General features: G+C 35.3%; 1 protein-coding gene across 1 annotated transcript; it reads left to right on the top strand.

Moving 5' to 3' along the window:
• The first annotated feature begins 28,800 nt into the window (after positions 1-28,800).
• Positions 28,801-29,385, top strand: LOC131640732 (uncharacterized). Its single transcript, XM_058911121.1, has one exon. The coding sequence runs from the start codon at positions 28,801-28,803 to the stop codon at positions 29,383-29,385; it is 585 nt and encodes a 194-aa protein (XP_058767104.1).
• Positions 29,386-72,089: the final 42,704 nt, after the last annotated feature.

Here is a 72,089-nt window from a genome sequence, read left to right as displayed (position 1 = left end):
TCTCTATCCCATTGGAATCCGTTTGGGTGCAAAGTAAGATAATACAATGCATTCTTATTTGGGGTGTACATCTCTTCTGCAGTATGACAAGGTCCTATATTTGCCAGATTCCTATCGAAGTTGGATTTATTTACCTGGTTAACTTCAGCCATATAGTAACTCTGATCACCTTCGATGTTTTCTACTATGCCATCTTCTCTCCAGATTGTCACCCTTTGATGCATTGTTGAGGGTACAGCTGCTACCCCATGAATCCATTCCCTTCCGAGCAACAGGTTATAGTTTGCTTTTGCTGGTATAACCATGAACATAGTGGGTCTGGTAACTGAGCCTACTGTCAAATTGACTTGAACAACTCCCAGTGTTTGTCCTATCTTACCCTCATAGTTAGACAAGACCATGTTATGTGGTCTTATGTCCGTATCGAACATGCCAATTCTCTTTATCATATACTGGGGCATCAAATTTACTGCTGCTCCCCCATCAACTAGGACTTTATTGATGCCAACATTCTCAATCTTAGCCCTAATATAGAGTGGTTTCAAATGATTTCTCATACCCTCATCAGGCCTCTCGAAGAAAGCATTCTGCTCTTCGACTGCACCATTATTTAGCACATAGTAACACACAGGTCTGTGTTTTGCCATTTCTTCGATATCAGCCTCCTCACAGTCTTCTACCTCAGTTTCCTGGTTAAACTCGTGAGGGAGTACGGACACAACATTGCAATTTAAATTTATAGACGAGACTCCATCAGAATCAAAATCATTTGTCATTCTGTCCTCTTCGTTCCAGGAATTTGACCGCATCTTATCTTCTTCATCCAAGAGCTTTTCAGCTTCGAACAATGCACGTTCCACCGGAGGTTTGTTTGACTTTGCTCCCTGGTATGGGACTTGGTTGCTGCTAGTTTCTCCAGTTTCTCTTGGTCTATATTCCTTCTGGGCCTTTTTCATCCTCTGGTGCCTCCTCCATTGGGACCGAGACATAGGGTTTTTTCCCTTATAGTTCTCCAATCGATATGTCTCTCGATTTGGCCTTTGAAATTGTCTCCTATATGCCATTGCGGTTCTTCCTCCTTGGTCCCAACTACGTCGTTTGTTGGTTCTTGCATCGGCTTGTACCCATCTATCCCTAGGTGGATCTGCAGGGACTTTGAACGTTACCCTTCGAACTCTAGGGTGTGGACTATCTGGTCTCTTCGTTGGGGTCCATACATCGAAACCATACAGGTCAGGACGTAGCCCCTGAGTTTCTTGATTCATGGAGCAGTGCACACGTTCAAATGATCGTGCTAGCATCTCATCATAGGCTGCCCCACATCTGGGGCAGAGTGCAACTTCAGAGTTCCCTTTGTGGCATCTGATCAAAAATCCTAATAAGCTTTCATCCATCCTTGGGTACACTTGTAGTAAAGGATTTGGTTCTCTCCCTGGGTGTTCCCATCTTTCTCGTCGAGCCCTTTCGAAATTGGCTTCGATTCTTCGATTCAGCATGATCGAACACCTTGGGCACATCCATTGTTTTCCGCCATTTCTCTCATGGCAATTCCATAGGTAGTCTTTGAGGCTTTCAGCTCTTAGAGGAACTTTAATACCCCCATTCTGCCTTGTCAGCCGTGTCTCTAGTTCGCCAAACTCAGATGTTGGGTGTCTGGCGCTAACCATGTTAACCACCGCTGGAGCAACTTCAGAGATTTGGATTTTCTGGAGTTTTATCCTGAGGTCTTCAGTGGCCTCATTGCTCTCTTCTTTTGGTGCTTCAGTCATCTCTGTTTGGGAAGCTTCTTCAATCTCAGTATTGAAGATTATTTCATCATTTAGGCTTTCAGTAGCCTGCTTTCCGTTGAGCATTGCCTTAGTTTCCGCCACTTCGATCTCCGATACTTCCACCATGTTGATATCTTCTACCTCACAGAGGCTAGCATCAGCAATGTTTAGGGGATTGGTATCGACCCTCATGTGACTCTTGGTCTTGTCAGCAAATTTCAACCTTCCATCATTGATAGCATTTTGAATTAGATCCCTGAAAAGAAAACATTGTGAAGTTTTATGGCCTAAAAACCCATGATATTTACAGAAACCTCTTTTCTTCCGTTGTTCCAACGGAGGAATTTTGGAATTAGGAGGTAGTATCATTTGGCCATCTTTTACTAATAGATCAAATATTTCATCACACTTAGTAATATCAAATGTATAAGTTTTCTTAGGAAACCTATCATTCTTATCATTTTCTACAGGGTTCTTTCCATTTGCAGGATTTAATAGTTTGCAAGCATAAGGTGGTGCCTCTTTTAATTCTGCTAAGTCTATTTCGACTTCCTCCAGGCCATATGAGTCATTGCAAGACTCATCATCGGCGTCTTCGGCTTCGACGTATGCTATCCTTTCCTTCTTATGACTTTTATTAGCCCTAGCCTTTTCTGCTTTCAAGCGTTCGACCTGTCGAACTCTATCTGCCAACTGGGCCATGTCCCTAAGGTATTGGGTATCTAATTTCTTTCTTATTGAGTAATCTAGACCACCTGCAGCCATTTCGACAAGTTCGTGCTCAGGAACTGTCGTAAAGCACCTAGATTTCAACAGACGGAACCTATTCAAATAATCATCAATAGTCTCCGTGAATTTCCTCTTAACACTGGCCAATTCCTTCAAACTTATCTTAGTTTGACCCATGTAAAATTGCTCATGGAACAATCTTTCTAGGTATGCCCACGCATCTATCGAATTGGGTGGCAAAGTAGTAAACCAAATAAAGGCATTCTTTGTCAGCGAACTAGGGAAATACTTGATCCTCAAGTCCTCGTTTCCTGCCAAGTCCCCTGCTTCTGTTAGATACCTAGCAATGTGTTCCACTGTCGATTCGTTAGTTTCGCCTGAAAATTTTGTAAATTTGGGTACCTTAGTGCCCCTAGGTAATTCTGTCTGCATAATATAGTCTGATATAGGGGATGTATAATTTGGACGTCTGAGTCCAGTACTTAGGCCATTATTGGCCATCACCCTTTCTATCATAGCAGTCAAGTTATTCTCCGTGGCCAGATTTTCCCTTCTGACTCTTTGAACAACCCCATCTGGATGTTCATTTCTACCTACAACTCTTACTCTGGGTTGTTCTTCCTCCGTTTCTTGTCGAACGGGGACGGTTCTTTGACTTGAAGTTTCTAAATTAATTACTGGAATTTCTTCTGTCCAATTCGTCCTCCGCAAGGAGTTTATGTCTCGGATGGTTGGTCTCGATGATGGGCCCTCATCTTGTATGCGTTCTAAAACGGGCATTCCCTTTTGGTACGCGGGCTGTTTATCTTTCCTTTTTGGTTGTGTTACACCCATGAACTCCGCCATCCGATTCATTTGAGATGACATCTTTTGGAAAGTTTCTACATTTTCCCTATTTGTGCAAGAAATGTTTGTCAACAATGGGGAAAAGATTGAAGTCAATTCTTTGGCTAAAGCCCCTAGCATATCATGGTTGCTTGCATCCATTTCTTGTCGAAATGCTGCTTGGCTGTTTGTGGTATAATGAGGCACCTGGGTAAAAAAACCAACGTTGTGTGTACTTCGACTTGCAGATCCCACATTTGGTGAAAATGTCGCATTATTAGTTGGGACATAAGTAGGTCCGGCCCCTCGTACGCCTGATCCAAAAGGAAATGGCATCCCGTATGGAGGATTTGGCCTCCATTCGAAAGTTGAATTCGTGCCTTGACTAGACAAGTTATTTGCAGCATTTGTTGAGGGAAACGGTAATACTTCCTCTGCACTCGTGGTCGAAGGTGCAGTTGTTGACACTGAAACTGGCAAAGTCCCTGAAAGTCCTGTATTATTCTCAGGCACCGACTGGGAATTATCTGCAGGTCTCGATCCATTTGGACCCGTTGTATCCCTTGTTCCTTGAGTGGAATTCGAATTTGCCGCTCCTGATCCTGTGCTTTGTGAGGGATCTTGATCACCCCCTGCACTGGCTGTAACAGCCATTTTCTTGTTGTACCTTCGTTTGGGAACCGGTTGTGCACTGTTTGTTAATTTACCGTTCCTAAGGTTCATACAAGGTCTTGATATTGTCTAGACAAAACAAAGCAATTGATTAAAACAATCCGTTCGACACTGTCCCACTGGGCGTGCCAATTTGTTTACGGTGATTTCCAGTAAACAACCGCTAGTCCTCCAAACTATAATAAATATGATTTGGTTACTCGCAGGATCGACTAGATTGATCCTAGGACACATAGTCAATTAGATTGTTATCAATATTCTTTAGAACCATGTTCATGATTCGTTGTCTTCGACAAATGTTATTCGATTGAAAACATACACTTTTAGTGATGACTTGATTATATGTGATTATGACTTTAAAATATAAACAACGCAGATAACGTAACATGCAATTCTGTTAAAAAGAATCTTAAAACATAAAACTGTTAAAGATCTTGAAAGTAAATAACATGAAAGTAAATAACATGAAAGTAAATAACATGAAAGTAAAGATACAGTAATGTAAATGACAAGAAGTAAGTAGAATGCAAGAATTTAAAGATATTCGAAAACGAAAAGCAATAAAAGATAATACTCATGTATTAAGATGGTGGTGTCATACGTACATTTTCTCAGCGAACTCGTTCTCGTTAACGCTTGATACTTGAGTAAATATGTGAGTGATTTGTACAAAATGAACACACGGAATTCTATCATAAAAACTCCTATTTATACTAGTTTCGACCATAACGGCCCTATGCTAATCCGCTGCCACGTTTCTCATAAGAACTTCCAGCGATGACATCTGTGAATAAGCAGTTACGCAACTATCTTCGAATTTCAAATCTTCCCGCCTGAGTCCATCTTCGACGCGTGGCAGTATGTTAATAACACTTACTAACAAACACGCTAAATAATAATACTTAAGCAAATTCATAAATTTTGTCTAAGTCTTCGAGGATATGTCCTTCCAATAGCTTTCAGTAGCCATCATCTTCATAAAAAACTTAGACATTTTTTACTATCGAAACATGGCCATCAGTAGCCATTTTATATTTCTCAGAGATGGTCATCAGTAACCACCTTGCCTTCGATCATACACTCCTTCGAAGCACATATATTTGTTCAACGAAATCTTCAGCTAACACAGCGTTCACATGATTATTGTCTCTAGGATTTGTAACCGTGGCACTTGGTAAAGCACCCTGTGGTTGAATGTTGGTCATTTGTTGTGTAATCTGACTCATTTGAATCTCCAGATTTTTTATTGAAGCTCCTGTGTTCCTAAGAGTGCTCCTTGTTTCCTCTTGGAATTGAGAATTGTGAGCGACCATCTTTTCAAAAGCAATTTCCCAATCTGCTTTCTTTGGTACCTGTTGTTGACCTTGAGTTTGGAACTGTTGCGGATGGTGCAGGAACTGTTGTTGATATGGAGGTTGTTGTTGTGGAGGTTTGTACTCTTGTGTCTGAGCTGGAACTTGGAATTGGGTTGATCCTTGCTTCTGAAAGTTTCCTTGTTGATCCTTCCATGCAAAGTTAGGATGATTTTTTCATCCTGGATTATATGTATTGGCATATGGATTGTTTTGCCTTAACATATGAATCTGTTCCACCTGTTCTTGTGTTGCCACACAATGCATGGCAAAATGTGGCCCATTACATATTTCACAAACAACGGAGGTAGTTGGCTCAACTTGAGCTACTTTCTGTTCACCAATGTTCATCTTCTTCAATCTTCTCTCGACCTCAGCAGCAATTTGTTCTTCCATTTTAACTACCTGGTCAACAAGCTTCAAATCAATTTTTCCTTCTGGTTGGCTCATAGCGCGGTCATATAACTCAATGTGCTCATTGGCGGCAATCGCTTCTATGATTCTCTTGATACCAGTGGCTGTTGAAAAGTTAGTTGAGCCACCGGCGGCAGTGTCGATAAGCTGTTTTGTCTTAAGTCGGAGACCATTTACAAAAGTCTGCATTTGCTCGGTTGGGTCCATGTTATGAGTAGGACAAGCAACCAAACACCTCTTGAACCTTTTGTATGCATCTCCCAGCGATTCCCCTTCTTTCTGCTTGAAATTCACAATATCATATCTTTTTCGAATAAAGACTGATGCAGGGAAATATTCATTAAGGAAAGCCGTTTCCATTTGTTGCCATGTTGTGATGCTTCCAACTGGAAGTGAGTAAAACCACTCTTCCGCGTCTTCGGATAAAGTGAATGGGAACATCACGAGTCTCTTGGCTTCTTCAGAATGGCCTTCAATCTTCAATGATGTTGTTATGGTGAGGAATCTTTGTAGATGCTTATTTGCATCTTCATTGATTCTTCCCGCAAACGGCTTGCTCTCCAACTGTCGGATAGTTGAAGGATGGAGTTGGAAGTGTGCCACATTGACCGGTTGGTTTACGATGGTCATTCTTCCAAGCGGGGCATTAGCCCTTCCATAGTCTCCTAAAAGCCTCTCTGGAGGAGGTGGATCAGCTGCCATAGTTTCAGGCTCAGATTCTGACTGTTCGGATGAAATAGATATTCTTTCTTCGTCTTCTGATTCTGAAACTATAGGGGATTCTCCTTTTGAAGCCAGTCTTTTCCGTTTAACTTCTCGAAATCGTGCTCGCAATAGCCTTTCTGGTTCTGTGTCAAAAAGAAGTTCAGCTGAGGCCTTACCTCGCATACAAGATTAGAAGTCGATTAGTTTGAAGTGAACAAAAATAAAACTAAACAAATATAAATTCAGCAAAAATAAAATTTTAATTGCAGAGCAATAAAATTTTAACTGACTAATTACACTTATATTTTGGCAATCCCCGGCAACGGCGCCAAAAACTTGATCGGAAAAATAGCAAGTGTACTATTTTTACCGATGTAGTAATAATGGGTTTTACCCCAAGTATTGATCACGAGGATTGCGTAGGAAATACAAGTGATTTGACTCGGTCAGTTAAACAAAAGTTCATATGGTGTGTTGTTTCAAATAAGTGACAAAAGAGATTAAACTACTAAGAAATAACGGAAGTTAAAACTGAACTTTTAAATATGAGAAAATAATGATAAGGTAGGGTGTGTGATTCTCTCTCTAATTCCTCTGGATGAAGATCTCGTTAACCCGTTTATATGGTTCAATTATTCATTCTCAATAATGATTATCCTAAGTCCTTAGTGACAATCTTATTTTATTTAAACTCTAATTACTTAAGTCCTTAGAGAAATCAGACAAAACCAAATCATTAATTTATCAAGAATTTCCGAATAACCAGATTATATCCCTAGTCCTAGGTGATGATCATAAGGTTCAATTGTACACAAACCCTAACAATTGTAGTCCTACGAATTGTTAACCACAGAACAATCCTTATTGGTCCGATAAAGAAAGCATTATAAACATTATACAATTGACTTGCACAATACAAACTTTAAATTAACGAAATACCAAATCCAGAGTTATTACAGATCGAATCAGGGACACCCCCCTAGCATTGGGGGGTTTAGCCTATCATAATATTCAAAAAGCACAAATGAAAAAGTTTAGACATTACAATCAATTGGGAGAACTAGGATCTTCAATGGTGTCCACCGTTGAATCTCTTCGCCTTCCAAAATCTTGCTTCGTCTCTTTTCTCTCTGCAATTCTCTATTACGATCTGTCAAAAGTGTCTCCTCCTTTTGCCCTAGGTTGTTCTTATTACTCACTCCCATTCAGGTTGCACTGAAGTACCAAAAATACCCTTACTGGTCCCCTTCAAGTGAGGAAAGACAAGAAACTAAACTCAACACGCCTCAACAACACGGGCCGTGTTGCTGCACACGGGCGCCCGTGTTGTTCCTCTGCTCCTTTGCCCAAAAATTCCCTTTCTACGCATGTTTCCACACGGACCGTGTGCAGGGACACGGGTGCCCGTGTGAAACCTTTGCCTTGCCTTCAAGAAATGCTTTTCCAGCCACTTTTTGGCACGGACCGTGTGCATGCACACGGGTGCCCGTGTTGACCTCAGCCTTGGCTCTTTCGGCTTCTTTTTCCGCTCGTGCGCGCCATATGTTTCTATCTCTCCCGTGCATCAACCTGGCCAACAAAAAACTAACAACCAGCGCATAAAATGACACTTTATAATACTCAAAACACATTAAAATGCAACAAAACCATACAACCGAAAAACAAGAAACTTACTTTAAAAACATATGTCAATGCCACTTAGTCTTACCAATATTACGAATTTCGGTCGGAAAAAGGTGCGGAAACTTACTAGAAATGGTGACCGATCAATGCTTCTAGTTCAAAGTGTCGAGGAATCAGCATGACGATAGACAAACAACTCTGAAGATGGAGACAGACAAGGATAAGTTTTCTGGATAACCTGGATGTATGTATGCAAATGATGCAATTGTTGTTTTTGTTTTTTTAGTTATTTGATTTTCAAGAAATTCAAGTTATTAATTTGTAAACATCAAAACATGAAGGAGGTAAATCCTAAATTGGATCAAAGCATTGATCAAGTTATCATCAAGATCAATCATCCATTTTGGTGGATTAGGGTTTTCACCCCATCAACACCCAAGATCCATTGAGTTTGATGAAACTTATGATGTTTACAAAGAAAGACCTATGAGTTCCTTGGAGATCAAATGAATGCATGGATGCATGGTTTATGCATCAATCACAATCAAGATCACACATGGTCGCACAAATAGGGTTCAAAGGTTCGACGTTGCGAGCATGGAGTCAAGGTTAAGAACCACCCACAAAGGTATGCACTAGGGAATTTTGTACCTTCCGAACGGGTTTTAAAAAGGTTCCTAGAGTTTTCAATCTTCTATCGGATACTACTGGCTCGCACAATTGCTCATGGGCACCAATAATATTCCTAAAAAGACCTCGTCTGAGTGTAGCATCGCATGACAACAAGCTCAAATTGGTACTCAAATTTGTTTTTGCGCTACATCCTAAAAAGGCTTAGATGGGTTAAAAAGGTTCTAGGCCATTCAGCTTCTACAGACACTCACTATTGAAAGTAATACTGTTCTTACGATGATTCGTAACAACAAATACTACCTTCCATGAGGCCTCCACTAATTGGGGTTCTACCATATGACGCTCATGTAAAGGATTGCTCCTGACGTGCGACTATTGGTCTTACCACCTCCTATCTCAAGTTACTCACCAAAATCCGGGTTAGAACTTTATCTCATCACAGAGGAACCATCAGTACCAAAAAAAAAACAAATAAAGCACTTAATAATATATACAAATAAAACACACAGATAAACAAAAATAGGCTTAACACACTTAAAACTGGATCCCCAGTGAAGTCGCCATTTTTTTCTGTAGCAGGGAAAATCTGAGATCAAAGCCATAGGGTTGACTCGACTCAATATTTCAATGAAAGTCGCCACCGCGCTTTATTATTTCCAAAGGAAAAGGGAAAAGAACGAAAAAAACCCAAACTTTGATTTTAAAATAAAAAAAGAAGAGATCTTAGGTACGGGTGTTGATTATACAAGGGGAAGGTTTTAAGCACCCCTCATATCTGTGGTATTCCACAGGAACCTTTTTGAAAAGTTGTGTTGTGTGTGTGCTAAAAAACGGTTTTGTTTTAAAACGAAAGCTCGCCAAGACATTAAGCCTTGTGCCTACATACCTCCTCGGTGCAATGGAGAAGTCAGAGCTAATGTAGTTCCGCAAAAAGGGAAAATAGTTAAAAACGAATAAACACTTTATCGTCATTGGAGATAAATACTCAGTCATTGATCTTGAGTATGAGAACAAACGAGTTCTTTGCATCACAAATGAAAGAAGAGCTCCAACTCGGATGGAAATCAACGAGTATTCCACTAGCTCTCTCATGCGGAAAAGATCTCATTATATCAATCAATTTCAAAATCGTGGTAGGTGCCAAGTGAGTTGGACTTTGATCTCAAGGTAAGATGTTGATAACAACAAGACCTCGGAAGAATGTAAATGAGTATGAATTTGTTTCTATGCATGATGTTAAATTTTTTATGCATGACGAATGCTTAATGCAATGCGATAATTTGTGACGATTGAGGTAGACTCTTTTGTGAGACACGATAGGAACTCTGATTCCTCAACCCGGGATCTTGAAGTAACGTGCCCCTGATAGGATCACTGATCAAGTTTCTCGACTGTTTGAACTTCCTTAAAGATGAGTGCTTACTTGCAAATAAAATGTTCATTCAAGAATGGTAATTTTAATGCAATGCTCAGAACATATTTTTGAAATCAAAATCATTATTGGAATGATGTTATTGATGTAAAGGAAATGGAATCACAGGTCAAAACACAAAGGTTAAGACATTCAAAGTGAAAGATAAAGCAAAGGCATGATATCAAAACAAATGATTGGCAAATCTCATGGGAGTCAGCTTACGTAACCTTGTTGTAGTATGCTTTCAAACAAACCTTGCTTCAATTAGGTCTTTTAAAGGTTGTAACGTAGCCTGGTTCACGGTTTTAGAAACAAAGGATATAAGGCTCAAAATTTGATTGTACCCACCCCATCTTCGTGATGATCTCCAGTCCTAAAACTCAGTTAATTCAACTTATGCATTCAGGTTCCAAGAGACTTATGGAATTGCACCTTTGATAAAGATGATAGCTCACAAGCCAAGAGAATATTTACGATGGCAGTCACTTCTTTCTTTTGGTAGTCACAACATTGTGTTGTTCAGGAATTTATTGACTTCTCATTTTTCATCTTTTTCTTTTTATATCCCTAACTTTTGCTTGAACTGTTTATTTGAACTTACAGTCAGCGGGATGCCCCAATTTTTGCCTAAGTCACTTTTTTGGATTTTTGACTTAGCAGGCTTTTCTTTGTATATATATTTTTTTCTTATACATTTTTTTTGAAAGATAGTGACTGCCTTGCTTAATGATTGGTGAACTATCATTGGCTTTTGATTGACATCTCCAACACTTCTTTGATGTGTGCGGAGGAACGCTTGTGATTGAAACCATTGTTGAAAGGTGTACTGAATGTTTCTCTTAAAATAGAATGAACAGCCAAACTATCTGAGAACTACCCTGCCCCAGGTTTAAAATGCGGGTTTTTTCAGACAGAAAGAAACTCCTACTTCGAAGGCTCGGAGGGGTTCACAAGGGATTAACTTCCTTATTTCTCCAGTGTTTGGGAATTGAAACAATGCATGTAAATCATCAGCAAAGTTTTATTTGAAAGCATATAGTTCAACAACTTTTGTATTTCGTTGTCATCATCCTCCCTCCAATATTTGCATAAAACACAAGTTTGATATAGAAAGAAAATGGAAGAAAAAGTTTTGTAAAAGAAGGTATAAGCATAAACACAGTGGATGTGAATGAATTCAAAATAGGCAATGCTCATTTCATTAAAATTAACATTTAGGAATAAACAAGTTTGAAAGCAAACAATACAATAAAGGAAATGCAAACAGTAAAGAAACAAGGCCTAGTGACTAATTAGCATCGAGGATGAGCTGTCCTGTCTGATATACTGGCTTTAGGGAGATGACTGCCTTTGACTTGTCTTCAGCCACTTTGATCTGGCAAAGGATTAGTGACAATATTAGGACCCACATCCCTAGAATAAAGCATATTTCATCTAACCAACTCTTGGACTTTTGCCTTCAGAGGGAAACATCTTTCTAAATCATGGCCTGCAGCACCTTGATGGAAAGGACAATGAAGATCAGATCTGAAACTGTCTGGGAGAGGATTTCGAGGAGGAGGCATAACTCTTGTTGTAATCAACCCTTTCTGGACCAAAGTAGGATACAGTTCAGTATAAGTCATGGGGATAGGATTAAAGTCGACCCTATTACGAATCTGATTTTGTTTCTGCTTCTTGCTACCTTTAGAAGGAACAAACAATGGACGTTGATGCAGGGTCCTATGAAGCACTGATTGAGGAAAGCAAACTGGTGTTTCCTTCTCTACTTCAAAATATGAATTACATGATATAACAGATGGTTGTCCCTGATTTGGAGAAGCAACGGAAAAGGCTAAAGGAGTATCCACTTGGTTTGTAATAATCGGAGGAAGGTTGCATTCTCTCTTCAACAAGACTTGCAGGATTTCCATAATCTGATTCATCTGGCTTTTCAAATGGATAACCTCTGCTCTTAGCAACTCTTGGTCTTGTTGAAGTTCTTCCATACTCTTCAGATACATGCTTCTAGTTCAAAGTGTCGAGGAATCAGCATGACGATAGACAAACAACTCTGAAGATGGAGATAGACAAGAATAAGTTTTCTGGACAACCTGGATGTATGTATGCAAATGATGCAATTGTTGTTTTTGTTTTTTTAGTTATTTGATTTTCAAGGAATTCAAGTTATTAATTTGTAAACATCAAAACATGAAGGAGTTAAATCCTAAATTGGATCAAAGCATTGATCAAGTTATCATCAAGATTAATCATCCATTTTGGTGGATTAGGGTTTTCACCCCATCAACACCCAAGATCCATTGAGTTTGATGAAACTTATGATGTTTACAAAGAAAGACTTATGAGTTCCTTGGAGATCAAATGAATGCATGGATGCATGGTTTATGCATCAATCACAATCAAGATCACACAGGGTCGCACAAACAGGGTTCAAAGGTTCGACGTTGCGAGCATGGAGTCAAGGTTAAGAACCACCCACAAAGGTATGCACTAGGGAATTTTGTACCTTCCGAACGGGTTTTACAAAGGTTCCTAGAGTTTTCAATCTTCTATCGGATACTACTGGCTCGCACAATTGCTCATGGGCACCAATAGTATTCCTAAAAAGACCTCGTCTGAGTGTAGCATCGCATGACAACAAGCTCAAATTGGTACTCAAATTTGTTTTTGCGCTACATCCAAAAAAGGCTTAGATGGGTTAAAAAGGTTCTAGGCCATTCAGCTTCTACAGACACTCACTATTGAAAGTAATACTGTTCTTACGATGATTCGTAACAACAAATACTACCTTCCATGAGGCCTCCACTAATTGGGGTTCCACCATATGACGCTCATGTAAAGGATTGCTCCTGACGTGCAACTATTGGTCTTACCACCTCCTATCTCAAGTTACTCACCAAAGTCCGGGTTAGAACTTTATCTCATCACAGAGGAACCATCAGTACCAAAAAAAAAGAAAATAAACAAACAAAGCACTTAATAATATATACAAATAAAACACACAGATAAACAAAAATAGGCTTAACACACTTAAAACTGGATCCCTAGTGAAGTCGCCATTTTTTTCTGTAGCGGGGAAAATCTGAGATCAAAGCCATAGGGTTGACTCGACTCAATATTCAATGAAAGTCGCCACCGCGCTTTATTATTTCCAAAGGAAAAGGGAAAAGAACGAAAAAACCCAAACTTTGATTTTAAAATAAAAAAAGAAGAGATCTTAGGTACGGGTGTTGATTATACAAGGGGAAGGTTTTAAGCACCCCTCTTATCTGTGGTATTCCACAGGAACCTTTTTGAAAAGCTGTGTTGTGTGTGTGCTAAAAAACGGTTTTGTTTTAAAACGAATGCTCGCCAAGACATTAAGCCTTGTGCCTACATACCTCCTCGGTGCAATGGAGAAGTCATAGCTAATATAGTTCCGCAAAAAGGGAAAATAGTTAAAAACGAATAAACACTTTATCATCATTGGAGATAAATACTCAGTCATTGATCTTGAGTATGAGAACAAACGAGTTCTTTGCATCACAAATGAAAGAAGAGCTCCAACTCAGATGGAAATCAACGAGTATTCCACTAGCTCTCTCATGCGGAAAAGATCTCATTATATCAATCAATTTCAAAATCGTGGTAGGTGCCAAGTGAGTTGGACTTTGATCTCAAGGTAAGATGTTGATAACAACAAGACCTCGGAAGAATGTAAATGAGTATGAATTTGTTTCTATGCATGATGTTAAATTTTTTATGCATGATGAATGCTTAATGCAATGCGATAATTTGTGACGATTGAGGTAGACTCTTTTGTGAGACACAATAGGAACTCTGATTCCTCAACCCGGGATCTTGAAGTAACATGCCCCTGATAGGATCACTGATCAAGTTTCTCGACTGTTTGAACTTCCTTAAAGATGAGTGCTTACTTGCAAATAAAATGTTCATTCAAGAATGGTAATTTTAATGCAATGTTCAGAACATATTTTTGAAATCAAAATCATTAATGGAATGATGTTATTGATGTAAAGGAAATGGAATCACAGGTCAAAACACAAAGGTTAAGACATTCAAAGTGAAAGATAAAGCAAAGGCATGATATCAAAACAAATGATTGGCAAATCTCATGGGAGTCAGCTTACGTAACCTTGTTGTAGTATGCTTTCAAACAAACCTTGCTTCAATTAGGTCTTTTAAAGGTTGTAACATAGCCTGGTTCACGGTTTTAGAAACAAAGGATATAAGGCTCAAAATTTGATTGTACCCACCCCATCTTCGTGATGATCTCCAGTCCTAAAACTCAGTTAATTCAACTTATGCATTCAGGTTCCAAGAGACTTATGGAATTGCACCTTTGATAAAGATGATAGCTCACAAGCCAAGAGAATATTTGCGATGGCAGTCACTTCTTTCTTTTGGTAGTCACAACATTGTGTTGTTCAGGAATTTATTGACTTCTCTTTTTTCATCTTTTTCTTTTTATATTCTTAACTTTTGCCTGAACTGTTTATTTGAACTTATAGTCAGCGGGATGCCCCAAATTTTGCCTAAGTCACTTTTTTGGATTTTTGACTTAGCAGGCTTTTCTTTGTATATATATTTTTTTTCTTGTACATTTTTTTTGAAAGATAGTGACTGCCTTGCTTAATGATTGGTGAACTATCATTGGCTTTTGATTGACATCTCCAACACTTCTTTGATGTGTGCGGAGGAACGCTTGTGATTGAAACCATTGTTGAAAGGTGTACTGAATGATTCTCTTAAAATAGAATGAACAGCCAAACTATCTGAGAACTACCTTGCCCCAGGTTTAAAATGCGGGTTTTTTCAGACAGAAAGAAACTCCTACTTCGAAGGCTCAAAGGGGTTCACAAGGGATTAACTTCCTTATTTCTCCAGTGTTTGGGAATTGAAACAATGCATGTAAATCATCAGCAAAGTTTTATTTGAAAGCATATAGTTCAACAACTTGGGTATTTCGTTGTCATCATCCTCCCTCCAATATTTGCATAAAACACAAGTTTGATATAGAAAGAAAATGGAAGAAAAAGTTTTGTAAAAGAAGGTTAAGCATAAACACAGTGGATGTGAATGAATTCAAAATAGGAAATGCTCATTTCATTAAAATTAAAATTTAGGAATAAACAAGTTTGAAAGCAAACAATACAATAAAGGAAATGCAAACAGTAAAGAAACAAGGCCTAGTGACTAATCAGCATCGAGGATGAGCTGTCCGGTCTGATATACTGGCTTTAGGGAGATGACTGCCTTTGACTTGTCTACAGCCACTTTGATCTGGCAAAGGATTAGTGACAATATTAGGACCCACATCCCTAGAATAAAGCATATTTCATCTAACCAACTCTTGGACTTTTGCCTTCAGAGGGAAACATCTTTCTAAATCATGGCCTGCAGCACCTTGATGGAAAGGACAATGAAGATCAGATCTGAAACTGTCTGGGAGAGGATTTCGAGGAGGAGGCATAACTCTTGTTGTAATCAACCCTTTCTGGACCAAAGTAGGATACAGTTCAGTATAAGTCATGGGGATAGGATTAAAGTCGACCCTATTACGAATCTGATTTTGTTTCTGCTTCTTGCTACCTTCAGAAGGAACAAACAATGGACGTTGATGCAGGGTCCTATGAAGCACTGATTGAGGAAAGCAAACTGGTGTTTCCTTCTCTACTTCAAAATATGAATTACATGATATAACAGATGGTTGTCCCTGATTTGGAGAAGCAACGGAAAAGGCTAAAGGAGTATCCACTTGGTTTGTAATAATCGGAGGAAGGTTGCATTCTCTCTTCAACAAGACTTGCAGGATTTCCATAATCTGATTCATCTGGCTTTTCAAATGGATAACCTCTGCTCTTAGCAACTCTTGGTCTTGTTGAAGTTCTTCCATACTCTTCAGATACATGCTTCTAGTTCAAAGTGTCGAGGAATCAGCATGACGATCGACAAACAACTCTGAAGATGGAGACAGACAAGAATAAGCTTTCTGGACAACCTGGATGTATGTATGCAAATGATGCAATTGCTGTTTTTGTTTTTTTAGTTATTTGATTTTCAAGGAATTCAAGTTATTAATTTGTAAACATCAAAACATGAAGGAGTTAAATCCTAAATTGGATCAAAGCATTGATCAAGTTATCATCAAGATCAATCATCCATTTTGGTGGATCAGGGTTTTCACCCCATCAACACCCAAGATCCATTGAGTTTGATGAAACTTATGATGTTTACAAAGAAAGAACTATGAGTTCCTTGGAGATCAAATGAATGCATGGATGCATGGTTTATGCATCAATCACAATCAAGATCACACAGGGTCGCACAAACAGGGTTCAAAGGTTCGACGTTGCGAGCATGGAGTCAAGGTTAAGAACCACCCACAAAGGTATGCACTAGGGAATTTTGTACCTTCCGAACGGGTTTTACAAAGGTTCCTAGAGTTTTCAATCTTCTATCGGATACTACTGGCTCGCACAATTGCTCATGGGCACCAATAATATTCCTAAAAAGACCTCGTCTGAGTGTAGCATCGAATGACAACAAGCTCAAATTGGTACTCAAATTTGTTTTTGCGCTACATCCTAAAAAGGCTTAGATGGGTTAAAAAGGTTCTAGGCCATTCAGCTTCTACAAACACTCACTATTGAAAGTAATATTGTTCTTACGATGATTCGTAACAACAAATACTACCTTCCATGAGGCCTCCACTAATAGGGGTTCCACCATATGACGCTCATGTAAAGGATTGCTCATGACGTGCGACTATTGGTCTTACCACCTCCTATCTCAAGTTACTCACCAAAGTCCGGGTTAGAACTTTATCTCATCACAGAGGAACCATCAGTACCAAAAAAAAAAGAAAATAAACAAACTAAGCACTTAATAATATATACAAATAAAACACACAGATAAACAAAAATAGGCTTAACACACTTAAAACTGGATCCCCAGTGAAGTCGCCATTTTTTCTGTAGCGGGGAAAATCTGAGATCAAAGCCAAAGGGTTGACTCGACTCAATATTTCAATGAAAGTCGCCACCGCGCTTTATAATTTCCAAAGGAAAAGGGAAAAGAACGAAAAAACCCAAACTTTGATTTTAAAATAAAAAAAGAAGAGATCTTAGGTACGGGTGTTGATTATACAAGGGGAAGGTTTTAAGCACCCCTCATATCTGTGGTATTCCACAGGAACCTTTTTGAAAAGCTGTGTTGTGTGTGTGCTAAAAAACGGTTTTGTTTTAAAACGAAAGCTCGCCAAGACATTAAGCCTTGTGCCTATATACCTCCTCGGTGCAATGGAGGAGTCAGAGCTAATGTAGTTCCGCTAAAAGGGAAAACGGTTAAAAACGAATAAACACTTTATCGTCATTGGATAGAAATACTCAGCCATTGATCTTGAGCATGAGAACAAACGAGTTCTTTGCATCGCAAATGAAAGAAGGGCTCCAACTCGGATGGAAATCAACGAGTATGCCACTAGCTCTCTCATGCAGAAAATATCTCATTATATAAATCAATTTCAAAATCGTGGGGTATTGCAACTCACTACAACAATTAATCATGTCTAAACTTTTGAAGAAAAGCCACTAAAGGCAAAAGATAATTTTAAAGAAAGATTTTGAAAAGGTTGCAAACATAAGAAGGTTTTGGAAAAAGGGATGAGATTTTGAAAATTTAAGAAGGGGAGGAGATGAAGAGGCTATCCTAAATTCTTCCAATGTAGGTACCAGTTGAAAATCTCTATAAGTAAAACAATGAAGAAGAGGATCATAAAACTGCATCATGGAATTGAGGATAGCTTCACCCACTTTGGTTCGCATTAAACTTATCAGTTTGTTGAGAGGCTTGGTGAGGACGAGAGAACCAGTAATATCATCACATAAGAGCTTTAATGTAGTAGGTACTTTCTTGAAGTTGAGAAAGAAAGGCTTACGGATTAGGATTCCCATATTCAGATAACCTACAAAACAAATTATGGTTAAAAAAACCATTTTTCTCCTTGAAATGGGTTAGCCATGTCATGAATGCATGTATACATGATGCATCACAGAAAAACAAATCCACACAAATCACACAAATTTTGGCTTAAGGCTTGCATGGAGTATGATCAGGTGTCTTTCCCAAAGGTACTTCTATGGATAAGATGAAATCAGCAACGGGTTCTATGAGTTATCCAGAATTGTCAGCCCTTCTAAAGCACCCTCGGACATGATACATTCGCATCATGCAATGATACTTTGAGAAAGAACCTATCTGAATTGTAGTATCGGGTAGCGACTAGGTTCTCAACATTTGTCAAGAGTAGTCCCCCCACTACGTTCCTAAAGGCCAAAATGGGTTAAAGTTAACTAAAGGTCCTTGAGCTCCGGCACACCCACAGGCACATACATAGACCTCCCTCATTTGAGAAAGGTGTGCATATGGCTATGGAGTCCTAACTCAAGTGTGAACTTCATATTGACTCATCTTCCACATATGTGAAAGAGGTCGCCATGACTATGTCACTCCTATCTTAAGTGTACTTGAATCCGAGTGTAGGATTCGTCCTTCATTTAATTCCCAAAGCGTCCCTGAAAAATAAAGCAAGCAAAGCAAACAATAGAAAACAATTAAGTGATCCTGAACTATTAAGGTAACCCCTCTTTTATTCGAAAAATCCCCAGCAGAGTCGCCAGTTCTATAACTCGGTGAACTGACTTCATCGAAATGTCGCGGTAAGCAAGAGTCGCCACCGACTTTTATTTTATCCAATTTAATGAAAGGCTAAAAGAACAGAAAAAAACCTTTTTAAAAGAAACTGAGTACAGGGGGTAATTTATACAAAGGGAAGGTGTAAGGCACCCTTTGTATCCATGGTTTTCCATGGGCTCTTAATTGCTTTGCTCTTTTTGAAACCAAAAGTTTAGAAATGTAGAAGAAGAAGAAAATAAGGACTTTAACTCGTAAATGAGCGTAGCCTTATTGAAGTTTTTTAAGAAAAGGGTAGAAAAGGGAATTTAAATGAGAGCATGCAATTAAGGGCAAATTACCTTGATATTTGTAAAAGCGTTCTTTTAGCCTTTCAGGGCTATCCATATCATAGGAGGGTAGGAAGTCCTTTTATTGGAGGTTAAAGGGTCGTCGAGATTATCGTTTGCCATAAGATTGTCCCTGCCATAGAGGGGCAGGTAGTCTAAGGGAAGGATCCGAATAGTCTTCATTATTAGGCAACCAGAGGACACCTCAGCATTTCGTAGGAAACTTCGAGGGACGAGATCATATTAGCGAATCAAAGGCAGCATCATTGGGACGTATTATCTTAAGAATGAACCGAGGGCAACATTGCTGAGGCGTCCTCGTATTCGAGGGACTTGACTATTCTGCACTGAAAACAAAAGGCAACAAGCAACAGGCAACAAGAGGGGTTACCAAAAAAGAGTGTGTGGGTGCACAATCACGTGATTAATTCAAATAATTTATCTTGTAAAAATTAATGATTCTACATTCAGTTCATAAGTTATCACTCCCTAGAATTACTAACCACACAGTAATAATAATATGCAGTGTTAAGTGCCTTCAAGGCCATACAATACAGTCCAGGAGCAGTTACATAATAAGCCATGGGGAAGGGGAAGGAAAGCAATAAAGATAAAAACCCCAACAAGGCAAATAGTTTGACATAAGTAATAATAAAAAGAGAAATTAAAAAAAGACGAGTTTTAGGGTTACCGAACATTCGAGCTTTGACTAGTTGGTTAACCCTAAAAATTGGCAAAGTAAAAATAAACAGAAGGGTGAGTGCATTACCAATTCATTGGCGATCGAAGCTAACCCTATTTTAGAAAAAGGGCAAAATAAAATGATATTTAAATAAATAATAAAATCATAGACTTAGCTTTTGATTTGATATGGCGCGTAGTCGGAAGAACCCTGATGGTAACCCTGAAAAAAAACTGCACAAAGAAAAAGAAACTTTTCAGTGTAGGAATGATCTTCGTAAACCCTGATTAGGGCACAAGTTAACTATGGTTAATGGAATAAATAAAACCAAATTAATTAATTATTGGTTTTCAACCTAATTAATTAAATCGGCCGAAATAAAATTTCGATTAAATATCCTAACCCTAATATATATTTTAATCAATTAATAAAAATCTTTATAATTAATTAAATAATTTAAACAATTTAAACCAATTTAAATTAAATAAACCATTAATTAAAATAAATATTTTTATTTTTTAATCAATTAAGTCAAAATAGAAATTAATATCAAAATAATGATTTTGTGAAACAAAAGGAAATATTAAAAGATCTTTTAAAATAAATGTTAATAAAAACTATATAATAAATAATATATAAAAATAAAAATAAGTTATGTAATTAAAAAGAAAAAAAATTAAAAAATCTTAGCTTATGATCCAGTGTGATGAGGCTGTGAAGGACCATGGTGTTCGTGCGCTCCCTTAAACGTTAGATCTGGAGAAAGAGAGATCTGATGGTCTATTGTTGAAGGCACACACCACACGCGTGAACCAGCGAGCACCGAATCCCTTTGTTCCAATTTAAAAAACGCGTGCCCATGGACACCAATAGGAAGGTGACGCGTCAGCGTCTTCTTCATGCTTCACACCTTTTACAGCGCTCCTTTACAGGGTGCTATAAAAGCCTTGAATCTATTACACATGCATTTAACAAATACGAGCAAAACACCAAAGAAATTTGGCGCGACACCATGGATCAATTCGTCTCGTTCATGCGAATACAATGGTACTTGTCTCGTGGCTCAATTTGTCTTAATTCAAAAAGCCCTAATTGAAACTCAAAAACCCTAACGATGGTGGTTTACTCATAAAGGCACATAAATACAATTATTCATCCAGAATCCATTAAAACATCATATAGAACATAAATATGCAAATGAAAATAGTTTATGATGCGTGAATGTAAGTAATCGAATGGTTTCAGAATAGCGCAAACTGTGAGATGTTGATGACGATTCTGAGTGTGTTTCTTGCGTGTGAGGATTGGAATTGCTTCAGTGATATCCAGGGAGTGTATTGGAAAGCTTCAAATTGCTTGAATTTGCCTCAAACTCTAAAAAACTTTTGCAATTTTGCTTGATTTTTTGAACTCGGGTTAGGGTTCTTTTCTCCAGAAATTTTTTGTAACCTAGGGATCTCTGCTTGTTGTGTTTATATAGGTGAGTGATTTAGGTCAACAATTTTGGATTGAATCTCTTTGAATCAAAGATTGGAGATTGGTGGAAATTTGATTTTCAAATCTTTCTAAATATGTCCAATTTCAATCTTTTCTTCATCAATTTTCTTTGCACGAATTTTTATTGATTGGGAGGTATAATTTGATTGATATTTGGCTTAGAATCAAAGCAAAATCATATCTTCCATTTAATTTACTATTTTATATAATTAAATTATGATTTAAATGAATAAAAACCATAAAATAATAAATAAAAAAAATATAAAATAGAAAGATATGGATCATGCATGGACTTAAGATAAAGATTGGATGAAAATAATATAGGCCTATTTGGAAATATTTGGAGTTTTGGACATTTTCTCTACATGCATACCCTTAGCAATAGGTGAACTTGTGCACCTTGCCATTTCCTCATATTTCAACACTTTTTCAAGTTCCTGGACTTTTTAGAAACCTTGAAGAGTCCTCTAACCAATGTCTTTGGTCCCAAGTCAAAATAATTTTCCATGCTCCTTGTATGCTCTTTTGAAAAAGTGGTTGACTTTCAAAAGGACCTATAATGTTTTGAGTCATATCTCTTAAATGAAGCATTTTTGGCCTTGGCTTGTGAGAGATAAATTTGTAGAGAATTCAATTTCCTTCAAAATGAGCCTTGGATGGAAAATTTCTGATGTTCCATGTGGGAGTTATGGCTGGTCAAAGTTCAGTTGACTTTCTTCCATGAAAACCCTAATTTAGAAACTTTTGTATTTGTTGATTTCTGATCTTTTCTTGATGAACCATGATCAATCCTTGATCAAATGGTGAATGATAGCTAAAAATAAGGTTGTTGACAAAAAATCAGGAGTTTTGACTGTACTTTGACCACTGTTGACTTTTAGGTTAGACTAGTCAACTGTTGACTTTCTGAGCATTTGAGTGATCAATCCTTTGAATTAGAGCCTGAATTTTGTCATGGAGATGGTTTGAAATATCATAAGCCATATGAGATGCATTGTATCCTTTGATTCATTGGTTTTCTTCAGAGAAACCAAAACCCTAATTCCTTGAACCATTGTTTAGGAGGGGTGTCTTTGAGCCTTGAACTTTGATATGAGTTTGAATTAAGAGAAATAGGATGGGCAAATTTTGGGGTATGACAGTCATGGTTACTCCTTTTCTGACTATACACCTCATTTGAATCTGACTTCCCATTGAAATGCTTCTTTGTAACACCTGAGGGTGCAGCAGCTTGAATCTTACCACTTCGGATCCCATTCTCGACATGTTCCCCAGTTAGTATAAGTTCAGTGAATCCAGATGATGAACTTCCCAGCAAATGACTATAGAAAGGACCAGTCAGTGTACTCATAAACATATCTACCAACTCTCTGTCCGCTAAGGGAGGTTGAACTCTGCCAGCCATGTCTCTCCATTTTTTAGCATACTCCTTAAAGCTTTCGTTAGAACCCATAGACATGCTTTGTAGTTGCATGCGGGTTGGCGCGAGGTCAACATTGTATTGGTATTGCATATAGAAAGCAGTTGCCAAATCTTCCCATGTATGGATGTTGGTACCCTTCAGTTGATAGTACCATTCGAGTTGAGTCCCAGATAAGCTCTCTTGGAAGAAATGGATCCATAACTTCTTATCAGCAGTATGAGGTTGAATCTTCCTCACATAGGATTTCAAGTGTATTTTAGGACAAGAGACTCCATCATACTTAGAAAAGGTCGGAGTCTTGAATTTCGGGGGAATAATAACCCCTGAGATAAGTCCTAGTTCTTCAAAGTCTAGCCCGGGTACCTTTTGAATTTCCATGGCTTTCATACGTTCTTCCAACAACTTGTATTTATCATCAGGATGTTCATCCTCATGGTAGTAGTCCTTTTATTCCTCAGAGGGTTTGGCAGAATCGTGGTTACTTTTCGCATCAGTTTTGACACTAGCATCATCATCTTGTTCATCGTCGTCACTGTCTTCAGAGACTTCGGCTTCCCTGAGTTGCAAGATCGGTCTAAGCTTTTTCCCTAGAGTCTTCTTGCACCTCTTCTTCTTCTTGGTAAGGATGGTCTTCAGCTCTTCTTGCCCCTTGGACAAATTCAGAATCAAGGCTTGGAACTCAGCATTTTGAGCTTGGAGATCCTTAACTGATTGTTCGAGATTCATGATGCTGAAATAAACAGCAAGGAGGTGAGAAGCCTGTGGTAGAAACCTGTGATGCGATGTTATGAATGCAGATGCAATGTTTTCAAGTATCTTTAAGGAATATAGTTAGCACGTTTAGAGAATGATTTGGTCGCATCTTTGTTTGAAGAACTCTGATTATTAGATGTTCTTCTATGGGAATCAAGCTCACCATATCGAGTGGGTCATAGCCTCTGATTTAGGATACTTTTGAATTTGAAGGTACATGGCTAGAGGAAAATAAATCCTCTTTCCCCTTGATAGGTGCTGAGCCTTTGAATTGGAAGGTATGTGACTAGAGGAAAATAAATCCTCTTGCCCATTGAATAGGAATTTAGTCCTTGATGAGAGTACCTGAAATTATGCACCCTAAATCCCTAAGATCCTTGAAAGGGTTAGTAAACATGCAATGTTATGATGTCATGATGTTATGTGGATGCAATGCATCAGGCAAAGCGTAAGATAGTAAGGACGAGTGAGTCCCACAAGAAAACCTACAAGGAAACCAAATAGTTAGAAGAGCACACAAGAAAGTCACACAAGTGTCCTTAAGTTTAAAGGCTTGCGTGAAGCCCATAGGTAAGTACCTTCCCCACTGATGTTTAGTTGGTTCAACCTGTCCTAGAATAGTAACCGGGTTCTATGGTGCTCATATCATTGACCTTTCTCGAAGGCACTTATCTCAGTTCAGTAATCGAATCACCGGCCGAAAATGTCCTGAAAGTTCAGTCCATATGAGTGTAGCTTCGAGTATCAACCAACTTCAATCGGAACCAAAGCCAGCCATCTCGCTACTTTCTAATAGGCCAAAGTCAAGTTCAACTAGGGTTCTAGGGGCAAATTAGTGCTTAATGACACCACGCGGCAACCAAACATTTCCTCAGGTCGGATCCCAAGGAACACCGGGACAAACCAATGTGTCACACTAACGATGGCCATCATATCAATCACATCAGTATACGTTGTGCAGTCTCCTTGATCTCATGCCATTTACCTAAGGTACTCAGATCCGGGTTAGGATCTTTCACACAGCAGAATACCCAAAACAACCTTTAAATATAAAACAAACAAATCAAACAATTAAAAACATTTAAGTGAATCCTAAGCTTTTAAGGTAGCCCCTCTTTTATTCGAAAAATCCCCAGTAGAGTCGCCAGTTCTGTAATACGGTGAACTGACTTTAAAGAAATGTTGCGGTACGCAAGAGTCGCCACCGACTTTTATTTTATTCAATTTAAAGAAAGGCTAAAAGAACAGAAAAAACCTTTAAAAGAAATTTTGAGTTTGGGGGGTAATTTATACAAAGGGAAGATGTAAGGCACCCTTTGTATCCATGGTTTTCCATGGGCTCTTAATTGCTTAGCTCTTTAGTTTTCAAAAGTTTAGAAATGAAATAAGGACTTTAGCTTGTAAATAAGTGTAGCCTTTTTGAAGGTTTTTGATAAAAAAGGGTAAAAAAGAATTTAATCCAGAGCAAGCAATTAGGAGGTAATTACCTTAAAATTATAAAAACTCTTTTAGCCTTTCAGGGCTATCCATACCATAGGAGGGTAGGAAGTCCTTTTATTGGAGGTTGAAGGCTCATCGAAATTATCGTTCGCTACAAGATTGTCTCTTCCATAGAGAGGGCATGTAGTGTAAGGGAAGGGTAAGAATAGTCATTATTAGGCAACCAAAGAGGACACCTCAGCAATCGAAAGGGACTATCACATCATCTTGTAGGCAACCTCGAGGGACGAGATCATATAATCGAAGGCATCATCGTAGGGACTTATGATCTTTAGTGATGAGAATAAACTGAGGGAAACATTTGTTGAGGCGTCCTTGTATCCGAGGGACTTGACTATTCTGTAATGAAAAGGCAACAAGGCAACAAGCAACGGACAACAAGAGGGGTTACCATAAAAGGTGTGTGGGTGCACAATCACGTGATTCAATTCATATAATCATCTTGTAACTAATTATTCTAAATTCAGTTCCACGTTTGCATGCCCTAAATTACTAACCACGCAGTTATAATGTAAAGCATAACAGTTTAAGTGCCTTCAAGGCCAAACAATACAAACCAGGAGAAGTTACAAAATATATCAGCCATGGGGAAGGGGTAAAAAGCAATAAGATAACCCGATAAAATAATAGGTTAAACACAAGTAATAATATCGGAGAAATTAAAGGAGAATGAGTTTAGGGTTACCGAAGGTTTAAACTTTAATTGGTTGGTTAACCCTGAAAATTAATGAAGGAAAAATAAAAAGGGTGAGTGTAGGAGTAATTCATTGACTATTTGAGGCAAACCCTATTTTTAAAATAAAATGATGTTAAACTAAATAAAAAGTTAGAAACTTAGCTTTTCGATCTGGTTTGGCGCGTGGTCGAAGGATATTGGCTAACCTTGAAAATTAATGATAAAAAGAAATAGGGTTAGTGTATGGAGGATCTATTGACAAACCTCACAACCCTGATTAGGGTACAAGTTAACCATGATTAATGGAATAAAACCTTACATTAATTAATTATTGGTTTTCACTAATTAATTAAATCGGCAAAAACTAGACTTTTGATTAAGTTAACCCTAACCATAAAAAAAGTTAAGTTAATGAATTGATTTAAATCATTAATTCCAATAAACATTTTTTAAATTATTATTCTAAATTAAAATATTTTCAATTATTATTCTAAATTAACAAGTTAATTTATATTAATACTTTAATTATTTAAATTAAATTAAAACAATCATCAAAATATTCTATCATGTTTTCAAAACAAAAGTTACATAAAGAAATTAATTTCTAGAAGGATTTTAGTTGGAAGAAAGAAAGAAAAAAACAAGAAAAAAACAAAATAATAAAAGAGGAATGAATAAAATAAAAATAAAAATAAATTAGAAAAGCTTAGTTGCGATTCTGTGTGGTAAGGTCTATAGATCCATGGTAGACCCTCAGCTCTTAGTGCGTTGGATCTGAAAGGCTGGTAATCTGATGGTTGATGATGAAGACCGGCTAGCATGAAGCACAGGATCTGAGAACAATTGAGATTAGTAAAGCGTTAAAAAAAACATGGTCCTACCAGGATTCGAACCAGGGCGCTTAGGGTTATTGGCAAAACGCGCTACCATCCAAGTTGCATGTCATAAGTGTTAGTGTAATGAATAGAATAATATATGATTAAAAGTAAAATTGGAAATTTATTTGAACCCAAACAGGGCGCGCAGGGCCTCCTTCTTCTTCCTTTAGACCATGGATTATGCTACGAATCACACACGACCTAGCCACGAAACTCATCCATAGCCAATCCCTGCAAAAACCAAACTCGCAATACACGTTGAAGAAATCCCACACAAAACCATGATTAAGTCAGAAATCGTGTTCTAAACATGATAGGGGCCTTGATTTCCATCAATTTTGCTCGTATTCAAAACCCCTAATCGGAAGTTCCAAAACCTAGCCATGGTGGATTCTTAGTTCTTCCACGAAATTCAAATCAAACAGCACAGATAGCTTGCAAACATGATTCTAAACACAGCCATGGTTTCAAATATGGTTTATGATGCGTAAATAATCCGAACTGAAAATAAAAAATGGTGCAAACCGTAAGGTATACGGAAGTGATTCTGACGAATTTGATCGCGAATGACGATGGGGATGGCTTCATTAAAACATCAGGAACGTGTTAAGATCCACGAAACTCCTTGAATCGGCCTCTATCTTTGAATTCGATCTCTCACTTTTTCTTGAAATTTCAAGACTTGCACTGTGGTTCTTGGCTGCCAAAATCCATCCCCTAGCATCTGTCCATGTTCCATACTTATAGTATGATAAATTAGGTTAACAAACTCTAACCAAATCTTCTTGAATCAATGATTGGTAATTTGATTGAATCATGGTTTTCAATCTTTCTAAATTGGTAAAAAATTATCCCATCTCTCTCCAATCTTGTATCCCACAAATTTTGAAACAAATATGGAGTGATTTGATGATTAGATTTGATTCATATAACATCTCTAATCAAAATATTTGATTTTCCTTTGATTTTCATGAATTATATCATTTTTAAATGAATGAAAAATTCATATAAAATCAAATTAATCTCAATAATTCGTGGCCACTTAATTGGATGTCTTAGATAACTTGAGGATCAAGATTGGGTCTTAAAAACTTGGTCCCATTTGCAAGAAAATCCATTTTGAAGCCTTTTGTTTCACATTTTTTTCTCAAAATTGTCCAACTTTGACAAGGCATATCTACCTCAATTTTTAGGATATGGAGGAGTTCTAGGACTTTTTGGAAAACTCAAGATGTCCTCTACAAGACACTTTGGAAGATTTTTTTCATTTGAGGATTTTATCTTGATGATATGGCTTTGACAAAAAAAACTGCTTTTGGTTGACTTTGAAAAAGGACCTATAATGTTTTGATCCATATCTCTCAAATGAAGCATTTTTGGACCTGGCTTGTGAGAGACAAAATTGTAGAGAATTCAATTTTATTCAAAATAATCTTTGGATGGGAAATTTCTGATGTTCCATGTGGGAGTTATGGCTGGTCCAAGTTTAGTTGACTTTCTTCTAGAAAACCCTAATCTAGAAACTTTAGGTTTTGTTATTTCTGATCTTTTCTTGACGAATCATGATCAATACTTGATCAAATGATGAATGATACTTAAAAATAAGGATGTTGACAAAAAATCAGGAGTTTTGACTGTACTTTGACCACAATTGACTTTTAGGTCAAACTAGTCGATTGCTGACTTTTTGAGCAATTGACTGGTCAATCCTTGGAATTGAAGCCTGAATTTTGTCATGGAGGTAGTTTGAAACATCATAATCCATATGAAATCCATTGGAGACTTTAATTCATTTATTTTCTTCATAGAAATCAAAACCCTAGTTCCTTGAGCCATTGTTTAGGAGGGTGTATCTTTGAGCCTTGAACTTTGGTATGAGCTTGAATAGGAGAAACGGGATGGGCAAATTTTGGGGTATGACACGAAGATTATGTTGTAGTTGAAAATGATAAGAAAGATGAAGTGATTGAAGTAGAAAAAAATGTTGAGGGAGAATTAGTTGAAAATGAGAAAGAGAAAGAATTAGTTGAGAAATAAAATCTAGAGATAGAGGAGAAAAAGAAAAAGAGAGAAAAGGAGAAAGGAAAGAAAAAGGAGAATTCAATACCATTGCAAAATTTACCTTATCCCCATGCTCCATCAAAGAAAAATGATGTTAGGCATTATGCTAGGTTCTTGGATATTTTTAGCCGATTGCAAATAAATATTCCATTTTTTGAGGCCTTAGAGAAAATGCCTACTTATGCTAAATTCATCAAGGATATTATCATAAAGAAGAGAATATTTGAGGATCAAGAGGTTGTGACTGTTAACTCGTGTTGTAGTGTGATAATTCAAAGAACTCTACCGAAGAAAGAAAGTGATCCGGGAAAAGTTACTCTATCGGTGACAATTGGTAATGTTTATGTCGGTAAGGGGTTGATTGATTTGGGTTCTAGCATTAATTTGATTCCATTATCTCTTGTGAAAAGATTCGGAAACATTAATTTGAAATCTACAAGGATGACTTTACAATTAGCCGACAAGTCTACCACTCATTCTATTGGGATTACGGAAGACTTGTTAGATAAGGTTGATAAGTTCTTTTTCCCGGTCAATTTTGTGGTAATTGATATGGAGGAGGATTATGACACACCTTTAATACTTGGAAGACCTTTCATGAAAACCGCTCGGATGATGATTGATATCGATGACGGTTTAATGAAAGTGAGAGTTTTGGATGAAGAAGTGTGTTTTAACCTCTTTGAAGTGATGAAGCATTCCAATGATAAAAGTGTTATATCGATGCTCAATGTTGGCAATACCTTTTGGAAATGACACTCTGATGGAGCCAAGATGCAAATTTAACACGGTGTTCACAGCATCCCAACCTCGACATAAATCACCACGACTTGAAGTCAACATGTTTTTTAGTCTCCAATGAGAAGACTCCACCCTAAAATCCATAAACATAATAACATGTTTCAAACTGCTTTCGTAACATAAGCACGAATAATAATAACATCAAACTGGCATGATTCATATACTTGTTTGTTGTTGTGTCCCTAAATGAGTGACTTGGTTAGTCCATGCAGCAACAATTTTTTTATAAGGTGTTAACCATGTATCGTTCACATGCTTAATAAATAATTGAATATCACCACAAACACTTTTAAAGTGCTTTAAGTGTACATCAAACTCATTTTTAGTATTTGAATACATGATGTTGTTCCGTTGATCCATGACATGTTTTTGTCTTTCTGATTTCACGTACTCTTTATATTTCATGCTCACGTTTTTTGAAATATGAAACGTACACACAAATGAGTTGCATTTGGAAACACGAATTCCATGGCATTAATTAATGCAAGTTTTTGGTCTGTCACCACAAACTTCAGTAGCAATTTCTCTGAATAGAAAAACTCTTTGAGCTTATACAATTCTCATATGAAGTTCTCCTTCCTTTCATGTTCCAAGTAGGCAAAGGAAACTGAAAGCGTCAACTTCGTTGATGTGATATCAACAATGTCAAGCAATGGTAATCGGTACCTGCACGGTTAAAGTACACATAACCAACCAGCTGACTCAACATTTACAACATATTATAGGATTTCAAAAGTAAAGTTCTTACCTATTTGCCTTGTACGTGCAATCAAAAATCAACACCAGATGAAACATATTCAACAACTTCACATAATCAGGAAGTGTCCAAAAGATACCAGCTACAATATCTAAGTTCTCTCTATTTCTAGTCCAACACGTGTATTTTTCTTTGTGAATAAGGCTCAATAACATTTGCATTTCTGTCATTGCACCTCTCTAGCCCAATCTATATGTTACTCTATCTTTATATACTTGGGTAATACTCGTGAGGTTTTCCGGATCTTTGTCTTTCAAAGCAGAAACTATGTATCATGGAGCCATATTGTACTTCGTCATGTCATTCACAAACTTTCTTTCATGATCTTTTAGACGTCCCAATATGTCATGGCCTTCCAAATCCTTAGATAATCTATGGTTGTGCATCCCACATTTAACCATCATCTTCCGACCTGCTGCTTGGAATGAATCTCAGCCTAAACAAATATTTAATCTTTATAGTATAATTTTCATAAGAGGAATTAGTGTTTCCAAATGTATTTTGTCTTTTGGAATTTCCTCCTCTCTCACAATCCAAAATTAATTTATCCTTCCTACAGCATTCCTTTAGCAAAATCGAAACAGACTGTAACAACAATAATATCATGTTTTTTTACCAACAAACAGTGCTCATTCTTTAACTTCAAATCGGGAATTAAAAATTTGTAAAGTACTGCATATAATTATTAAACTTTATGAATTTCATAAATGTCGGAAAAACAAATAAAAGCGTATTAATTCAATAGAAAACATACAGTATATGTGGTGAAGAACTACGTATAATGTACATGAATTTGTAAAAGAAGTTGCTCGTTTTGAACCACATAGATATAAAATTTCATGTGTCATACCAAAAATTTGAGGTTTATGTGAAATTTTCGGTATACCTGAAATTTAAAATTTAAAATTTTATGTTTCGTACAAAAAAATTTCAAAAGATTTTATAACTTTCTAGTAAATTGCCCCTAATATCTTGAAATTCTCAACGAATGAGAACCAGAAATATTGAAAATGCAAACAATTTTCGGCAAAAGCGCGCAATTTATGTATCGGAAATTTTGTGAAGCTCCCGAAAATTTGATATAAAAATTTAAAAGGTCAATAATATTGAAAAAAAATACAATAAAGGGTGTCGGATATAAAATATGGGGTGCAAAAATAAATTCGTATTTACTAGTTTAGGTTAAAAAATTATCGATCCAAAAATGCTACTAGTATGTTTTTGTCACATGTACTACTAGTGTGGTCTCTATTTATTAAAAAAAATAAAACACTTATCTATCTACTCTATCTACTTAATCTAAATGCAAGGTTGTCGTCCTAACCCTAATGCTTATGTGGCATGATTATAGCAACTTTGAACACAATCCTAACTATAATACTTATGTGGCATAATTTTAGAATTTTCAATTTTTATGAGCCACTATATTTTTCTAACAATATTATTAAAATCACCTTTCTAACCACCATATTTTTAACAATATTATTAAATCATCTTTCTAGCAATAACATCAAATAGTAATAGTATAATAATATTAATAAATAGTTATTACTTTATTACTAATCCTTCAATAATTATATTTTATTAATAATCCTTAATTTTTTTTAATAAATTTATAAAAATATATAATCATAAAAATGGAAATAAGAATAAAATAAAATTTTAAAATTTTGATATTTTAATATTATTATTATTATTATTTTTAGACAATTTTTTTACATTAAGACATTGAAAACTTCAAAAGTCAAACAAATAGTTTTCCATGAAAAATTCAAAAGTCAAACAAATAGTTTTCAACGAAAAATTCAAATGTCAAACAAATAGTTTTTCATTTTCTTAATAAATTTATAAAACTATAAAAAATTTAAATTTTACTATTTCTTTGTGCATTATTATTTACTAAATTTGTAATTTTTTATCCTAAATTGAAATTGTTGATAATGTTTTATCCTAAATTGAAATTTTTGATATTTATAAAATATATACTCATAGAAATAAAAATAAAATTTAAATTTAAAATTTTGATCTTTTATTTAAAATTTATATAATTCAATATTTTAAATATTATAACTCATATTATCGTTAAATATTATAAATTTAGATTAAGTATTACAACCTTGCATTTAAATTAAGTAGATAAGTAATTGTCATTTGATAATAATTCTAAATGCAAATCCTAATTATACAAAATATATATGAAAATAAATAATAATAATAATAATAATAATAATGATATAATAATAATATAGTTATAATAAAACTAAACCATCACTATTAATAATAATAATACAATATCTAACTAATAAAAATATTAAAATAATAATAATAATAACAAAAATATATTCTAATAACCAACTACCACAATTATAATAAATAATAATAATAATATATATCTAACTAATAAAAATATTAAAATAATAATAATAATAATAATAAAATATTCAACTAACACTATTGTATTTTACTATCCTAATTTTTCATTTTTTCATACAAAAAAAATATTTAATTATCAAATAATAATAATACAATTTTTTTAATTTACACTATTATATTCAACTAACATTATTATATCTTATAATCCTAATTCTCTTTTAATTATTTTTTTAATTATTCTCTTTTAAGTATTTTTTTTAATATTAAAAGTATAATTTTTTTATATAAACTTTGAATTACTTAGTTTTTCTAAATATTCTATAACTCAAGTATTATAAATATTCTCTTTAGATTGCTTCAATATTTATACTAATATTCTATAACTCAAATATATTCTGTTTTGGTTACCAAAAAAAATAAAATATATTCTATTTTGATAATATATATATATATATATATATATATATATATATATATATATATATATATATATATATATATATATATATATATATATATATATATATATATATATATATATATATATATGGGACGACTCAAGTGAGAACACTTGGTTATTATGAGAAATGAGAACAATGAATCACGACCATTAAATTTTGATTTTGTTGACTTTAATAGACTGGATGGTTTCTCTATCTATGATCCTTAGTATTTATTTTAAATCAATATAGAAAGAGAAATCAATCCAGTCCATTAAAATCATAGAAAGAGAAACTATTCCAGTCCATTAAAATCAACTAAATCAAAATTTAATGGTCGTGATTCATTGTTTTCATTTCTCATAATAACCAAGTGTTCTCACTTGAGTCGTCCCCTATATATATATATATATATATATATATATATATATATATATATATATATATATAAAATTTTTACAATTAATAAACTTTAATATTTAGCGTGACAATTATAATTATTGCATTTAAAATAATAATGATAATAGCTACGTAAATGGTCCAATAACTCCATTCGTTTTGGAAATATAATTATTTACATTTAGTTTTCTTATAATAACTTCTTTTTTATCTATTAATTGGTTGTAATAAAACGTACAACTCCATTACTATCCGTTTTCTTATCATAAAGTCATTTTTAATCTATTAATTATTTTAAGAAAAATCAACAACGTCATTACTGTCCATCAGTATTATTTCATAACCAATCTCACTCACCCACTTATTCTTTATCATTCCCTTTATAAATAATCGGATCTTATTATCTTATTTCATCTCAATCACAATTCATGTCATTGAATCTCACATATAATTTCCTTATTATGCTATTTCATCTCAAACACAATATTTACATTTTATTTACATACTCCTTATTTTTGTATGCCTTGATTTCTATATTTACTACTAATTTTTGTTAATTCTTAATTTTAGAAATGGTGGGTGGCAATGATGAGAGAAGAAGGGGGTATAAACTCCTTATTTTTAAATGCTTTGATTTCAATATTTATTAATATTTGTTAATTCTTGATTTGTTTTTGTAGGTATAAATTTTGAAACATTATAAAATATATATAAAAAAAATTGTTGATAAATTGGATTGTGAAAGATTGAGGAGGGTTAGAAGATACAAATTTATTTTGTTAGTTCAATTTTAAAATATGTTAAGTCTTTTTAATTTTATTGATGTTTATTAATTTTTTTAGTATTTGTTTGTAGGTACTGTCTTATATATAATATATTATATTTATCTCTTAAAAAAGATTTTAAAACTTTTATTTTAAAATTTTATTTTTTACAATTAAATGTATAATATTAAATAAAAAATTCTCTCTTCTATATTTCATATTTAAATTATAAATTATATGTCTCTAGAAGACATATATTCCCCGTTTGCAATGTCAAAAAAAGTCTTAAATGTGTACATCAATACGTTCTCGGTAGTGGCAAAGGAGAATTATTGGCCTCCTATCAATGGGATATTGTTTGGCACAATGACCATAAACAAATGTTGAACATCTCTTTTGATCAATGTTGAAAACCTGACAGCAGAACTAGAAGACTATTACTCAATACAAATGATATTAATTAATTACAATTTTATTTACTAAAGCTATGAGTTATCATTTTTAATGAAATTTATGGTCCTATTAATAATTATGATTGCATATATAAATGTATAATTGATGCACATATTTTACATAGTTGTAGTATACAATTTAGTCGTAGATCTTATTTTTTTCTCCAAACACTTCTCATATGGTGCATATATACTTTTTTATTTTGTATTATCTCTTAAATGATTTTTAGTTTTTAATTTTATATTGTAATTTTTATGTTTATAGTTTTTTATCTCTATATTTTAATTATAATAAATAAAATAATTAATTTTTGTTACATATCATTTTAATAATATTGGGTTTTTATATGAGTAATAGGCATGGTTTCTATTTTATTTTATACATCAATTGAATCCTATAAATTACATTATTTTTATTTGTATTATTATTTTTTAATTTTAATTTTAATTTTAATTTTAATTTGTATTAATATGATAATAATTATTAACTATCTCTAAATATCCTTTAAAATTAAAAAATTATTTACGAAAAATAAAATTGTAAAATAAAATTTAGTTGTAAGTTATAATTGATTTAGTTTTAAGTTACTAAACTTTTTAAGAGTTACGTAATGATAAAGTATTTGATTTATTATAATATTAAAGTAATATGTACTATAAATAATTAATTTTTTTTGTTAAATGGAAGAGAAATATGAGGACTAATTTAAATTTTTTATCATAAAATTATATTTAAGAATCTAAATATCACTATTTAATAATAAATTTTAGAATCATCAATGTCTATAAAATTGGAAAAAGAACTCTTTATTGTTTCATTTTAATTTTCATAATTATTTTTTCTTTAATTTAATTATTGATGTGAATATAATTAATTTATTGAGATGATTATATAAAGTTTTTCAATTGATTAATGATATACATTTCCCCATAATAAATAATAGCTTTCTATATCTCATTAAATAACCAATCCATTAATGAAGTCACAACATATTTCTTCCACTATAATAAATAAATAAATCATGAAAATATGAATCAATATGGTAAGATATAATATAATTTCAAATAATTAATTTTTTTAGAGAATATATAATTAAAACTTTTTTTGGACTTGACATTAAATAAAAAATTCTTAGGTTTTATAAATTATAGATTACACACTAAATTGAAATTTATATTGATTGACTCTTATATTTATTATGAATTTAATGATTAATCACAAATAATACATACACATAATTTTATATAACTTTTTTTTTATAATATTGTATTATATATAATTGAAATTTTTTATGTATAATTTATTAACATATCTCATACTATAAAATTTTATTTTGTATTTAATATAATTTTAAAGTATGTTTAATTATATTATTATAATTAACTATACTTAATAAATATATTATTTGATTTTAATAAAATTCAGGTAAAAATTATAATAAAACCCGTGCACGGGCCAAAAATCTTGTCAATCCCAAATCGCAGAAGCCATTGTCTTGGTCCTTAGCTCCGCCGCTCTGTTGAGGTTAGGTTTCTGCCGTCAAACTGCAAAGCATAGGTTGGTTGTCGATCGATCTGCGCAGAGCTTTTCTCCATCAAAGGTTGGTTGTCGAACGATTTGCGCTATTCTCCATCAAAGGTTGGTTGTCGATCGATTTGATCTATTCTCCATCAAAGGTTGGTTGTCGATCTGCGCTTTTCTCCATCAAAGGTTGGTTGTCGATCGATCTGCGCTTTTCTCCGTCAAATTGCTAACTGATTTATTTACTTGTAAGTTTGAGTTTTGTAAGTTTGAGTTGTAGGACAATGAAAACAAGGAGGTCTTATTATGGTAAAGACAGAATCAGTGCTTTACCTGATTCTCTTTTACTTGAAATTTTATCGAATTTGGAAGTGAAGCAAGCTGTTCAAATATCCATCCTCTCCAGTAGATGGAAGGATCTCTGGAAACATATTCCAGTTCTTTCTCTCCATTATAGAAACTTTAAATCTACCCAAAGTTTCGCTGGGTTCGTTTCTCAGTTTTTCTCTGCTCGCACTACCAAAACCTCTCTGCAAGCTCTCACTTTTGAGTGCCTCTACTATTTTGACCCTAACCTGCTTAAAAGGATCATAATATACTTATTTTCACACAACATCCAAAGGTTAGATATGACCGTGCCATGTAGTCTTGAACACTTTCCACTTTGCACAAACGTTTCATATCATTCTTTAACCTCTCTTAGACTTAGTGCACCCCAAGAAATGGCCCAATGGGGTAAGGGTGTACCACTATCAGTATTTCCAAATTCTCTTCAATTTCCTGCCTTAACTTACTTGTTTTTATCTTCCTTGGCCTTTCGCATCACTACCGATGATGCCTATGCTAACCCCTTTTCTGAATTTCAAAGTTTGAATACTTTGATCATTAAACGTTGTCCGCTTTATAATGAAAAACAAAACAGTGTTGAAGAATGCCTCCTCATATCAAGTGTTTCGCTTGTTAATTTAACAATATCATTGCCTGACACTCTTACAAATTGAAGTTATGTACCCCAAATCTTTGTAGCTTTGATTTTAGTGGTGAGCCTTTACAGAATCTATGTGGCCACAATAACATTAGCAATACCAATTTCTCTTATATTAAACATGTAAAGATTGATTTACCTCTCACAATTTTTCCCTCAATTCTATTAAATTGGTTTATGGAGCTTGCCCTTATGGAATCATTCACAATCACTTCAAACACTCTTAAGGTATTTTAATTTGGTTTTTGCGCTATCATTTTTTTAATATACTTGCATTATTTTTTATCGACTTGTCTTGATTGATCTTAATTCACCTTCAGGTTCTCGACTTAACTCTGGATTCATTGAAGATTGATTTCCCTTATTTACATAACTTGAAGTTACTGAAAATTGAAACAAATAAATTTTCATCTCCACCCGATGGAACAGTAGACCTTTTGCTTCAAAACGCACCGTCAGCAAAGAAAGTCATTTCTCCAAGGTAAATGTGCATTCATCTCTTAAATACAATTGTTTAGTTTAGCAATTTAGCTTTTTCTTTTTCATTTTTGTTTCCCTTACTCTCTACCCTAAGTGGTAGAGATGAATTATAAGTTATTTAGGTTTTAGACATGCCTGGTTCCAACCAAGACAATAAACACAGTCGATCTTTATTAACACAGTTCGACTAATAGTGCGAGTGCTTATAATTAAAACCCTTTATTTATATCTTATGAATTAAGATTATAAAATTGCAAACACAATCGATCTTTGTTAATACAGTTAGACATATATATATATATATATATATATATATATATATATATATATATATATATATATATATATATATATATATATATATATATATAAATATATATATAATAGTACCTCTTAAGCCCTTGCACTACCGAATTATCTATCCATAATAACCTCTACAATATTGGTCATACTTAATAGTTGGGTGATTTTTAACTATTATATTTGTTGTCTGGTTTGTGTTTTATTCTATTTATTTTTATTTATTTGTCTTGCGGTACACCTTATTAGTTTTGATTGATATAGTCTCACTAATTTTTTTGCATCCTATTTTCTTTTTATTGATATCTAACATATACTGCCTCTATATTTTACAGACGTACTTTGAGGGATTTAATCAAGGAAAATTTGAGACTTCAAAAAAAATTCCGATACTGACATGCCGACACTGGTGATACTTAAATAATAATAATAAACACAATGTCAAGTATCGTTGCAGGTGGCCGACTCGGACATGGTCGTTGCTACATAGGATTTAATGTCCAAGAGATCAGAATAAGGATACATGCATTAGTTTATTTTCCAAGGGATGAGAAGAAGCGTGTATGTAGTGTGGCGATCTCTATAGCTAGATAGCATTATTAAGACTTATTTATTTTCCCTGCAATTTATTGAATTATTGTTTTTATTTTGTTTGTTGAGAAAGATTTATATATTTTAACATTTTTGTGTCATGTGTTTGTTCCTTCCATGTTGAATTTGGACCTTACATTTTCGTTGTCACTCTCGGAATGAGGCATGACATAGCCAATGCCAAAAATGGAACGGAGCTGAAGCGGGTGCTATTATACCCATAGAAGTAATGTATTAGTAGAAGTATATGGGAAAATTAGTAGAAGTATAGGGAAAAAATAGAAAAAAAAAAGTAGAGCCATTTAGACATAAAAATATGGTATTAGTAAAAGTATAGGAAAAAAAAAATAGAGATCAAGAAATAAAGATGACGAACTTATTTGATCTGAAAAAAAAATTAGAGGTCAAATATCAATCTATTAGTGATATGGTATTGTTAGAGTATGTGAAGAAACGACGAAAACACGCCGATATCTTTGATTGAGTATCGTATTTTCTCCGTCCATTATTATAAGTAAGAGAAATGCTATGAACACTTTTTTAGGGGTGGACAACGGTTCGGGTTCGGGCCTAAAATAAAAAAACCGAACCAACCCACGGGTGGAGGGGTGGACAACGGTTCGGGCCTAAAACAAAAAACCGAACCAACCCACAGGTGGAATAGGTGGACTCAAATTTCGACCGATCTAGCTTTCGGTTTGCTCGGGTTTGGTTCAAATTGGTTTGGTTTACAATGTCAGTTTTTTTTGTTAGTGATTAAGTTAAAATTCAAGCTAATTTTTATTTTATTTTAATATTTATTAGATTGAGACAATTGGTGGGCAAGTTTAAGTTGTGGCCCAATTGAAATAATTCATTTTTTGGAACCATTTTAAAATGTAAATTGAATGATTTTAACTGCTTTTAATTTAAAAATCAGATTATTTTTCATTCTGATCAAACTATTAAATTTTGTTTTCCATTAAAAACCAAAGTTATTTAAATATTTTTTGTTATTTAAAATTGAACAGTTAAAAAAACTGTTTATTAAGTCTAAATCTTTCTTAATTATTAAAATTACATCATTGAAAAAAATATAGTAGTAAATATCAACATTGTTCAGTCCTTCAATTGTGAATTAATTTTATAAAGTAATAAAGACATGAAGATGTCTTTTCTCCAAAGATTTTTTATCTTCTACTTTGACAGTAATTCAAACCAAGATCCAGCATAAAAAAAACTGAAATTAGGATCCTGTATAAAAAACTGAAATTAAAAAATTTAAAAATATAGAAACATATTGCTCGCTTCTAATTTCTAAATTCACATACATAAACTAACAAATAACTAGCTTTCCTCAAAGTAGTAATAATAAGTAGAAATCATTTACACAACTTTTGTATAACAATATTTTACTCTTTTTGTTTATTCATTAAAATCCAAAGCAAAGTAACTGGCACAAATAAAAACCAAATTTACAAACACATCTCTTTGCTAGTTCATATAAAGAAAGATACAACGTAAGATAAAATCTCAATACTTAACAACTAATTCAAACCATTCTCCCCTTTTCTCCACCATGATCATTTTTCCCATTATAACAATCACCCACGGCAATATTTTGCACAGTCTTATAACTATAATTTCTAGCAAAGAACACAAACACAAACATGTTCAATGTAGTTATCCCCAATGTAGTTATTCCTTCAAGTAGCCAATAAAATTTATCCAACCTACTAGTATTCAATCCAAAAGATTCATGAAATACTACATGATTATTCCAAAAGAATATTAAGCAAACATTAGCCACGACACAAGAGCAACCCTAAATCATACAAGAAATGTTCACAGTAGATATAATTCCTACAAACAAAACTATTTTTTCAACAGTTCAAATCAACACCACAAAACTAATTAGTTTTTTTGGCTCCTGCTCTTAGCTTTCCAAGTCTAAATAACAATACAAAAATTATACTCTAACAAAAAAGTTAGAAAACCCACTAACTCTAATGCTTGTTTTGCAATAAATCCATCTCTAATAAAATTTCTTTTTATCTACCTGCAAGATCCAACAAAAAAGAACTCTCAGCATTAATGGATAGATGAAAGTAAATTAAATATTCAGATGAAATAAAAATGATATTGATACATTTTATTCTCCAGCAAAAGATATCATTTTCTTGTCAAGTTTATCCAAACGTGTCATTTAGCTGTCCACATATTAATGTTCTGTTATAGCCATAGGTTATGTGATCGGTCAGCATTTTTACTTAGTTTCGTCATAAATTCGGCATAAGATCGTCATACTTGGTAACACTTTGTGGTTGTTTTCAAGAGTTTTTCATTGATTCCTTTAATATTAGTTAATTGCTTGCATTATGTTTTTGTGCCCTTTATCATGTCTTTTTTAGATGCTTTTGATCTCTCTACTTGGTGGTTGTAGGTTAATTCTGGATCAGATGGAAATTTCACAAGTGTTGGTGTAAAAGAAGCTGAAAATCGTGACAAGCGTGTAGTATTTTAATCATAACTAGAGCTTTGTAACTCAGAATGACGCGGTTCCTGTGGCAAAATTTCGCTAACGAAAAGGGCTACAACTTTGATGTTGAAGTCAAAGCCAAATTATGAAGGCAGAGGCTGACACGCGCAGCCCGTGTCAAGTGACACGGTCGTGTCCAACCTGCTGAAGGATTCTCCCCAAAAGTGGCAGAAGCTGACACGGTCAGCAGGTGTCAAGTGACACGGCCGTGTCAGCTGGTGCGGATAGAAATTCTGAATTTTTCTATTTTGTTATTTTTAAAGCACCAGGGGCATTTTGGGTGTTCTGTCTTGGACCTGAAAACCTAGAACATATTAAAAGTGATTTTGAGACAAGAGGGGAGACACTTTTTGCATCATACGATAGAATTCCAAAAGAGGAGAAGATAGCTTTATCAAGGGTTTCAGAGACTGAGAGATTCAACGGTGGACACCATTGAAGATCAAAGTTCCCAATTATCTTTGTAATGTCTAAATTCTTTGCTTTATGTTTCTTGAATATTATGAGAGGCTAAACCCCCCAATGCTAGGGGGTGTCCCTGATTTGATCTATGATAACTCTGGATTTGGTATTTCGTTAATCAAATGTTCTTATTATTCAATTTGATTGTATAATGTTTTTAACGCTTTCTTTATCGGATCAATAAGGATTGTTTGTGGTTAACAATTTGTAGGACTACGATTGTTAAGGTTTGTATACAATTGAACCTTATAGTTATCACCTAGGACTAGGGATACCGTAAGGTTATTTAGAAATTCTTGATTAATCACAGATTTGGTTTTCTCCTATATCACTAAGGACTTAGGTAATAGGATTATAAACCAAAAGGTTTTCACTAAGGACTTAAGAAAACATCCTTAAGAATAAATAATTGAATTCCATGAACTTGTTAAAGAGATCTTAATCCAGAGGAGTTATAGAAAAAATCACACACCTTACATTGGCATTATTCTCATATTATAAAAAGCTCAACTTTAATTTCAGCTTATTTGTATTGTTCAACTTATTTCATTGATAAGCAAAAACACACCTATGCTCTTTTGTTTAATTGACTCATTATAATAACTTATATTTCCTACGCAATCCTCGAGATCGATACTTGGGGTAAAACCCATTATAACTACATCGGTGAAAATAGTACACTTGTTATTTTTCCGATCAAGTTTTTGGCGCCGTTGCCGGGGATTGCCAAAATATAAGTGATTAATAAGTCAATTGAAATTTTGTTGCTCTGCAACTAAAATTTTATTTTTCTGCAATTTTTATTTTGTTTTTATTTTATTTTTGCTCTAAACTAATCATTGTCTAATCTTGTGTGCGAGGTAAGGCCTCAGCAGATTTTTTTTAACGCAGAACCAGAAAGATCATTGCGAGCACGACTTTGAGAAGCTAAGCAAAAAAGACTGACATCAAAAGAAGAATCAACCATAGTTTCAGAATCGGAAAACGAAGAAACACTATCCAGCCTATCCAAACAGTCAAATTCAGAATCTCAAACTATGGCAGCTGATCCGCCTCCTGCGGAAAGACTTTTAGGTGATTATGGAAGAGCTAATGCACCACTTGGCCGAATGACAATAGTAAATCAACCGGTCAACGTGGCACACTTCCAATTACATCCTTCTACTATCCGCCAGTTAGAGAGCAAGCCCTTTTCAGGAAGAATCAATGAAGATGCGAATAAGCATCTACAGAGATTCCTCACCACAACAACATCATTGAAGATAGAAGGCCATTCTGAAGAAGCCAAGCGACTTGTGATGTTTCCATTCACTTTATCCGAGGATGCGGAAGAGTGGTTTTACTCACTTCCAGCTGGAAGTATCACGACGTGGCAAGAGATGGAAACTGCTTTCTTTAATGAGTATTTCCCTGCTTCAGTTTTCATTCGAAAAAGATATGATATTGTTAATTTCAAACAGAAAGAAGGGGAATCACTTGGAGATGCATATAAAAGGTTTAAGAGGTGTTTGGTTGCATGTCCTAATCATAACATGGATCCAACCGAGCAAATGCAGACTTTTGTGAATGGTCTACGAGTCAAGACAAAACAGCTTATAGACACTGCTGCCGATGGCTCAACTAATTTCTCAACAGCCACTGGTATCAAGAGGATCATAGAAGCAATCTCCGCTAATGAGCATATTGAGTTGTATGATCGCACAATGAACCAACCAAAAGGAAAAATTGATTTAAAGCTTGCAGATTAGGTTGTTAAAATGGAAGAACAGATTGCGGCTGAGGTAGAAAGAAGACTAAAGAAGATGAATATTGGAGAACAGAAAGTAGCACAAGTTGAGCCAGTCGCATCAGTCATGTGTGAAATATGTGGTGGGCCGCATTTTTCTATGCATTGTGTGGAAACACAGGAACAGGTGGAACAGATTCATATGTTGAGGCAGAATAATCCATACGCCAACACATATAATCCAAGATGGAAGAATCATCCTAACTTCGCATGGAAAGACCAACAGGGAGATATTCAAAAGCAGGGACCAAACCAATATCAATCTCAAGCTCAGCCACAACAATACAGACCTCCACAACAACTACCATACCAGCAACAATTTGAACACCATCCACAACAGTTTCAAACTCAAGGTCAACAACAATTCTAACAACAAGTGCCTCAGAAGGCAGAATGGGAAGTAGCTATTGAGATACTTGCCGGACAATGTTCTCAGTTTCAAGAAGAGACGAGAAACAACCATAGGAACACCACTGCTTCAATCAAAAATCTGGAAGTTCAAGTGGGTCAGATAGCACAGCATCTCACTCTACAGGCACAAGGTACCCTTCCAAGCTCAACTGTGAAGAATCCTAAAAACCAAGAGAATATCAATGTTGTCACAACAAGAAGTCATAAAATACCAGAGTCTGAAGAAAAAAAAGGAAATAGATGACAACTTGGTAATAGAGGTAGATCTGGAAATAAGAGAGAATGTGAAAGAACCTGAAGTAATGGCACTACCGGGTAAGCCACTTGAAGAGAAAAATAAAAATGAGGCTATAACGGTGATTAAATTACCATTCCCCTCTAGAGTAGCCAAGAAGGATTCGAAAGCAAAGGATTTTGAGAAGTTTGCTGCAATGTTCAAAAAGTTAGAGATTAACTTACCCTTCTTTGAAGCACTGGAGAATATACCTTTGTACAAGAAATTCATGAAAGAAGTGATTTCTAAAAAGAGACCAGTAGGAGTGGAGCCTGAAGTGGTAACCGAAAAGTGTGGTAGAGTCTCACCAGAAAGGAGGATCCCAATCAAGAAGAAAGACCCTGGAGCAGTGGCAATTCCTTGCACTATCAATGACATATCGTTCAAGAAGGTGTTAATTGACTCTGGTTCTAGTGTAAGTTTAATGCCATTGTCTATCTTCAAAAAGCTTGACATTGGAAAGATAAGCGAGAGTGAGACCAAATTGAAATTTGGTGATCACACCATTAAGCAATCATATGGGATAGTTAAAGATGTATTGGTGGAGGTCGGTGAGTTTGTCTTTCCAGTTGATTTCCATATTATGGATATTCCCGAAGATGAAGAGACTCCTACCCTTCTTGGGCGGCCATTTTTTATTACTAGTCGATGCAGTCTGGATCTCGAGAAAGGGACACTAACAGTAAAATCATTTGATGAAGAGGTAACAATGAAGGTCTTGGACGTCAAAAAGAAAGGTGCATGTGGAAATAATAAATCTTCGGTTGGTATGATTAGAAGTGAGGGAGAAAGCAAAAGTCCAAAACCCCTCCCAGAAAAAGTATCGAGCATAGTATCTCATGTGGGCTCAGCTCAGGCATCTATCATAAGTTCTGCGTTCATTCAAGAAGTCAAAAAGAAGAAAAAAGAGGACAATCAAAGTGAGAAGATGAAAGTGGATAGTAACTTGAAGAGAAAAACAACCAGGTTTGGAGAAGTGACAAGCAACCAGGTTTGGAGGAGGAAGTATCCTCCTTAATAAAGGGTAATGGACCGTCGAGCCATGTGACGTTAAACGAAGCGCTTCGTGGGAGGCAACCCACAGTTTTAATAATGCGGTTTACTTTTTTGTTTTGTTTTTCAGAAAATAAAGAAAAGTGGGTCTCTCTAGTGAAAGCTAGGAAGCTGCAGCTGGAGTCGCAGTACCCTCTGTGAGTTCACCCTCGCTATCTCGAATTTAAACATTGAGGTCAATGTTTGGTTCAAGTGTGGGGGGGGGGGGGGTTATCCCATTCTGTTTTTATTTTGAGTATTTGTTTGTCCTAGTATTTCTATGCTATTATGTTTACCAGGTGTTACAGATTGATGAGATTTACCGGATGGTTGATGGAGTGGTAGTAAAAGGATGAAAGATCCAACCCAAACTTGCACCCCAGGCATCCCGGGAAGTTGATTCAACCAAAAATAATTGTTGTACGCAACTTGATGACACCGGACCGAGATTGAAAGTTGGTACACACGAACCGGAAAAGGAGCAACATCACACGATAAGTACTATGGATCCTGTAAGCTATGCCCAACATGGTGAGAACACAAAAAAGCCAGAAATATATCATCATAAGAGAGTAGTCAGGTGTGACTTTATCAATTTTAATTTGCGTACATTCTGCTCATATGACACTACATGATGACACACACTGAGGCACGTTGTTTCTGTTTCCCTCTGAGCCTTTCTAGCCTTCCCATGTTTATTTTTATCCATTGTAAACCCCTTTGAGCTTGTATCCCTTGTTTGTGTTAACCACATATATTAACTCCTGGCCAAAAAGAAAAAAATATTTCTAATTTCTTACCCTGCTTGGCATTAGTGTTGTAATGTTGTGTTATATCAGTGCAAAAATTGTAAGTTTGGGGTAGTACACCTAAAGAATGGCGAGTGCGAAAAAAAAATGAATGAAAAAAAAAAGAGAAAAGAAAAATGTTGAGACATCAAAGTTCCTTAAGAAAGGGAAGAATTCGAAGAAGCACTCGCCTAAACAAAGAGACTCATTGATTTATCACACACTCAAAGAAAAAAAAAGGAATAGAAAGAAGGGTGTGGTTAAATCCTATGATGCTATAAGAAGCACGAAAACAAGAAAAACAACACGAATGCTGAGCCTATAACCCTTGTGTATCCTTTTCCTTGTTTATCTCCCCGCACCTAAGCCCCACTACATCCCAAAGACCTTAAAAAGTGTGTGCAGAGTGTTTGTGTATGAAAGTAGAGTTTACTCAAATTTAAAAGTTGGTATTGCATATCATGACTTGTGAGTGAAGTTCATTTAAACCCCGAGAGAACTGGTGAGAAATGTGAAAAAGCTCGCAGGTGAAGGAGTACTTTGACGTGGAAGTGAAGCGGGAAACCCGGTTCGTGAAACTGGAAAAATTGATCGGAAAGGTATAAGTTGAGTTGTGAAAAACATTGGTTGTATTGTGGTAAGCGTGAATTCAGGGGTGACCTTTGTTTTGTTCTCTCATGCATCACTTGAGGACAAGCAATGAGATAAGTTTGGGGTTGTGATCGGTCACCATTTTTACTTAGTTTCGTCATAAATTCGGCATAAGATCGTCATACTTGGTAACACTTTGTGGTTGTTTTCAAGAGTTTTTCATTGATTCCTTTAATATTAGTTAATTGCTTGCATTATGTTTTTGTGCCCTTTATCATGTCTTTTTTAGATGCTTTTGATCTCTCTACTTGGTGGTTGTAGGTTAATTCTGGATCAGATGGAAATTTCACAAGTGTTGGTGTAAAAGAAGCTAAAGATCATGACAAGCGTGTAGTATTTTAATCATAACTATAGCTTCGTAACTCGGAATGACGCGGTTCCGGTGGCAAAATTTCGCTAACGAAAAGGGCTACAACTTTGATGTTGAATTCAAAGCCAAATTATAAAGGCAGAGGCTGACACGGGCAGCCCGTGTCAAGTGACACGGTCGTGTCCAACCTGCTGAAGGATTCTCCCCAAAAGTGGCAGAAGCTGACACGGTCAGCCCGTGTCAAGTGACACGGCCGTGTCAGCTGGTGCGGACAGAAATTCTGAATATTTCTATTTTGTTATTTTTAAAGCACCAGGGGCATTTTGGGTGTTCTGTCTTGGACCTGAAAACCTAGAACAGATTAAAAGTGATTTTGAGACAAGAGGGGAGGCACTTTTTGCATCATACGATAGAATTCCAAAAGAGGAGAAGATAGCTTCATCAAGGGTTTCAGAGACGGAGAGATTCAATGGTGGACACCATTGAATATCAAAGTTCCCAATTATCTTTGTAATGTCTAAATTCTTTGCTTTATGTTTCTTGAATATTATGAGAGGCTAAACCTCCCAATGCTAGGGGGTGTCCCTGATTTGATCTGTGATAACTCTGGATTTGGTATTTCGTTAATCAAATGTTCTTATTATTCAATTTGATTGTATAATGTTTTTAACGCTTTCTTTATCGGATCAATAAGGATTGTTTGTGGTTAACAATTTGTAGGACTACGATTGTTAAGGTTTGTATACAATTGAACCTTATAGTTATCACCTAGGACTAGGGATACCGTAAGGTTATTTAGAAATTCTTGATTAATCACAGATTTGGTTTTCTCCTATATCACTAAGGACTTAGGTAATAGGATTATAAACCAAAAGGTTTTCACTAAGGACTTAGGAAAACATCCTTAAGAATAAATAATTGAATTCCATGAACTTGTTAAAGAGATCTTAATCCAGAGGAGTTATAGAGTAAATCACACACCTTACCTTGGCATTATTCTCATATTATAAAAAGCTCAACTTTAATTTCAGCTTATTTGTATTGTTCAACTTATTTCATTGATAAGCAAAAACACACCTATGCTCTTTTGTTTAATTGACTCATTATAATAACTTATATTTCCTACGCAATCCCCGAGATCGATACTTGGGGTAAAACTCATTATAACTACATCGGTGAAAATAGTACACTTGCTATTTTTCCGATCATTATGCACATACATACTAAATCTCATCCTTTACAGACAAAGAACACTAATGTTAATACACATACATGTATTTTTAAGCAATGGAAGTAACAACTAATAACATTTGTAAGATGAACATTAGTATTTACAGGAGCAAAGTGAAAACAATATACCAAGTATAAATTATTTCTCACAGAAAGACCTAGTCATGCATAAATTTAATCAAACATTAACTTTTACACATCCACACACCAATAAGACGTTGAGTGACGGTCGAGAGCTCGCGATTGAAATCGTAGATCTGAAATAGTTAGAGAAGACAAGTCAAATAAAAAGGAAAAGATTTTGAAAGCCATTGAAATCATATATATGAAATACAGGGAAAATGTTTTCATCCTCTACACTAAAAGATATGAGTACCATGTTATAAAATCATAGACATGAGAGAGAGAGAGAGAGTGAGAGATTTTACCTGTACAAGATAAATGCAAAGAAACTTATTCATGGATCAGGGAGAAATGGAGAGATACGCAGATGATGCAGCTTTGTGAGCGACGACGCCGAAAATGAAGTTGCATGTAAACGATTGAGTTTAAGAACGACAACCCTAAGGAGTTACTAAAAGATTATACCGATAATGAAATTAGGCAACCCTAATTCAACCTTATGAACATTTACTTTGGGCCATGGATTGAGGGATAGCTTTTGGGCCAAGATTAATTGAAAATCCAACTCTCATATGTGAATGTTCGGTCGGATTTGGATTCCGACGGACTCAATATTACCAACCAAACCGTCTGAAGGCATCCAATGTTAACCAATCAATAAACCGTTAGAATCCGCAACCCAAAATTATCCGACCCGTTTCCCAAAATCTGGTTCGGATCAGACGGATTGGTTCGGACGGTGGTCTTTTGTCCATCCCTACACTCTCTTTTCAACACTCTCTCCAACACTCACTTTCTTATTGGTTGAAACATGTATGAGTCCCTTCCACTTTATCTGAGATTCATTTCCAAAGTGAGAGATCCACACATGTATCTGGTAGCTTTTTAAGTTCATTGAATAATGAATGTATCTGGTCTATACATTCATTATTCTAAAAAGAAAATATTTGCTTATAATAATAATAATAATTTGGCTTATGGATATAATTTGACTATTATCAAATGTATCCTAACACTTCACCTACTTAATCATATGTGACCTAACCAACAAATGTTCCAACTGATTACCTGCGTCAAATTTATATTTGAACAAATAGAAACACAAACAAGGAGCATATAATAAATAAAAGATATCAGAGTTATCGGCGTGTATTTAGAAGCAATAGGGTAACCCATGTAAGGAATTATCATTCATTTTTCCCTGTCCTGCACACCTATGTATTATACTCGTAACATATTCCTAATTGTAGAGACAATGTCATAAAACAACTTGGAAAATAACTCAGAGTGTTGATGAACTTGAGAATCTAATTGCGTTCGAACAAAAGACCATAACTCTTCGTCCCATCCAAATAAAGATGAAATACTCGAAAACCATAACTTTGATCTTTATCAACATCAATAATGTCATCGATGTACGGATGAATGAAAACGGGAAACAGGGGCAAGTATTTGTCTCTTGAATATTTGGAAGAAGGTTGCCTATCGATCGACATTCTTGACGATTGACTTCCAGTTGGTTTTGTGCATGATTTATTTGTAGTCTAACTTGTAACACCCCATATTTTCCCTTAATTAATTTAAATTGAAATTTAATTATTTATTGGGATTATTTGGCATTTTATTGGGTTTAGTGGAGAATTATGGAAAATGATGTTATTGGACCGATGTCGTAGTCAGTAATCAGGGGGTACTAATGTGAGGCCCTAACTAAACTTGATTTTGATTTTTCATAAAATAAGGAAAAGAGAGGAGATTGGAAGATAGAAGCAAAATAGGAGAAAGCAGAGAACGTAAAAGCTGAGGAAGAGAGAAGAAGAACCTAAGATCAACCTTCAAGGTAAGGGGGACTCTTCCGGTTGGTTTTGTGCATGATTTATTTGTAGTCTAACTCCCCCGCGAAGACTCAACATATTCCCACTAGCTAGGATCATGATGCACATCACTCTCCTGACCCATTCTACTCCTACTAACTCCTCTATTTGGCTTGTACTTCACCGGCGGTGGACACACTGAAGATGTGGACACCCTCTGACCCACAATGTTCAAAGTACTGAAATATGTTTTCAACTCTTCACACTCTTCTTCTAGATTCTACTTTTTACTACTCTCATCATGATTGAATTCATTTTCTGCAATGTGCAATTTCATTAAGAATATATGAATTAAGTCTAAAGGGACATGGTCGCCTATAATTTGAAAATCGAAAAGCTGACACGCACACGGTAACCCATGTTTTGTTCTAATGAAAAAACCACACTTCTTTTGGCTTGAACCAACAAATTTTACCTTTCCTAATTTCTTTATAATGAGTTGTATACATTGTCTTTAGACAAAACCGTGCAACTTAGCATAAAATAGGGTGTTATACTGATGCTTAATGTTGGCAATACTTTTTGGAAATGACACTCTGATGGAGCCAAGATGCAAATTTAACATGGTGTTCACAGCATCCCAACCTCGGCATAAATCACCACGACTTGAAGTCAACATGTTTTTTAGTCTTCAATGAGCAGACTCCACCCTAAAATCCATAAACATAATAACATGTTTGTCATACCCCAAAATTTGCCCACATTTTCAAAATAAAAAAAAGAAAAAAAATTCGAAATTATTTTCAAAATTGGATTTTTATAAAATCTTGGATTCATTTACATTGACATCCTGAATTTTATAAATATTCGATTTAAAGTCTATTTTAAAATATAATAGTTTACCCTTAAATTATTTATATTTTAATAAATAGCAAAATGCTGGTCGATGCTTCATATACTTTCAATTGGCTTTTTATTTCAAATAAATAATATAGCACAATTGGTAAGGAGTTAAGATTTGCAAGTGCAAGGTGTCGGGTTCGAGTCTCAATTCTGACAGTTTTCCTTTTTATTTTGTTTATACCTTAGTTTTAATTTTATTTTTCATTTATATCCAAAAATCACAAAAAAAAAATAAGTTTTTTTATAATTTAAAATATTATTTTCGGAGAATTTTTAAAATATTATTTTAATTTATTATTTTGTGTATGAAATAGTCAAATTTAAGAGAAAAAACAAAAAAAAGATTGTGAGAGATTATGTTTCTTTATTTTAGGATAGTAATTGTTACAATTAACTTAGAAAGAATCATGAATTAAAATCAAATAAAATTTGTGATTATTCTTGATTTATTCGCAATTAATTGGATTGATTTTTTCCAAGTATGTTAACCTACTTTTGTTCTAATATAAATAGGTAATATTTTCTCACCCATGGGGGGCCGAACGAACACAACCTTACGTTCGCATACTAACAATCTCCACTTTTCATCCACTAATTTATTCACGCTCTCTCACTTACAAAACTTTTTTTTTCACGTACATACCTTTTGTTGTTTGGCCTTGAACATACACTAACTCCACAATAATCTTGTAACCAATATCTCTCACACAAAACTTTTTTTTCTAACGCATAAAACCTATTCACACTACACACAACAACCTCCATTACCCCAAACAACATATTAATTCCCCAGCCAAAATCAGAGTATCAAACATCAACCTCTAACATTACAAACCGTTCATTTTTTAAAACCTCTACCAAAACATTCAACCATATTTCGACAATAGCAAAATCATGCTCTGAACGTAAACTGACACCACGTGTTTTACTAACAATTAAATCAACATTTGTTTATGCTATTTTTGCAGTAAAATCTCATCAACCAAAAGGGCATGAAAACAGAGACGAGAAGCAGAAAATCCGATCAAAATTTCCGATCGAGCTCAAACGGAACAGCCGCCACAACACCGCGAACCACCGGCCAACGCTGATGCCACCGCAACGAATCTCTGATGATCACCGGAGCAGCCCCTTGTACACCGCCAACGATTGATCGGAGGTCCACGTTTCTACCACAAAAGAAAATGGTTTACTGTACATAAGAAGTATCCATGGTTTTCACACTTCTTTCATTATTTTTTTGCTATTGCAAAAAATAAAATAATAATAATAATAATAAAGACAATATAAATATTCATGATACTAAATAATCATTTAACTTTATTAGATCCTTTTAATTAATTAGTTTTTTAATTTAGTTTAATTATTTTTTATTATTACCAAAATATAAAAAAAAATAGTTACTTTTATTAGGATAATCAAATTCATAAATACATTTAATTTTCTGAATACACCGGTATATAATTCAATTAACAATAATAAAATACCAAAAAATGTTAGAATTAGATTTTTTTTTCTTTCTTATCAAAAATACAAAAAAAAAATATTTAATTTCACTTATAATTTAATTGTTAATTGTTAGATTTCTCTTTGATAATGTTTGTTCATATTCTCCCATTATTCATATATCATTTTATACATCCGTACTAACATTCTCTTGTTTTTGTGAGGTACCATCTCGAGCCTTAAGACTATGATGGACATTCACAAGTTTTTGTTTCGTATATATTATTTCTTTTATTTTCATTGTAATTTTTATTTTGGGGTTTGTAATAATTTTTAACCCCCATTTGACAACTTGTAATCCCCCTCCCCGAAGCCTTGTAATAGCGTAGGAATTTTATCCGCTCTTTACTTTCTGCACCTTATAATTGCTTAGATGTATGTTTAATAGGATTGTATGGAAAGATAAAATCAATCGCTAGCTAACTAATAATTCAAGATAAATATCGGAATCCAATACACCTGCACGAACTCACCCTTAGGGTATGCCCCTCTTGGTTGCCTTCGAAAATAAGATTGCGTCCCTCGAAATATAGAGGTACCTATTAGCAAAAGTCCCTCGATTAAAAATCATCAAAGATCATGGTCCCTCGATGTTGCCTATAAATACGTGATCTCGTCCCTCGAATGGTTGCCTAACGAAAGATGATTGTCCCTTCGAATTTGCTAAAGGTATCTCTACCTGTTGCCTTCAAACGACCTCGATGAGCCTTCGATGACCCGCACGTCCAATATAACAAGGATTTCCTACTTCTATATAGTATGGATAATCCTGGGAATCGTAAAAAGCATAGAAAAAGACCAACTATTTAGGGTAGTTCTCTTAATATGCCTAGCTCAATAAAAAACATCTTTTCAAAACTCTTTCGAAAACTAAGGCTATGCATTTACGCTAAAGTCCTTATGTTCCTTTCAAAACAAACAATATGAGCTAAGCAAATTAAGAGCCCGTAGATAACTACGGATGAAAAGGGTGCTTGCACCTTCCCTTTTCATAACTTACCCCCCGAGCCCGTTTTCTTTCAAATAAGGTCTTTTTCTGTACTTTTTACCTTTCCTAACATTGGACAAAATAAAAGTCGGTGGCGACTCATGCTCACCGCAACATTGTTGCTCATAAAAATAAAAGTCAGTTCACCGTGTTACAGAACTGGCGACTCTGCTGGGGACACTTTTAAAGAGGGGTTTACCTTAGGGCTTAGATCATTAATTTGTTTGTTTGATTGCTTTAATTCTCATTGTTGCTGGGGTTTTGTGGAAGATGAATCCTATACCCGGATTCGAGTGCACTTTAAGATAGGAGCGACATAGTCATGGAGACCTCCCTAGTGCATGCTTGGGATTGGTCAAAATGAAGTTCGCGCTTGAGTTAGGCCTCCACTGGTTATTGTGTACCTCTTTTGCATGAGAGAGGTTTACGCATGTATCTTTGGGTGCGCCGGAGCTCAAGGACCTTTAGTCACCTTTAACCCATCTTAACCTTTAGGAACGTAGTGGGAGGGCTATTCTTGGTGCATGCCAAGTTATGGTCGCGACCCGATACTACAGCTCAGATAGGTTTCTTCCTAAAGTATCATTGCGTGGTATGCATGTACCATGTTCGAGGGTGCTTTGGAAGGGGCTGGCAATTCTGGGTCACTGGTAGAACCTGTCACTGTTATCATCTTTTCTCTTAGAAGTGCCTTTGGGGAAGAGTAAACACCTGGTCATACTCCATGCAAGCCGTAAACCTAAGGACTCTTGTGTGACTTGTTTGTTATCTAACCACTTGATCTCCTTGCAGGTTTCGTTTGTAGGACTTACTTGTCCGTACTACCCTGTGCTTTTACATAACGTGCTGACTAACCTTCTTCAAGGATCTTAAGTATTTAGGATGCATAGTTCCCAGGCACTGTTATGGAAGGACTGTCAAGAGCCTTAATTCATATCAAGGGGTAAGAGGATATATTTTCCTCTAACCCGATGCTCTCAAACTCAAAGGTATAGTTCCTATCAAGGGGCAAGAGGATTTATTTTCCTCTAGCCAGATGCTTTTCAAATTCGAAAGTACAATAAAATTCTGTCAAGGGGCGAGAGGATTTATTTTCCTTTAGCCATATGCCTTTAAACTCAAAAGTAACGTACCCCGAATCAGAGGCTATGACCCACTGGATATGGTGAGCTTGATTCTTAAAGAAGGACGTTCAAAGACGGAAGTCGAAGTTCTTCAACAAAGCTGCAACTACATGTCAATGTTGCAAATTGGGTTCCAAAAAGATCTTTGAAAACATTGCATATGCATTTGCATACATATCATTGCATAACAGGTTTCCAGACAACGAGCTTCTCATTTTCTACCTCAAATCCCTAAAGCTTGATACTTACAACTCCTTCGTGGCTTCGTCAGAATCTTCTTCTTAGAAGTAATCTGTAGTTCAGATACGAACGCTTGGTTTGGTTTCCTCTCTGGGGCACTTGGTAAGTCGATCGATAATTGCCAACCAGTCCGAGATAATGTACAAGACTTGATTGATGCAAAGGCTATCATATTCACACCTGCAGGCCAGATTTGAAGTTCTCCTTCGACTCAATGGACCTTCTGAAGCAATAAGTCCATACGGAGAAAATCTCCTCAATATTGGCAATTCGTAATTTCTCATGCATTTTCATGCGTAATCTTTCTTGTTCTTGTTCAATATTGTCTATATGCAATACTTGTTTGTTTTTGAACTATAATAACGATGCATTGGATATGTTTGTCTTGAAAAAATTCATTCGCTCTCGCTCTAATATGTTTTTATTTGCTTGTGATACCAAACTCTCATTGATAAAGCATGATGACTCTGAAGGGAGAATGACGAACACATAATACCCATAATCTCAAATGGTGTGCTTTCGAGTAAAACCCTGTTGATGATGTACAGGCATTGTTTCAAATCCATACACTGGAGATATAAGGAAGTTAATCCCTTGTCAACCCCTTTGAGCCTTGAAGTAGGAGTTTCTTTTTTATACGAAAAACCCTCACATTTAACCCAGGGGCAGGGTAGTGTTCAGTTAATCTGATTGAGTATTTAAAATTCATCAGGAGCACGCATCTAAGGATACAACAATGGTTATCTTTCAAAAGGTTGAGGAAAGTCAATACCAAAATGGTTATCCCTCGTCAACCAAGAAATGAGGCAGTCACAATCTTTCCAATGATAATAAATTGAAGACGTCTCATACGACTTGTTCAAAAAAAAAGAGAAAAATGAATCGAAAAGAAAGAGAGAAAAGAAAGCCCGCTAAGTCAACGAACTTGAAAACTAGCGACTTAGGCAAAAATTAGGGCATCCCGCTGGACATCAAAATAAAAAGAATTTGTCCAGGCAAAAGTTAGGGAAACAAAAAAGAGATCCTCAACAAAAGGGCAAAGTCGTGTGACTATAAATTCAAAGAATAAGTCGTGTGATCAGACACAAAATATGAAAGGTAAAGTGACTGCCATGTCCAAATACCTAATTGATTCCTCAATCGTCTCAAACTCCTCTTGAAGGATGAATACTTGCATCGAGTTAAATGAACTTAGGTTGGAGAAAATCACGAAGGGGGTGGGCACCAATAAAATTTTGAGCCTAAAAATCTTTTTTTTCTAAACCCATGAGTTTGGCCACGTTACAACCCTCAAAAGTCCTAATTGAAGCAGGGTTAATTCGAAAGCATACTGTAATGAGAATACGGTAAACTGACTCCTAGGAGTTTTGCTAAACGCTTGAGTTGGTATCACACCACCTTTCACAAAAAAAGATGTTTTAACATCCTTTCAAAAAAATTCTTCTTTAAACTTCAAGGCAAACATGAACTTTGCATTAGAATTATATTTCTCATACTAAACATTCTTTGCATATGAACAAGTACTTGACACTAGGAAAGCTTCCATCATGAACTGCAGATGAAAATTTAATCCTCTCGATGGACAAGTTATCTTCAGAACTCCGTTGAGTTCGAGCGAGAACATCTCAAATTCTGATCACCCCCAGAGGCACAAAAGTAGCCGAAATACTCTGTTGAGTAAGCGTTCATATACCTGGGGAAATCAGGTCAAGACTCGAAGGCTCCCTCAGAAGCGTTGGTCAATCAGGGGCATTTTTCCTAAACTCACGATACTGGGGCATGTTGCTCAGAAAGTCCTCCAGACAGACGGAGTCGCTTCAAAAGCACGTCAAAAGCAGAATATTTCATATGTCTGACTCAGTTGGCTAAAACGCCAATATGTACAAGGGGCATGACATGATATTATCCATTTCATCTAGGGCAGTCAAGTCGAGATTCAAAAAAATCTCTCGAAGGCGCTGAACAGTCAGGGATTTATTTTCCCCACCAAACACTGCTACAATTTGTTGTCGTTATTAGTAACATTTTGCATTCATACATCATACACCTCATGTCATATGCACAACACTCTCATTCATTTCAAAAAACATACATTACATACATCATGTCATCGCATAAAACTAACTTTACCTTTCAGGTTGACCAACTGGCCAGGAAAATAGCATCAACAAAACCAATTTCTATCAAATATACAGTCTGGAAGCTTGAACCCCAGATTCTCAACAGATATGTTCCGGAAGCTTGAACCCCGGATAATCTGAAATCTACGACAGAAACGTTCCGGAAGCATGAACCCCGGATGTTCTGAAATCTACGACAGATATGTTTCGGAAGCTTGAACCCCGAATGATCTGAATTCTACAACAGATATGTTCCGGAAGCTTGAACCCCGGATAATCTGAATTCTATGACAGAAACGTTCCGGAAGCATGAACCCCGGATGTTCTGAAATCTACGGCAGATACGTTCCGGAAGCATGAACCCCGGATGTTCTGAAATCTACGCAGATATGTTTCGAAAGCCTGAACCTCGAATGATCTGAATTCTACGACAAATATGTTCCGGAAGCTTGAACCCCGGATGATCTGAATTCTACGCCAGAAACATTCCGGAAGCCTGAACCCCGGATGTTCTGAAATCTACGCCAGATATGTTTCGGAAGCATGAACCCCGAATGATCTGAATTCTACGACAGATATGTTCCGGAAGCTTGAACCCCGGATGATCTGAATTCTACGCCAGAAACGTTCCGGAAGCATGAACCCCGGATGTTCTGAAAAACTACGACAGACATGTTTCGGAAGCTTGAACCCCGAATGATCTGAATTCTACAGCAGATATGTTCCGGAAGCTTGAACCCCGGATGATCTGAATTCTACGCCAGAAACGTTCCGGAAGCATGAACCCCGAATGTTCTGAAAAACTACGACAGACATGTTTCGGAAGTTTGAACCCCGAATGATCTGAATTCTACAACAGATATGTTCCGGAAGCTTGAACCCTGGATAATCTGAATTCTACAACGGAAACGTTCCAGAAGCCTGAACCCCGGATAATCTGAAATCTATGACAGAAATGTTCTGGAAGCTCGAACCCCGAACATCTATGAATCTCTATCCCAGATATACGTTTGGAAGCTTGAACCCCAAACATTCTGAAGATCTATCATATACACACCCTGGGAAGCATGACCCCCCCACTCAGCTAGATGGCATCTCTAAGCCCATCTACGCTAAAAATCCCTACATCCGCAAGGGCAAATTTCTTGGTATTCTAGTGTTCAATCCTCTTCCACCTTCAGATTCCGACTGGCACACAAGCCAATCTACATCCTCAGGTTTAAGAAGATTGAACAGGGGCAGCTGTCATACCCCAAAATTTGCCCACATTTTCAAAATAAAAAAAAGAAAAAAAATTCGAAATTATTTTCAAAATTGGATTTTTATAAAATCTTGGATTCATTTACATTGACATCCTGAATTTTATAAATATTCGATTTAAAGTCTATTTTAAAATATAATAGTTTACCCTTAAATTATTTATATTTTAATAAATAGCAAAATGCTGGTCGATGCTTCATATACTTTCAATTGGCTTTTTATTTCAAATAAATAATATAGCACAATTGGTAAGGAGTTAAGATTTGCAAGTGCAAGGTGTCGGGTTCGAGTCTCAATTCTGACAGTTTTCCTTTTTATTTTGTTTATACCTTAGTTTTAATTTTATTTTTCATTTATATCCAAAAATCACAAAAAAAAAATAAGTTTTTTTATAATTTAAAATATTATTTTCGGAGAATTTTTAAAATATTATTTTAATTTATTATTTTGTGTATGAAATAGTCAAATTTAAGAGAAAAAACAAAAAAAAGATTGTGAGAGATTATGTTTCTTTATTTTAGGATAGTAATTGTTACAATTAACTTAGAAAGAATCATGAATTAAAATCAAATAAAATTTGTGATTATTCTTGATTTATTCGCAATTAATTGGATTGATTTTTTCCAAGTATGTTAACCTACTTTTGTTCTAATATAAATAGGTAATATTTTCTCACCCATGGGGGGCCGAACGAACACAACCTTACGTTCGCATACTAACAATCTCCACTTTTCATCCACTAATTTATTCACGCTCTCTCACTTACAAAACTTTTTTTTTCACGTACATACCTTTTGTTGTTTGGCCTTGAACATACACTAACTCCACAATAATCTTGTAACCAATATCTCTCACACAAAACTTTTTTTTCTAACGCATAAAACCTATTCACACTACACACAACAACCTCCATTACCCCAAACAACATATTAATTCCCCAGCCAAAATCAGAGTATCAAACATCAACCTCTAACATTACAAACCGTTCATTTTTTAAAACCTCTACCAAAACATTCAACCATATTTCGACAATAGCAAAATCATGCTCTGAACGTAAACTGACACCACGTGTTTTACTAACAATTAAATCAACATTTGTTTATGCTATTTTTGCAGTAAAATCTCATCAACCAAAAGGGCATGAAAACAGAGACGAGAAGCAGAAAATCCGATCAAAATTTCCGATCGAGCTCAAACGGAACAGCCGCCACAACACCGCGAACCACCGGCCAACGCTGATGCCACCGCAACGAATCTCTGATGATCACCGGAGCAGCCCCTTGTACACCGCCAACGATTGATCGGAGGTCCACGTTTCTACCACAAAAGAAAATGGTTTACTGTACATAAGAAGTATCCATGGTTTTCACACTTCTTTCATTATTTTTTTGCTATTGCAAAAAATAAAATAATAATAATAATAATAAAGACAATATAAATATTCATGATACTAAATAATCATTTAACTTTATTAGATCCTTTTAATTAATTAGTTTTTTAATTTAGTTTAATTATTTTTTATTATTACCAAAATATAAAAAAAAATAGTTACTTTTATTAGGATAATCAAATTCATAAATACATTTAATTTTCTGAATACACCGGTATATAATTCAATTAACAATAATAAAATACCAAAAAATGTTAGAATTAGATTTTTTTTTCTTTCTTATCAAAAATACAAAAAAAAAATATTTAATTTCACTTATAATTTAATTGTTAATTGTTAGATTTCTCTTTGATAATGTTTGTTCATATTCTCCCATTATTCATATATCATTTTATACATCCGTACTAACATTCTCTTGTTTTTGTGAGGTACCATCTCGAGCCTTAAGACTATGATGGACATTCACAAGTTTTTGTTTCGTATATATTATTTCTTTTATTTTCATTGTAATTTTTATTTTGGGGTTTGTAATAATTTTTAACCCCCATTTGACAACTTGTAATCCCCCTCCCCGAAGCCTTGTAATAGCGTAGGAATTTTATCCGCTCTTTACTTTCTGCACCTTATAATTGCTTAGATGTATGTTTAATAGGATTGTATGGAAAGATAAAATCAATCGCTAGCTAACTAATAATTCAAGATAAATATCGGAATCCAATACACCTGCACGAACTCACCCTTAGGGTATGCCCCTCTTGGTTGCCTTCGAAAATAAGATTGCGTCCCTCGAAATATAGAGGTACCTATTAGCAAAAGCCCCTCGATTAAAAATCATCAAAGATCATGGTCCCTCGATGTTGCCTATAAATACGTGATCTCGTCCCTCGAATGGTTGCCTAACGAAAGATGATTGTCCCTTCGAATTTGCTAAAGGTATCTCTACCTGTTGCCTTCAAACGACCTCGATGAGCCTTCGATGACCCGCACGTCCAATATAACAAGGATTTCCTACTTCTATATAGTATGGATAATCCTGGGAATCGTAAAAAGCATAGAAAAAGACCAACTATTTAGGGTAGTTCTCTTAATATGCCTAGCTCAATAAAAAACATCTTTTCAAAACTCTTTCGAAAACTAAGGCTATGCATTTACGCTAAAGTCCTTATGTTCCTTTCAAAACAAACAATATGAGCTAAGCAAATTAAGAGCCCGTAGATAACTACGGATGAAAAGGGTGCTTGCACCTTCCCTTTTCATAACTTACCCCCCGAGCCCGTTTTCTTTCAAATAAGGTCTTTTTCTGTACTTTTTACCTTTCCTAACATTGGACAAAATAAAAGTCGGTGGCGACTCATGCTCACCGCAACATTGTTGCTCATAAAAATAAAAGTCAGTTCACCGTGTTACAATGTTTCAAACTGCTTTCGTAACATAAGCACGAATAATAATAACATCAAACTAGCATGATTCATATACTTGTTTGTTGTTGTGTCCCTAAATGAGTGACTTGGTTAGTCCATGCAGCAACAATTTTTTTTATAAGGTGTTAACCACGTATCGTTCACATACTTAATAAATAATTGAATATCACCACAAAATTTACCCAATGTAGTTATTCCTCCAAGTAGCCAATAAAATTTATCCAACCTACTAGTATTCAATCCAAAAGATTCATGAAATACTACATGATTATTCCAAAAGAATATTAAGCAAACATTAGCCACGACACAAGAGCAACCCTAAATCATACAAGAAATATTCACAGTAGATATAGTTCCTACAAACAAAACTACTTTTTCAACAGTTCAAATCAACACCACAAAACAAATTAGTTTTTTTGGCTCCTGCTCTTAGCTTTCCAAGTCTAAATAACAATACAAAAATTATACTCTAACAAAAAAGTTAGAAACCTCACTAACTCTAATGCTTGTTTTGCAATAAATCCATCTCTAATAATAAATATTTTATCTACCCGCAAGATCCAACAAAAAAGAACTCTCAGCATTAATGGATAGATAAAAGTAAATTAAATATTCAGATGAAATAAAAATGATATTGATACATTTTATTCTCCAGCAAAAGATATCATTTTGTTGTCAAATTTATCCAAACGTGTCATTTAGCTATCAACATATTAATGTTCTATTATAGCCATAGGTTATGCACACACATACTAAATCTCATCCTGTACAGACAAAGAACACTTATGTTAATACACATACATGTATTTTTAAGCAATGGAAGTAACAACTAATAACATTTGTAAGATGAACATTAGTATTTACAGGAGCAAAGTGAAAACAATATACCAAGTATAAATTATTTCTCACAGAAACACCTAATCATGCATAAATTTAATCAAACATTAACTTTACACATCCACACATTAATAAGACGTTGAGTGACGGTCGAGAGCTCGCGATTGAAATCGTAGATCTGAAATAGTTAGAGAAGACAAGTCAAATAAAAAGGAAAAGATTTTGAAAGCCATTGAAATCATAGATATGAAATACAGGGAAAAGGTTTTCATCCTCTACACTAAAAGATATGAGTACTATGTTATAAAATCATATATCTGAGAGAGAGTGTGAGAGATTTTACCTGCACAAGATAAATGCAAAGAAACTTATTCATGGATCAGAGAGAAAGGGAGAGATACGCAGATGATGCAGCTTTGTGAGCGACGGCGACGAAAATGAAGTTGCATGTAAACGATTGAGTTTGAGAACGACAACCCTAAGGAATCACAAAAAGATTATACCGATAATGAAAGTAGGCAATCCTAATTCAACCTTATGAACATTTACTTTGGGCCATGGATTGAGGGATAGTTTTTGGGCAAAGATTAATTGAAAATCCAACTCTCATATGTGTATGTTTGGTCGGATTCGGATTCTGACGGACTCAATATTACCAACTGAATCGTCAGAAGGCATCCAATGTTATCCAATCAGTAAACTGTTAGAATTTGCAACCCGAAATTATTTGACCTGTTTCCCAAAATCTGGTTCGGATCGGACGGGTTGGTTCGGACGGCGGTCTTTTGTCCACCCCTACACTCTTTTTTCAACACTCTCTCCAACACTCATTTTCTTATTGGTTGAAACATGTATGAGTCCCTACCACTTTATCTGAGATTCATTTCCAAAGTGAGAGATCCACACATGTATCTGGTATCTTTTTAAGTTCATTGAATAATGAATGTATCTGGTCTATACATTCATTATTCTAAAAAGAAAATATTTGCTTATAATAATAATAATAATTTGGCTTATGGATATAATTTGACTATTATCAAATGTATCCTAACACTTCACCTACTTAATCATATGTGACCTAACCAACAAATGTTCCAACCGATTACCTGCGTCAAATTTATATTTGAACAAATAGAAACACAAACAAGGAGCATATAATAAATAAAAGATATCAGAGCTATCGGCGTGTATTTAGAAGCAATAGGGTAACCCATGTAAGGAATTATCATTCATTTTTCCCTGTTCTGCACACCTATGTATTATACTCGTAACATATTCCTAATTGTAGAGACAATGTCATAAAACAACTTGGAAAATAACTCAGAGTGTTGATGAACTTGAGAATCTAATTGCGTTCGAACAAAAGACCATAACTCTTCGTCCCATCCAAATAAAGATGAAATACTCGAAAACCATAACTTTCATCTTTATCAACATCAATAATGTCATCGATGTACAGATGAATGAAAACGGGAAACAGGGGCAAGTATTTGTCTCTTGAATATTTGGAAGAAGGTTGCCTATCGATCGACATGCTTGACGATTGACTTCCAGTTGGTTTTGTGCATGATTTATTTGTAGTCTAACTTGTAACACCCCATATTTTCCCTTAATTAATTTAAATTGAAATTTAATTATTTATTGGGATTATTTGGCATTTTATTGGGTTTAGTGGAGAATTATGGAAAATGATGTTATTGGACCGATGTCGTAGTCAGTAATGAGGGGGTACTAATGTGAGGCCCTAACTAAAGTGGATTTTGATTTTTCATAAAATAAGGAAAAGAGAGGAGATTGGAAGATAGAAGCAAAATAGGAGAAAGCAGAGAACGTAAAAGCTGAGGAAGAGAGAAGAAGAACCCAAGATCAACCTTCAATGTACGGGGGGACTCTTCCGTTTAATCTCTAATATCGGGTTGTAGGTAATAGGATTGATTGTGTGGTGTTTGTTCCGATTGAATATATGAGGGTTTTGCGGTTTGGAAGCTTTTTGGATTCAATTTCATGACAATGGATGCAATTTGGTTGTTATCAATGATGATTGATGTTAGAATGCATTGTAGTGTGTTATGATTGTGTCAATTGGCTGAAATTGGTTCTGTTTGTGATGCATTTTCGTATTGGGATGTTTTGGTTTGGGTTTGAAATGATCAAATGCTGTCAAAAGTGGAATTATGTGGTTGCAGGTATGTGGTAACCGGTTACTGGGGAGATGGTAACCGATTACCTGTTGTCCGTCAGGTTGGATGGGCTATTCGTTGTGAAGTAACCGGTTACTTCATTGTGGTAACCGGTTACCACTGTTGTGTTTTGTGTTGTTATTGCTGTCTGGGAGACAGTAACCAGTTACTGGGATTGAGGTAACCGATTACCGCTGTTACGAATAGGATTTTTGGAACTCCGTTAGACAGTAACCGATTACTGTATTTGAGGTAACCGGTTACCGTTGTCAGTCTTTTGAAAAATAACTGTTTTAATCATATCTTTTGAACCGTACATCCGTTTTAAGCGCCGTTTTGGGCGTTGTGTCACAAATTAAATACTCTATATTTTTGGATGATATTTTTGGGCAGTAGCCAAACTTTTTCAGAAAGTCGATTTTTAAAATTCTTGTGTCATGGCTATTTGTTGTGTGTATGACTTGGTTGATGTGACCAAGTGAATGTGTAATGACAACATGTGATTGATGAAATGTTGTGCATGGTATGAATTGTATAACATGATTGTTTGGATTATGTTGAGATGAATATATGATTCATGATTGTTGATTGGTGTTGAAAATATGATTGATGATGATTCATATTGTTGGTGATAATGATTAGCATACTAGATGTTGTGCATGCATACATAATCATATTGGTGGTTGTATACTGGATGATGGCGGATCAGCGGTAGCTAATTCCCACTGTGTGGAACTAGTGAGTGGAAGCAGCCAGATCCTAGATGATGGTGGATCGGTGAGATGGGTTAATCCCATGTGTTGGTACCATATGCATTGTAGTTGCATTGCATTAGGATATTTGTATGACTATAACATGAATGGAAGATGTCCAATATTATAGTGGGATGTGATTGTTGCTTGTTGTGATTGGTTGTGAATTTGAATATATTGTGATTGGGTGAATATAATGCATGATATTTTGTTGCTTATGAACTTATATCATTGGTTAAATGCGAATGAGACTCACCCTTACTGTTGATTATTTTTCAGATTAAGGAGTAGAGACTTGTGCTTGGTGAGGATAACTCGTATAGTTACTTCGTTAGTCGGTTGTGTCAGTGTCATGCTCTGGTCTTGTAACACTGGGGGACGTTTACATTGGAGTTGTTTGATTGAATATTTTCCTACGTTGGATTATTTTGTTGTTGGTTTAAATCGGGGAATTATGATGTTAAATACCGATATTTTATATTATTCAGTTTGGGTATACTATCCGCTGTGTTAACATAATTTTGTTCTAAATAATATGTTTTAACGTTCCTAATGAAGCATGACATGTTTTGATGTTTTGAATATTTTGGAGTTGTGACATCCTTCTCATGTTTTACGCTGATTTATTTAATATTTTCGTCGGGGTTTAGAAGGGTGTTACAATAGTGGTATCGGAGCATAGTCGGTCGTTGTGACCAGAGTCTGTCCTTATTCCCGTGTATGCGACAAGTGCAAGTTATCACTGTCGATACTTTTATGCTAACGAAATTGTTTTGTGATTAAGCAGAACAATGGCTGAAAGGGGTGGAAGGAATGATGATACGATTGCTGAGGCTCTGGGTATGATTGCTGGCGTGCTGGGAGGAAATGCCAAATGGAGCCGGGATTGGTGCTAACAGACAATTGGGAGAATTTTAGAGGAATAATCCTCCGTTGTTAAAAGGTACTCACAATCTCGAAGGTGCACAGAAATGGCTGAAGGAGATTGAGAGGATCTTCCGGGTGGTAGACTGTGCAAAGAATCTGAAAGTGAGGTATGGTACTCACATGTTGAGTGAGGAAGCTGATGACTGGTGGGTTTCTACTAGAGCTGAACTGGATGCTGATGGCGTAGCAGTTACTTGGGCTGTGTTCAGGCGAGAATTTCTGAGAAGATACTTTCTTAAGGGTGTTCGGGGAAGAAAAGAGGTTGAATTCTTGGAACTGAAACAGGGTAATATGACGGTGCTTGAGTATGCTTCCAAGTTTGTTGAGTTGGCTAAGTACTACACTCACTACAACAATGTTGAAGCTAGCGAGTTCTCAAAGTGTGTTAAGTTTGAGAATGGTCTGCGTGATGAGATCAAGCAGGGTATCAGGTGCCAAAGGATTCGTCGGTTCACTGATTTGGTTGACTGTAGCCGGATTTTTGAAGAGGAATAACCTTAAGCTGAAGTCATCTCACTCTCGCAAGTTAGTTGACAAGAAAGGAAAGAAGCCTATGGATCATGGTAAACCGTATGGTAAAGGTAATCCAAAGAATGGTGGTTGGAGGAAGCCTAGTGGGGGAGACTCTAATGCTGTTAGGTGTTATAAGTGTGGAGAACATGTGTAACGACCCGATTTTACTAGTTATTTTATTTATTAATTTATTTGGTGTTTTTAATGATTATTTGTTTTATTTAATTATTATGTGGCATTATTAATTAATTGAATATCTAATTATATGAGTAATTGAGTTTTGTGGCTTAATTGAGTTATTAGTAGTATAACATGTTATTGGGCCTAATTAGCTAATATAGAAGTAATGGGTGGTATTTGTTACTAAGCCCAATTAATAGAATGAGATAGTAAGAGATTAGGTCATTAGTTCATTTCTTAACATAATTTTGGAGATTAGAAGAGTAGAAGAGAAGAGAAGAGGGAATTGTACATTCTTGAAGTTGAAGGAGAATAGAGCTAGAGGTAAGGGTCTGAATCCAAATTATCATAGTTTGTATGATTGGGTAATGGTTTTGTGTTAGAGTTTCATAAATTTTAGGGATTTTGGGTATTTCATGATTCTTGAGTTTTTACATGAAATGATATGTTAATCCTTTCCTTATGTGATATCTAACCCGTGTTTATGTTTCTATTCATGATTCTATAAATGGGTTTGAAATTGATATGCAATTTGATGGTTCTATGTTGATTTTGGTTAAAACCTAACTTTACATGATTTATTGGATCTCATGACAATGTGAAGGATTGAAATGTGTTAAATGAGTACTAATGTCATACAATCAGTAGTAATATATTTAGGAACCTCAAATGTGTGTTTAATTGTTGTTTGAATGGATTTTGAATGGTAAAAATCAGATTTGAAATGGTGTTGAAAGTGTTGAAAACGCACAAAAATTGTGCTGTCTGTCAGATTCGCTAGGCGAAGGATTTCTTCTGCCGGGCGAGACAGCGCCGGGCGAGAAATGTGGGCGAGAGGTGGTCACGTCCCTGTCCAGATTCGGTGGGTGAGGAAATTCTTCCGCCGGGCGAAAATGCCCTGTTTTGTGAAAATTAAAATTATCATAACTTTTGATCTGTAACTCCGTTTTATGCACCATTTGAAGCGTTAGGAAGCTAATGAAATTGTCTATAAGATGATATATATTTGGTTAGCACTTGATTGATTTATTATGATATGGTTATGTGAAATAACATGTAATTATCATTATGTACTATATGATGTGATATGTGTTGATTAACAATTATGATTGTGAGTGATACATGATTGGTAGTATGCTTTGTTATAATTGTTGATTGCTATGTGAATTGTGTATGTTTGGTGAATAATTCAATGTGTGAATTATTGTGGTATGCGGTATGTTAAGATTTGTTTGGATAAATCTTAATTGCATACGTGTTAATATAAATGTACATGCATTCATGGTGGCTTTGAAACATAAGCGAGTGGCTTTGAAACATAAGTGGTTGGCTTTGAAAGAGAGGCGGCGAAACGTTGGATTCACATTGGTTGGCTTGAAACATAAGCGGTGAAACTTTGGGTTCACAATGGTTGCTTTGATCTTGTCCAGATCGGAAGTGTGGATAGGTTCTATGTGAATCGATAGCGGTGAAACATTGGGTTCACATTGGTACCACATGCATTGAGTCACATTTAGTACATTTGAGTCACATTGTGTGCTATGTGAATGTTTTGTGTGAATGTGATTGTTTTGTGTGATGATTGATACTTGGTGTATAATTGTATGTTTTTAAGAAGTGTGATGAATTTGTGAAATGTATTGTGTTGTGTTTACATTTCCCATATTATGCTTATCTATTATAATTTGAATTCTCACCCTTCTGCTTTGTGGATGGTGTTCTTCGTGACATCGTTCAGGTTCCGACGTTTAGTGGTTTACCGAGGATTTAGCCGAGGAGCATTTCTTTTACCGTTTGATTAGGTAGAGAGTCAATGCTCTGATCATGTAGCACTTGGGAGGGGTTTTGAACTCTTGTTTCTATTTGTTTTATGTTATTATTTGTGTTTGATGAATCATAATTGGATATGATGAATATTGTTATTTTGAGGCATATGTTGCCATGTTATTAATTCATATGATGTATGGATATTTGTTTGAATATGTCATATGATATGGTAGATGAATATAGTATGGGATATATTCATTGAAACATATTGAATTGTTCTTCTACGTGTATTATGCATTTATATTTTGGAAACATGAGAAAATCCATTGTGTTATAAATTGACTAGTTGCATTTATGATGTGAAGAATATGTTCCAGGTTTTCATTTTGATGAAAATAACATGTGATATCCCTTTCGTATGCATATATTCTCTGTGTATTATTTATTATTTGGGTTATTAGAAAGGGGTGTTACAACCTGGACATCGTATCCATGAATGCAAGAGCGAAGAGAGAAAGTGCTTTAGGTGTGGTAAAGCGGGTCATGTTATGGTTGATTGTAAAGGGAAGACTGTGACTTGCTATAACTGCGGAGAGGAAGGTCACATCAGTACACAATGTCCTAAGCCGAAGAAGAATCAAGCTGGCGGTAAAGTTTTCGCTTTATCTGGTTCTAAGACTACTCCTGAAGATCGATTGATTAAAGGTACGTGTTTTATCCATGGCACACCTTTAATTGCAATTATTGACACTGGAGCGACTCACTCATTTATTTCTATGGATTGTTCTAAAAGACTGAATTTAGAAATATCTGATATGAATGGAAGTATGGTTATTGACACTCCTGCGTCGGGTTCAGTGACTACTTCGTATGTTTGTAGAAATTGTCATGTTGTGATTTTTGGTAGAGGTTTTGGAATGGACTTAGTATGCCTTCCGTTGAGACAACTTGATGTAATCCTAGGAATGAACTTGTTGGAATTCAACCGCGTTCATATCAATTGTTTTGCAAAAACGGTGTTGTTTCCTGAAGCTATGAATACTGATGATTTGGCTATGACTGCTAGACAAATAAATGAAGTTGTTGAAGACGGGGCAGAAGTGTTTATGCTATTTGCATTGATGGACCTGAAAGGGAAAGCGAAGAGTAGTGAATTGCTAGTGGTACGTGACACCTGCTCAAATCCCGACAGAAAAACAACACATCAACACACAAATAGAAGTGGAAGAGAGAAGAAGAGCAGAGTAACGTAAAGCAGAAGGAGGAGAAGAAAAATACCTGGTTAACGTTTGTTCCTTTCATTTTGTGATTTCTTGTTTATGTTTCTATTTCATCCTTGTAACTAAGTTATCACCGAATAAAAAATGAATAGGGATTTACCTTGGGGGATTATTGGGGTTTAGGTTGTTCTGTGTTTATGTTTGTTGGTTGAAACCAAATCGAAAGAAAACCCATCGTGAGAGAAGCGAGAGGTTCGCGAGAGAGATTGAGAGAGATTATGAATCGTTCTTGTTGATGTAAGACATGAGAGATGAAGAGAGCAAGAGAGAGATTGAGTAGGTCGCGAGAGAGATGGAGAGAGCAGTTGAGTAGTATACTGATCACAACTTGATCACTCTAGGAACCTTTTACAATCAATGTAAAATAAATGTTACAAGAGTACAATATGCTTCTTAGAAAGCTATAATCACAACTGTGATATTTCTCTTAATATCTAAGCTTAACAGTCACTAAATATTACAAGATATGTGAGGTTGAAGATGAAGTTTGAGAGCTTTTGAGTTTGACAGCAATTCTGTATTTTGCGCAAGAGATTCGTTGTTCAGCGTTAGAGTTTTGCTTCTCATCAGAACTTCATATTTATAGGCGTTTGAGAAGATGACCGTTGGGAGCATTTATTGCGTTGCGTGTGTCGTACAGCTTTGCATTTAACGTTTCACTCTTTTGTCAACTACCTCGAGCCTTGCTTTTCCTGCTTTTACTGAATTTGCCTTTAATAGCTTCTAACGTTCCTTTTGTCAGTCAGCGTAGCCTGCCATCATGTACTTGATTCTGATTCTTATATTTGTAGAATACAACGTTTGAATATTAGAGTCATTCAGCTTGGTGCAGAGCATCTTCTTGTCTTCTGACTTTGAAGTGCTTCTAGCGTGATACCATAAGAACTTCTGTGCTTCTGCTTCTGAACTCAAGTTCTTCTGATGCTTCATAGACCATGTTCTGATTCTGCTTGACCATCTTCTGATGTCTAGCGAGACCATGTTCTGATGTTGCAATCTTGAACCTTCTGAGTCAGTGCTTCTTGCGCTGAATTGTGCATGCTCCTTATATATTTCCTGAAATGGAAAATGCATAGGATTAGAGTACCACATTGTCTTATACAAAATTCATATACATTGTTATCATCAAAACTAAGAATATTGATCAGAACAAATCTTGTTTTAACAGGCACAACTTTCCACCTGGTGATGCGAGAGAAGTGAGAAATGATCCATCCCTAAATGAATTAAGAAAATGTTAACAACACTAAATTACCATAAGAAACATGCAGCTCCCTTCCATTTGCTTTGCCTTCAAAACACAACCCTCTCCCAGCTTCGAGTATAGGTAGACCAAACACGCACCCCCTAGTTGTAGTCGTGATTCACAGTTAAATCGATTAAATATTAAAGGTAGACCACGTCGACGTAGGTTTCACTTTTATCCATAAACATTGACGTGCTAACCGAGAACAAGGGGTAACTTCTTAATGTGCAAGTCTAATTGTAGTTAACCTGCAGATCATCACCTTCATCATTCTCAACCCATTGCAGATGGTCTTTATAAAGCTTTTAAAAATAAATCTTGCATGAGCGCCTCTTATGTCAATTGCCTCCTTTAAGGCCTTAGCTGGGTCATCCTCCAAATAGGTGGCCATCATCTTGACGACTTCCTCTCGATCGATCCCTCTGTGGCCCAATAATTTACCCCTTATGGGAATATACAGGATGCATGAGACGTCATCCAAGGTGGTGGTCATCTCAACTATAGGATGGTGGAAATATGATGTCTCTGAATGCCACCTCTCTGCAAAAGTTGTTTGCATGCCATGGTTTATGGTCATGTACGCAACAAAACATAAACTAGCAAGACCAGAATAACAAATAACATTAATGAACCAAGCACCAATGGGTTGTTCCTAGTCCAATATCTTCCTACCGTGGTTTATCGATTTCAAACACACACACACACACACACACTCCTATAAAAAGAAAATATCACCACTAGTATCAATTTAATTACTTGAAAACATATGTTTTGCAAAATAAAATAAATATATTTCTCCTTCCCAGACATGCCTATCAGCATGGTATGCATAGAGATGAAGTAAGGATGTGTCAGATTGGCCTCCTGGATAGTTCTCTAAAGGGGAAACAACAACTAATTTCTTATGGGCTTGAGGGGCTTCGGGAACTTCAAGTTCTGCGGCATCATCTGGGGACTTGTGGCCACGTGAAGTATAAGCCTAAGAGAGGCGACCACGAGATGCAGAACTAGATGGTTAGGAACCTCGGCGCCGTGAACCATTAAACGAGTTATCATCAACTCGTGGCAGAAATGAGATGAATCTCTGAACAAAGCTACGATTCTCAGCCATGACTCAAACGCCATTGCTGCCCTAACCCTCCAAACAAATGTCAATGCATGTCCTTGTATGCTACCTATTTTGTTTTAACTACAATCTAATGTACCTTAAACAACTAATGTAGCCTAAACAACTAACTACAAATCAAAACACAAAAAAAGATAGAAAAATTGAAAAACTTGCCGAATCAAATTGATAAGAAGTAGAAGCTTGCATGTATGAAATGTTGGAAAGGAGAAGAAAGAACTCCAATGGTAGAAGCTTGAATGAATGGATGATAAGATTAGCTTGAATGCATGAGAGCTCAAATGTTTTATTTTGAGAAAATTTTAAAAAATGAAGGAGGAAGAGGGAAGGGAGTGATGCGAGGATATGAAACAAAAGCGTTTGAAGATACATCTCCAAACCACCCACTCATTTTTTAATAAATGGTGTTTACGGAGATACATATTCAAACTTAATTT

The sequence above is a fragment of the Vicia villosa genome, unplaced genomic scaffold (genome assembly GCF_029867415.1).
Source record: "Vicia villosa cultivar HV-30 ecotype Madison, WI unplaced genomic scaffold, Vvil1.0 ctg.003284F_1_1, whole genome shotgun sequence".
NCBI classification, from domain to species: domain Eukaryota; kingdom Viridiplantae; phylum Streptophyta; class Magnoliopsida; order Fabales; family Fabaceae; genus Vicia; species Vicia villosa.
This window is presented reverse-complemented; position numbering and strand designations above follow the sequence as displayed.

Excerpts from the sequence above, each read along its gene's own strand:
- LOC131640732 (XM_058911121.1), top strand. The coding sequence starts at position 28,801 with ATGCCTACTTATGCTAAATTCATCAAGGATATTATCATAAAGAAGAGA.